The following is a 72,089-nucleotide window of genomic DNA, read 5'->3' as shown; positions in this document are numbered from 1 at the left end:
CAAATTCTGTCTGTCTGTCTGTCTGTCTGTCTACCTGTCTGTCTGTCTGCCCACAGCGTGGCAGCCAGGCAAAACACCCGCTTCGAACGTTATCAGAACATAGAATGTCCATTATCAGCCTTTATTAACTGCATAGAATGCGCCCATTATGGCCATATTGCCCATACTGAGGAACTCATTATGTTTTAATCAGACATTCTGTCTGTTGATAATGTAACGTTCTATAACATCACATCGGCCGATATGTCAGTCACGTGACTGCTGTTTTTCTTTGTTTCGTTTTTTTCAACACTGCTCCCATAACCTTTATTCTCAGTGTTATATGCAATATTTTACGAAAGTTTCTGCATTATATTGTTCACTGATACAAGACTGACAGTCTTATTATAATTATCTTCAAAATAGCGTTGGTACTTTCTCCCTTTTTAGTCCTTACGTCAACATAAACATTCAGATTTCAAAGATACGGCGTTTGCTCAATAGCCAAGGATGTTACAATTATGGACGGCCCCTCACATGTACGCATAATGTTCCGTGTTGTTTAATAATAATCATTTTTGATCCGATCGGTGGCTTTTAACAACGCGACCCCATCGGCCGTTGGGGTGTATTGCACCTTATAACTCCTATCACTGATCTGATTAAAATGCTTTTTACTAAACAATACAGAATGCACTCGTGCCGAGGTTGGGCCGTATATAATTGTAACATCTGTAGCCCCGGGGAAATAACTCTATATTTGAAATCTGAACGTCTTTGTAGATGTACGGAGGGAGAACGTGCAAAGATTATTTTTTTGAAATTACCCCACACTCCGGTGAGAACGGAAGTTTGTCACGCAGGCGGAAGTTGCGTCACTGTAACAGGCTTCAATGTTTACAGACGTGACCATGGATGCTGCTCCGCTCTCTTTATATACGGTAGTTTAGTGCCGTTTTATTAAGAATTAATACCCATTTGGACTAACGTTAACATTTAGCTACAATATGTGATCATATATGTAATAAAAAAGAACGCCTATTTAATCTTGCAACGTTGTACCATGCACTGGAAACTAGCTTGTTTTTCTTCTGCTGTTCATCACAGCCATTGGCAATCAAAACCATGTAAGTATTTGTTCAAAATACGTTTTAATGACTATCTGACTATCCAGCGATTTCGGCTCTGTATGTACAGTAGCCTGTTACCTTTGTGTGTTTAATGTGCAGCTTTCTGCAAAGTTCTATTTTGTTCACTGGCTTGTGTAGCCTCCGTTAGCATGTTAGCTTCCGTCTATGCTAATAAGCATAGAATTGAGACATTGTTGTTTATTGATCAACATTTCCATCCCCACAATGCCTTGTTTAGACTCATGGATGTTGTAGTAGATCAGGGGTTTTCAACAGGTGGTCCAAGGGTGCCAGCCAGGTGGTCCCCAGTTATATGTAGAGTTGGTAACCAAATGGACCCTTATAGATATTTAAATCTCAAGAGTTAACGTATTGTTATATATCTGCATTAATGTTGCCTGTTATCTCTCCTATGGTAGCAATATGAATACCGGTAGCATGGAGTTGTCTAATGGTATGGTAGTCCATTGGTTGAGAAACAGTGAGACAGTGAGAGGTGTACTGTATAGACATGGAATGCATATATAAAGCTCATATATCCCTCCTCCCATGGTCCCCATGTTGATTCTTAGTGATGGTGGTGGTCCTTGGCTCATAATAATGACCAGTAGTGTGATGAGACGTTTTTTGTCCATTTTGGAGTGATAAAAAAGTCTGGTTGGATGTGAATTTGACTGACCTTTTCCAGAGGCTATTTGCAATGCATACTCTGTTGTGTTGAGCCATGTGACATCACAATGCAACGTTTTTATAGTACCATATCATGTTCTATTAGTCAGCACACTTGATTATTGTTACAATTTGGGGAGTGAGATGTGTGTAATAGTGTGTAAGTCAGTTAAATGCTGCTTAAATTAGAGCTGACACCAGCCAGACCTGTTGAGCTTAAAGATGAGTTGGCATGTACAACTTGGAGCATGATAACATTTTGTTTCTAAACATATTAAGCACAGTTTGGAGCATTCTTGTCTAGATGTAGGCTAGGTCCTAACCAAATGAACCCTGCATGATGCTATTGGCAGAAATATAGCAGCCCAGCTCACAACATGATGCCACTGTTTAATCAAAACTACTTTCCAATGTTTTGTTTGCTATAGGCAATAGCTATAGATTGAGTGAATCGGTCAGTCTGGTCAGGTCAAACTAATTCATCACAGAATTCACAGTAAACCGTGTTATTTTGCCATGCATCAATCCTCCAAAATGAGATAATTGTGACGATTAGCTCCAATAGTTGCGATCTGAACTGTACTACCGTGAAGCTGTACCTTTTTCGATGCAAACTTTTAATAGAGTCTTCAATCAATCAATCAATGAGGCGGAGTGGCTAGCTTCTAGATCTGCTCATTTCAAATAGCAAAGAGGTTAAATGCTATAGGGCTAATTCTTTGGTGGAGATGTACATACATACAGCACATAACGCTGCGCGCTAATTCAAACTGTGTTCAGAGCGACCATGTGACCATACTGTATAATACATGATCACTTTGGGGTGTATCAGAGGATCTTTAAAGAAAATGTTCAATCATAAACAGTAATGAATCCTTTGTATTGCAGATGGACAGAAGATTGCCGTCAGACTGTCGCCATGATTGGTCAGAAGATCAAACTGAAGGTGGAAGACTTCAACACCTCCACTACGGCAGCTAACCCAACCCCTGGACTACCATCAAATACTCCAGGTTGAGGATCCCATCTGGTCATCAATGTCAAAAGGGCATCTGAGGAGAAGTGTACTTGTTAGAGGACTGCATGGCAGGAAAGCGGTTCTACGAAAGACAAATTGAAGAAATGGCAAATGCCTCCTGCCAGACTGTCTGCATTCAATGACATGTAGACAGGACAAAGGGTTATGCACAGTCACTCCCTGGTGACTCTGACGCGACCGCAGTTTTCACAGGGACCCTGAGCACAACGCTGGGGGCCGATGGGCAAGGAGGGTCGCCGCAGACGGGCTGTGTTGTTGGAGGCGAACGAACCTTTGCAACGGAAATAGTGTCAATAGTGTAATATGTACACGTTAGGAAGCATATTTGGAAAAGTAAACGTATATTGTGTATTTTAAGAATAGCTTTTTATGCTACTCAGCTTTCCATTTTGCAAAAATGCCTAGATGAGGAACCCGCCCCTGATATAAAATTATGAGAGGCCCTCTTCCGATTTCGTAAGAGACTCGTCGCCAAATGCACGATATTTAAAAGGTATTTGGATGATAGGATGATAACCCCTTCTTCCCACTACTAGACTAATACGGATTAATATTGTCTGTGTTATTGTTTACAACCACAATTATTCACGTGTGGCAAGATCGCGGTTCCACTAGCTTTTTCAGAAGTTAATTTAATGTTTCCCATTTAATGATTTACTTATGCCGTGATGCACGCAACTGTTTCCCCAGGTTTTAAGGACTTATTTTAGTTGTTTCTCATAAGCGCGCATCCGTTGCAGAGGTCCTTTCTCCTCCAACAACACAGCCCAGCCCGTCTGCCGCGACCCTCCTTGCCCATCGTTCCTGGGAAAACCGTGGTCGTCATTCTAGCACCAGTACAGACCATGCGGAGGAGGAGGCAGTGATACAGACACCTATGGATTAATGTTTTTGTTGTATTCATGACCCAATAATTCAATTTTAACAGAGGGCGAGTCATTTTTGGGGTGAACGACTCCTTTATGAAGCACGGCTAGAGCCAGAGTTCATCAATATATCCGTAAACCGGACACATTTTGTCTGTGAGTACACAGACAAATGTGTCTAGATTTTCTTTTTCACCCACCATTTATAATTTTCTTATTTTGATCATAAGACCCAATTGCAATTACTGAATGTCAAGTCTCCAGGTTTTCTTCAGAAGATGTTTGACACTTATTTACTATGACACTATGGCATATTAGTGCAAGGACCACCATAACACTGAGTGTGTACAAAATGGTGAAATGGTTTTGTTGGGCGTCTATGCGAACCCAATTGGCCTGTGTTCCAGGGAGGGAAACTGGGCGGGGAGGGTGATGTTGGTCATTGCATGTACTCCAGTCCGGACCTACAGGCTTACAAAAGAGCTGGTTTGATGGGCTGAACAAATACTGTAGCATTCGATTACATAAACATGTAAATGTATGAATGGGTTTCAAATGTAGCCCCACACCTGCCTGCCCTACAAAGGCAGAGTGCAGTAACTACGTTTTCGGACACACCGACTTATTTGTGTCGCCCAAAGGTCAAATTAGCCTTCATGATATTTGGGGGATGAGCAATTAGCTCAAGGACTTAAATGCCTTTATCTCTTTTGGTGAAATTCAGGAACGTAGTTACTGCACTCTGCCTTTGTAGGGAGACCAGCCATGTTGAGAACCGACATGCGTTTCACAAATTGAAACACCTCTGTAGGTCGTCAACAACTATGTTTGAAAGCCATGAATAAGTTACAACAGTCGAAATGGGTCAAAACAATTGTATATGGCATCTAATGGTTACAACTTGTAAGTGTTTTTGTTTTACCTTAATCCCAGCATACTAGTCTTTGCTGAATTGCTGTACAGTTGCAATGCACATAGCATCTTTTCAAGAAGCATTTGTATGAATGTTATGAGACAGTTAATACTGTATGTGTGTTACTACTCATTTTGGGTTATTGCAATAAACCAAATACCTGTTACCTCTTCTCCTTAATCCTTATTTCCACTTCTTTTATCAATGCTTAACAATGTCCGTTGTTAACTGAAAACATAAAGAAGCTTTAAGCATTATACATTTCAATGCAATATTTTACAGCTGATGAAATTGACTGACTTAGAGGTTCTTATTTGCCATGTCAATGTCATAAAAGTAGACTACACTGTTGGCACTGGATTTCATCAATAAAATGTTGACATAAATATGTATGTGACAGTGTCATTTACAATTGGAAAGAATCTTTACCAAAATACAGTTGAGGTTGAGGTTTCCATATTTTATTCTATTTCTGGTTCCACTACATGAACATAGTTTAGTACTCCACTACAATTACAGCTTTAGTTACTTTGAAGATCTGGGTGAAACAGACATACTTTAACTGATATGACGTAACTGAGGTTATGACATGAGAATGTGGACTAGCCAACACCAACTGGAGTATCATCTACTCTGTCCTATGCCGCATTAGGGTTTGCAGATCTGCATTGCTGCTTGTTCCGTTCCAACGTAGGTGATCACCCTATTTCCCCTATGGACTGGCTCCCACAGTGTCATTGTGTGATCCAACGTTTCTGATGTGGTCCTCCCTGTGCCATTTGTAGAATTCCCAAGTCGATGCCATGTAATATATAGGTGTACAGTATGTGTAAGTGTAATAGTGTAATAGTGTAATAGATGTAATGGTGTAAATGGGTGTATAGTGTAACAGTGTAATAGTGTGTTATGACCCCCTTCTAGGCCAGTGGTTCTCAACCTGTGGGTCAGGACCCCCTGGGGGTCCCCACATTATTTTGGGGGGTCCCCAAATGATTAACTTAATGTGCAACATTGTTTTCTCACTCAACAGTAAACAAACCAACATAAAGATTATGTGAATCGACGGTATCTGTACATTTCTAAAGTGACAATTTAAGGACTTTTTAATTCCTCTAGAATGACAAATTAAACATTGGCCAAATTGTCAAACATTAGAGGCAGAAATTGTGAAAATAGCTGATCTACATGCTCACAAGGCCTTGCGTTGTGAGGCGGTGTGAGCATGTAGATCGGCTATTTTCACAATAGAACCATTTCATACAAAATGTAATGCCTCAACTCCTAGTGCTCGTCAGGGTGTGTGTGTGTGAGTGTGTGAGTGTGTGTGTGGGGGTGGGGGGTGGGTCCCCAGTTAAAATATAATTATTTTGGGGGTCACGGCCTGAAAAGGTTGAGAACCACTGCTCTAGGCCACTAAGGGTGAGCTTCAAGTGGCATTTGAGATGTGCCACAACATGTCATTTCCACTGTTCCACTGTGATTAGAAATGTTAATATGTAATGTTTAATGTAATACTATGCTATAGTACTTGTTGAGGACTCCTAGACCGAAAAGAGATAGAGAGATAGGTTGATAAAAACAAGCCTAATACACATCCTATTACTATTACACACCAAATGAATATGTGTCCCATTTTGAGGAGTGCTTGAGGATCGAGATCTCAAGGCCATAGGTCACAGGTCATATTTGAAAGTGGAGCTCTCTGTGTGACAGCTAACTGTCACTGCTGTGTTTAAATATGGCCCTAGTCGCTGTCCTGATGTCTCAATCCTAGACAGTGTGTCCAGGAATTCAATTGACCAGTGTGGTATTTGTGTGCTGTGCACATCTGTGTGTGGGGAACTCTACTGCAGAGCGTCTCTCCTGTTTGGGGCCTTTTGACGTCTGGGATCACTTGTTCCTTTTTCCGCTTGTCTGCTCCTCCATAATGCCTGTGGAGTTATTTGGGCCATAGTTTTGGATAATCAATCACACACTTGGGCATAATCACAAAACAGTACAGTTCAGTTATACAAGTTCAACTAAAAGGATTTAAAACTAAGAAAGTGCAATGGCTTGTTCTCAACGTCACTGGATTGTGTACTGTAGGTCAGTGAGGTAGTAGATGTGTCAACTAAAACAAATATAATCTTGAGCTATAAAGTATGCCAAATAAGTATTAAGTTGTTTACAATGGATTGTCTTGGTGTACAGTCTATAGGTGTTATAGGTGTATAGGTGTAGGGTGGTGTTATAGAGGTGTTATAGAGGTTATCACCCTATTGACAAAACCAGTGGTTTTCAGAGACAAAGAGACACATGTACAGTATTCCTAGTCGCACATAACATTTCTAATCACAGTGGAACAGTGGAAATGACACATCTCAAATGCCACTTTTGAAGCTCACCCTTAGTGGCCTAGAGGGGGGTCATAACACACTATTACACTATACACCCATTTACACCATTACATCTATGAAGGAAGGCTGGTAGAGGACTCGCACACTACATATATACTTAAGGAATACTCCTTAGACTGAGACTTAAATATAGTTTATTTTATTTTTAGCCCATAGTGCTCAAGATGCTCAGTGCAAAAATAACCATTACATCTATTACACTATTACTTACACATACTGTACACCTATATCATCGACATGGGAATTCTACAAATGGCACAGGGAGGACCACATCAGAAACGTTGGATCACACAATGACACTGTGGGAGCCAGTCCATAGGGGAAATAGGGTGATCACCTACGTTGGAACGGAACAAGCAGCAATGCAGATCTGCAAACCCTAATGCGGCATAGGACAGAGTAGATGATACTCCAGTTGGTGTTGGCTAGTCCACATTCTCATGTCATAACCTCAGTTACGTCATATCATTTAAAGTATGTCTGTTTCACCCAGATCTTCAAAGTAACTAAAGCTGTAATTGTAGTGGAGTACTAAACTATGTTCCTCATGTAGTGGAACCAGAAATAGAATAAAATATGGAAACCTCAACCTCAACTGTATTTTGGTAAAGATTCTTTCCAATTGTAAATGACACTGTCACATACATATTTATGTCAACATTTTATTGATGAAATCCAGTGCCAACAGTGTAGTCTACTTTTATGACATTGACATGGCAAATAAGAACCTCTAAGTCAGTCAATTTCATCAGCTGTAAAATATTGCATTGAAATGTATAATGCTTAAAGCTTCTTTATGTTTTCAGTTAACAACGGACATTGTTAAGCATTGATAAAAGAAGTGGAAATAAGGATTAAGGAGAAGAGGTAACAGGTATTTGGTTTATTGCAATAACCCAAAATGAGTAGTAACACACATACAGTATTAACTGTCTCATAACATTCATACAAATGCTTCTTGAAAAGATGCTATGTGCATTGCAACTGTACAGCAATTCAGCAAAGACTAGTATGCTGGGATTAAGGTAAAACAAAAACACTTACAAGTTGTAACCATTAGATGCCATATACAATTGTTTTGACCCATTTCGACTGTTGTAACTTATTCATGGCTTTCAAACATAGTTGTTGACGACCTACAGAGGTGTTTCAATTTGTGAAACGCATGTCGGTTCTCAACATGGCTGGTCTCCCTACAAAGGCAGAGTGCAGTAACTACGTTCCTGAATTTCACCAAAAGAGATAAAGGCATTTAAGTCCTTGAGCTAATTGCTCATCCCCCAAATATCATGAAGGCTAATTTGACCTTTGGGCGACACAAATAAGTCGGTGTGTCCGAAAACGTAGTTACTGCACTCTGCCTTTGTAGGGCAGGCAGGTGTGGGGCTACATTTGAAACCCATTCATACATTTACATGTTTATGTAATCGAATGCTACAGTATTTGTTCAGCCCATCAAACCAGCTCTTTTGTAAGCCTGTAGGTCCGGACTGGAGTACATGCAATGACCAACATCACCCTCCCCGCCCAGTTTCCCTCCCTGGAACACAGGCCAATTGGGTTCGCATAGACGCCCAACAAAACCATTTCACCATTTTGTACACACTCAGTGTTATGGTGGTCCTTGCACTAATATGCCATAGTGTCATAGTAAATAAGTGTCAAACATCTTCTGAAGAAAACCTGGAGACTTGACATTCAGTAATTGCAATTGGGTCTTATGATCAAAATAAGAAAATTATAAATGGTGGGTGAAAAAGAAAATCTAGACACATTTGTCTGTGTACTCACAGACAAAATGTGTCCGGTTTACGGATATATTGATGAACTCTGGCTCTAGCCGTGCTTCATAAAGGAGTCGTTCACCCCAAAAATGACTCGCCCTCTGTTAAAATTGAATTATTGGGTCATGAATACAACAAAAACATTAATCCATAGGTGTCTGTATCACTGCCTCCTCCTCCGCATGGTCTGTACTGGTGCTAGAATGACGACCACGGTTTTCCCAGGAACGATGGGCAAGGAGGGTCGCGGCAGACGGGCTGGGCTGTGTTGTTGGAGGAGAAAGGACCTCTGCAACGGATGCGCGCTTATGAGAAACAACTAAAATAAGTCCTTAAAACCTGGGGAAACAGTTGCGTGCATCACGGCATAAGTAAATCATTAAATGGGAAACATTAAATTAACTTCTGAAAAAGCTAGTGGAACCGCGATCTTGCCACACGTGAATAATTGTGGTTGTAAACAATAACACAGACAATATTAATCCGTATTAGTCTAGTAGTGGGAAGAAGGGGTTATCATCCTATCATCCAAATACCTTTTAAATATCGTGCATTTGGCGACGAGTCTCTTACGAAATCGGAAGAGGGCCTCTCATAATTTTATATCAGGGGCGGGTTCCTCATCTAGGCATTTTTGCAAAATGGAAAGCTGAGTAGCATAAAAAGCTATTCTTAAAATACACAATATACGTTTACTTTTCCAAATATGCTTCCTAACGTGTACATATTACACTATTGACACTATTTCCGTTGCAAAGGTTCGTTCGCCTCCAACAACACAGCCCGTCTGCGGCGACCCTCCTTGCCCATCGGCCCCCAGCGTTGTGCTCAGGGTCCCTGTGAAAACTGCGGTCGCGTCAGAGTCACCAGGGAGTGACTGTGCATAACCCTTTGTCCTGTCTACATGTCATTGAATGCAGACAGTCTGGCAGGAGGCATTTGCCATTTCTTCAATTTGTCTTTCGTAGAACCGCTTTCCTGCCATGCAGTCCTCTAACAAGTACACTTCTCCTCAGATGCCCTTTTGACATTGATGACCAGATGGGATCCTCAACCTGGAGTATTTGATGGTAGTCCAGGGGTTGGGTTAGCTGCCGTAGTGGAGGTGTTGAAGTCTTCCACCTTCAGTTTGATCTTCTGACCAATCATGGCGACAGTCTGACGGCAATCTTCTGTCCATCTGCAATACAAAGGATTCATTACTGTTTATGATTGAACATTTTCTTTAAAGATCCTCTGACACACCCCAAAGTGATCATGTATTATACAGTATGGTCACATGGTCGCTCTGAACACAGTTTGAATTAGCGCGCAGCGTTATGTGCTGTATGTATGTACATCTCCACCAAAGAATTAGCCCTATAGCATTTAACCTCTTTGCTATTTGAAATGAGCAGATCTAGAAGCTAGCCACTCCGCCTCATTGATTGATTGATTGAAGACTCTATTAAAAGTTTGCATCGAAAAAGGTACAGCTTCACGGTAGTACAGTTCAGATCGCAACTATTGGAGCTAATCGTCACAATTATCTCATTTTGGAGGATTGATGCATGGCAAAATATCACGGTTTACTGTGAATTCTGTGATGAATTAGTTTGACCTGACCAGACTGACCGATTCACTCAATCTATAGCTATTGCCTATAGCAAACAAAACATTGGAAAGTAGTTTTGATTAAACAGTGGCATCATGTTGTGAGCTGGGCTGCTATATTTCTGCCAATAGCATCATGCAGGGTTCATTTGGTTAGGACCTAGCCTACATCTAGACAAGAATGCTCCAAACTGTGCTTAATATGTTTAGAAACAAAATGTTATCATGCTCCAAGTTGTACATGCCAACTCATCTTTAAGCTCAACAGGTCTGGCTGGTGTCAGCTCTAATTTAAGCAGCATTTAACTGACTTACACACTATTACACACATCTCACTCCCCAAATTGTAACAATAATCAAGTGTGCTGACTAATAGAACATGATATGGTACTATAAAAACGTTGCATTGTGATGTCACATGGCTCAACACAACAGAGTATGCATTGCAAATAGCCTCTGGAAAAGGTCAGTCAAATTCACATCCAACCAGACTTTTTTATCACTCCAAAATGGACAAAAAACGTCTCATCACACTACTGGTCATTATACAACAGGTTTTCAACTGATTATGAGCCAAGGACCACCACCATCACTAAGAATCAACATGGGGACCATGGGAGGAGGGATATATGAGCTTTATATATGCATTCCATGTCTATACAGTACACCTCTCACTGTCTCACTGTTTCTCAACCAATGGACTACCATACCATTAGACAACTCCATGCTACCGGTATTCATATTGCTACCATAGGAGAGATAACAGGCAACATTAATGCAGATATATAACAATACGTTAACTCTTGAGATTTAAATATCTATAAGGGTCCATTTGGTTACCAACTCTACATATAACTGGGGACCACCTGGCTGGCACCCTTGGACCACCTGTTGAAAACCCCTGATCTACTACAACATCCATGAGTCTAAACAAGGCATTGTGGGGATGGAAATGTTGATCAATAAACAACAATGTCTCAATTCTATGCTTATTAGCATAGACGGAAGCTAACATGCTAACGGAGGCTACACAAGCCAGTGAACAAAATAGAACTTTGCAGAAAGCTGCACATTAAACACACAAAGGTAACAGGCTACTGTACATACAGAGCCGAAATCGCTGGATAGTCAGATAGTCATTAAAACGTATTTTGAACAAATACTTACATGGTTTTGATTGCCAATGGCTGTGATGAACAGCAGAAGAAAAACAAGCTAGTTTCCAGTGCATGGTACAACGTTGCAAGATTAAATAGGCGTTCTTTTTTATTACATATATGATCACATATTGTAGCTAAATGTTAACGTTAGTCCAAATGGGTATTAATTCTTAATAAAACGGCACTAAACTACCGTATATAAAGAGAGCGGAGCAGCATCCATGGTCACGTCTGTAAACATTGAAGCCTGTTACAGTGACGCAACTTCCGCCTGCGTGACAAACTTCCGTTCTCACCGGAGTGTGGGGTAATTTCAAAAAAATAATCTTTGCACGTTCTCCCTCCGTACATCTACAAAGACGTTCAGATTTCAAATATAGAGTTATTTCCCCGGGGCTACAGATGTTACAATTATATACGGCCCAACCTCGGCACGAGTGCATTCTGTATTGTTTAGTAAAAAGCATTTTAATCAGATCAGTGATAGGAGTTATAAGGTGCAATACACCCCAACGGCCGATGGGGTCGCGTTGTTAAAAGCCACCGATCGGATCAAAAATGATTATTATTAAACAACACGGAACATTATGCGTACATGTGAGGGGCCGTCCATAATTGTAACATCCTTGGCTATTGAGCAAACGCCGTATCTTTGAAATCTGAATGTTTATGTTGACGTAAGGACTAAAAAGGGAGAAAGTACCAACGCTATTTTGAAGATAATTATAATAAGACTGTCAGTCTTGTATCAGTGAACAATATAATGCAGAAACTTTCGTAAAATATTGCATATAACACTGAGAATAAAGGTTATGGGAGCAGTGTTGAAAAAAACGAAACAAAGAAAAACAGCAGTCACGTGACTGACATATCGGCCGATGTGATGTTATAGAACGTTACATTATCAACAGACAGAATGTCTGATTAAAACATAATGAGTTCCTCAGTATGGGCAATATGGCCATAATGGGCGCATTCTATGCAGTTAATAAAGGCTGATAATGGACATTCTATGTTCTGATAACGTTCGAAGCGGGTGGGCAAAATGCCTGGCCAGGCGAAAGGACCAAATCTGTTAAGGCGAATAAGTTATAGGCGAATGGGCTGGTGACCGTGGGAGGTGCTCTCCATTCCGGTAGAAGCTGGTGAGCAGCTCCTGGAAGTCCATTTTGTTTCATTGTCCTCAGGCAGTTGCAGATAAATACTCCACAAATCTGTCCACCAAATCCAAATGTAAAGAGTTCAGTCCAAAAGTGCTCCAGTGGTCGCACATGCTGATCCTGCTGTAGACAGATCCATGCTGCTCTCTCGGAGGTCACTGTGGCAATCCAGAGTCAGCTGCAACGTTGACCTTCCTGGCATGTTTGGGCTTCATCTGTGGAGAAAAACAGAGTTTGTGTAAATTTGGAGTGCCCCAACTAATTGCGACTTAAGGTTGCCATGAGAAATGTCACAGCTTATCTCCGTGTAGACGTGTGTGTGTACACATTTTTACATATGGGTTGGTTCCCTTGATACATCCGGTGACATCACCTATGTAAAAGTCCATATATGGGTATTCCCCAGAATCTTTTATGCCCATATATGGAGATTCCTGATTAAGCCCATATCTAACAGAACTGCATAATGGAATTGCCCATATGTGGAGGAAGACAGCCCATATTATGTGCGGCTGGTTCAGACAGGGATCTCCATGTATGGGCATAAAAGGGACGTACAGTACATGGATCTCCATATAGTATATGGGTAACTGGTCCGATATACATCACTGGCCAGATGGCCAAGAATTGTCGCCCTGAGGCGTCTTACTAGTTTAGTAATCGTAATCAAATCGGCACATAATCGCTGGAATTTCTATTAATACCGTGCTAAAGAACTAAAACAGGGTTCCCACAGCTTTTTATCAATTAATTTCCAAAACTGCGCTGCGAGACGTTGTGAGCATGTAGATCGGCTATTTTCACAATTTCTGGCTCTAATATTTGACAATTTGGCCCATGTTTAATTTGCCATTTCAGAGGTATTAACCAAATCAATAACCAAAGACAATGCATAGCTATTTTTTCCAGGGCCTTCCAGGAGCCTTGATCAATTCCAAAACTTTTCCAGTACTGGAAAAATATGATTCTAATCTCAAAATATTTCCAGGAATTTCATGACCGTGGGAACCCTGGTAATAATTGTGACAGGCCTACCTGGTGCTTATGGGGTTGGCTGGGATGATGGTGACGTAGCTGGTCTGTGGGGCTGGGGCACCGTGGCAGCCTGCATCTTCCTCGTCGATGAAGCGAATGTTCTTGGGCCTTTCTTTGAACTGGTTGGCCAGGATGCCCCGCTGGTAGTAATACACACACACACAAACACAAACACACACACACACACACACACACACACACACACACACACACACACACACACACACACACACACACACACACACACACACACACACATTACTCAGGGTTCCCACAAATGTTTTCCAATTAATTTCCAAAACTTTTCCAGAATATTTAACCCAATATACAGGACTATATAACAATAATTCAGCTCAATAACATGTTGCTTACTCCTATGCACAATGCCCAAAGACAGGTAGTGTATGCCAGTGGTTCTCAACCTTTTCAGGCCGTGACCCCGAAATAATCATGTTTTTACTGGGGACCCGGCACCCTGACGAGCACTAAAGAGTTGAGAAATGTTGTATAACACTGTTCTATTGTGAAAATAGCAGATCTACATGCTCACAACGCCTCGCAACGTTGTGAGCATGAAGATCGGCTATTTTCACAATTTCTGCCTCTAATATTCAAAGAATGCATAGCTATTTCTCCTGGACCTTCCAGGACTGTTTCAAAATATTTCCAGTAATTTCATGACCGTGGGAACCCTGCTAAAAATATGCCTTGAATATTTATTTTTAAATTACCTATTTGAAAAGAACACGGTTACCATTTAGCCTGACAAATGTGTAGCTATTCTTTAATCAGAATGTATAAGGTAATAGCTAAACAAATGCCACAATCTGATTAATTGCTTAAATAATTGACAGATTAAACAACGTTTTCAGGCCAAGGACCCATTAGTTGAGAGAGATTGAAGCAGGGACCCCCACAACCTGTTCATAGATTGATTAGATTCCATATAGTTTCATTGTTTGACAGCACAATCATCAGTGTATTTTCATGTCAATTTGTGTTTTCAGATATTTAACCACTTGAACTGTCAATATTAATAAACTTGACCTTTCACTCTGTACTTAGTCTGCTCTTTTCCCCTATTCACCAAAGCTCTCTGCCTAAAATAGGAGATCTGCTATTTTTGGCTAGATTTCTCAGAATATGGACGCTAGGGTTCAAGTGGTTAATAAACAAAAGTTTCTATCACTCAAAGATTTGGAAGACCCCCCTGTAGTAACTCTGGGGACCCCCGGACCCCCTGTTGAAGTAAAGAACAGCGGCTTTACCTATCACTTTAATACTGACAACAAAGCATTCAAGGCATGCTAAGGGGGTCCCTGCTTGCTTCATCCCTCTCTCAGCTAAGCAGGGACCCCTTAGCTTTAATAGGGGGACCCCTTAGCTGAGAGAGAGAGAGAGACAAAGCTGCTTAATCTCTCAGCTAAGGGTCCCTCTCTGTCAGCTAAGGGGTCCCTGCTTCATCTCTCTCTCAGCTAAGGGGTCCCTGCTTCATCTCTCTCTCAGCTAAGGGGTCCCTGCTTCATCTCACTCTCTCAGCTAAGGGGTCCCTGCTTCATCTCTCTCAGCTAAGGGGTCCCTGATTCATCTCTCTCAGTTAAGGGGTCCCTGCTTCATCTGTCTTTCAGCTAGGGGGTCCCTGCTTCATCTCTCTCTCAGCTAAGGGGTCCCTGCTTCATCTCTCTCAGTTAAGGGGTCCCTGCTTCATCTCTCTCTCAGCTAGGGGGTCCCTGCTTCATCTCTCTCTCAGCTAAGGGGTCCCTGCTTCATCTCTCTCAGTTAAGGGGTCCCTGCTTCATCTTTCTCTCAGCTAAGGGGTCCCTGCTTCATCTGTCTTTCAGCTAGGGGGTCCCTGCTTCATCTCTCTCTCAGCTAAGTGGTCCATGCTTCATCTCTCTCAGTTAAGGGGTCCCTGCTTCATCTCTCTCTCAGCTAAGTGGTCCATGCTTCATCTCTCTCAGTTAAGGGGTCCCTGCTTCATCTGTCTCTCAGCTAAGGGGTCCCTGCTTCATCTCTCTCAGTTAAGGGGTCCCTGCTTCATCTCTCTCTCAGTTAAGGGGTCCCTGCTTCATCTCTCTCTCAGCTAAGGGGTCCCTGCTTCATCTCTCTCAGTTAAGGGGTCCCTGCTTCATCTCTCTCTCAGCTAAGGGGTCCCTGCTTCATCTCTCTCTCAGTTAAGGGGTCCCTGCTTCATCTCTCTCAGTTAAGGGGTCCCTGCTTCATCTCTCTCTCAGCTAAGGGGTCCCTGCTTCATCTCTCTCTCAGTTAAGGGGTCCCTGCTTCATCTCTCTCAGCTAAGGGGTCCCTGCTTCATCTCTCTCTCAGTTAAGGGGTCCCTGCTTCATTTCTCTCAGTTAAGGGGTCCCTGCTTCATCTCTCTCAGCTCCCTGGCTGGGGGAGATGTTTAATAATTATTGTTTCCTTTTTTTTTTCTATTTTCCCAAATAATTATTAAAAATAAATGAGGAAAAAAAACGGCCTGCTCACATAGGAGGGTAATATGAGTCAACAGAAAAATAATAATGGGTGTTTTTAATGAATCTATCATGGTTAAAATGGAGTTTGAAGTTACAAGTGTGTTTATGTGGAGAGAAGCTCACAAGCTGTTTCCCTGTTGAGAGTGGAATGTCCCTTTAAGTGAGTCGCAAAGATAAGCATACAGATTACAGACTACACATCCTGACATGTAACAACATAAACCCCCGTCATTGTATCTTACCTGAATGGACTTATACCCAGGAATCGTTCATAAATCCACCACGCTTCTTGTTCCTGATGTAAACAATCCTCCAACAGTCCACACACAGAGCGGAAGACGAAATAGCAGGTCATTCAGTCAACTGTAGGACAAATGCAACTGGCTTAAGGCCGTGGAAGATTGTGATTGGCTCTCTCCACCTTAACCCAGTTGCTTTTTTTATACGCTCGGACTGAAAGACCTGCAAAAAATACTCTCCCACTGCGTGACGCTGGCCCTGTGACGTCAGTCCTCAAAATAGGAAATAACATATTATCGTTTTGCTTACTTTATTCACTCAAAATATAACGTTGGTCCTTGCATTGCACATCCTTGGAAAGCATAAAATCGCCTTATTTTTTACAGAGTCAAGAGATGAGGGTTTCATAAAACACAACTGTAGGACATTAATACAATATCAAGCCAGCCACTCTATTGGCCAGCATATGCGCGGTGCATGCTGGGTAATCCATTTGGATAAATAAATGCTTTTTGCCAAGTCATCCTTTCACATTTGTCTTAACTGTGACCAACATTTAACAGAAGTTACATTTTTAAATTGGATCTGAGACAAAACACTTTTTATATATTATGTTTAATTACGATAGTCATTTGGTCTCGTCTCGTTCGTGCACCAAAAAAACAGCAGTCACGTGACTGACATATCGGCCGATGTGATGTTATAGAACATTACATTATCAACAGACAGAATGTCTGATTAAAACATAGTGCCTGAACGAGAGTATGGGCATTTTCCATGGGACGTGAACATCATCAACAGAGACTATGTCTGATAACAACATAATGAGTTCCTCAGTATGGGCAATATGGCCATAATGGGCGCATTCTATGCAGTTAATAAAGGCTGATAATGGACATTCTATGTTCTGATAACGTTCGAAGCGGGTGCGAAAACACAGTAGCATTATTATAATTTTTTTTAACTAAGCCACTCCCACTCATTTTGGAAGCCATTGTCAGACAGATAGTATGGAATTGCCTCCCGAGATCATATTATGTATCTAACTGGGTGAAAATTGTAAAAACAAAACCTTGGATTGAGGCCCCTTGAATTGTGATACAATGTGGGTTCAATCAGATTTTTGTTGTAAAGTAGGCCCCTCCCACACAATTTCGAAGCCAATTATAGCCCATCGGTATGGAATATCAAAAATGTGCATTATGAAAAAAGATAGTTATCCAGTTTTCTCCAAACATTCCTGCTATGACATGCCCAGAATAGGTATGCCAGTGTTCCACTGATTAACATTCTACTCCACTCACCTATGCAGCAAGGATGGCTGCACAACAAACACTCTCAACTGATGGGATTGACATGATAAATTGCCTCAAATTGAGCAATCACTACTCGTGTCATGCTGAGGAATTCTACACTACGGCTAGAGGGAAACTGCTACAACTGATAAAATGTGCTGAGCCAAAATGAATTGGGGTCTGTATAATGGGCAATGGTTGGATATAGGTCTACTGTATTATACAGTACAGCTCGCCTCTTTCCAAAATGTTCCAATTACAATTCTACTGTTTTGTTCTAGATGGCTTGAAAAAGAGACTGTCATGACTAACCAGGCTTATTACATGGCCTGGTCGAATGCTCAATTCCGATTGGTCAATCACAGCATTCTGTTATTTCTCGATAGCAGACTGCTATGAAGGACAGACCACCATTGCTATAGACCGAGCACCTAAATCATATAAATCAGCATTGCTTCACCTAATTTAGATTTGTATTCATCATAAATATACTATAGTGATGCTATTGCTACTTTTATTTCAAAGTACTGTTATTCCATGTTTACTGATCAACTATATTCACAAGTATAGCAAAGCAATTCTTCTACACATGTACAACACTGTCTCAATACATTCCTCCATGGGTTAAATTCATCTACAATTGCAGGTCTGCTCCTTACATTTTTCCTCCTACATTTTCTCATGCAAGCACGTCAGTTAAAGTTACTTTCCATCCCTCATATACCGTCTGCACACCCCATAAACCCCACACTTTGCACATAATTTTGGACCAAATATCTTCGAATGGGTAAGGGCTATAGTATAATATAAAATAACAAAGTTGAAAGGAAAAAAGGACTAATCCATCTCCCTCTTTAAAAACACAGCATGTGTTCTCCATTGTGTCTATTGGATACATTTAGTGTGTCATTTATGGTAATATTATTGACCACTCATTTTGTATGTCTGTGGCAAAAATATAGTTTGACGAAAATGTCCATCAGAAGCCCAGGGGTTGATGACCCCTGCTTCCTACTGTAGTTTTGCGAGCCGAACATGCACTCGACGGACCTTATTGGCATAATCAAATGACTAACTTGCCTTCCCTGTCATCTATATTGCTTCCCTGTCATCTGCACCATAGAAGACAGGGAAGCACTATAGCAAGTACCATAGAAGACCGGGAAAGCACCATAGGAAGCACCATAGCACTAATAACTAAAGTGGTTCAGGTGAAGTCAGGTCAAATTCCTTTTATTCCAAGTTATATGACAGTGGACCGGATAATAGTAACAATACAATGATAATGCATAACAATGATATATGTTTGCAAAGCATATCAAAAGTAATTTAGCACATTTGTTAAAAGTGCACTAAATTATTTAAAAATATGCTTTTCAAAAGTGTTTTCTTTTTGTTTAAAACTTTAATATTAAAATTAAAGTAATTAGACAGTATAGTCATGGTAAGTTCTTCTCAACATCTCACGCAACAGACAGAATGCTCTGAAACAATCAATTCAGTATGCATGCTTCTGTGTGTTCTCTTGTACTTTGAGGTCTTCATGGGCCCTATGTTGCGCTTCTTAAATGTAGCTAGGGTACGTGATTTAATTTAATTCAAATAATAACAAAATGGGTCTATGTGCTGATAGTACTGGTTACTATAGAGTGTTTGGTCCATATTTGGATATAACAGGCAAATCGTTTCCATTCGCCCGACCTGACTAACAGGCAATCGTTTCCATTCGCCGGACCTGACTACAGCTCCCATTCACAGGAGCGGTGGGTTACAATGTTTGGAGCTGTGGTTGGGTCGGGCGAATGGACAAGATTGCCAAAATCTTGTTAAAAGATTGGACCACACTTTTGGGGAGAGAACAGCAACTAAAGGTGAGAAAATCTCAGAATCTGGAATTCTCCTTTAAAGGACAACTTTAGTTTTTTACAACAAGGGTTCATATTTTAGATTGTAATTAAAGACTAGAAAAGAACATTTCTAAGAAATTTTAAGTGTGCCTGCAGCTCGCTAAGTGTGTGCAACCTATCATTAGCTTTAACATTAGCCACCCACCCACCGACTTTGAGACCAGTAACGTGTTGGGAAGTGGAGACATGGCTGTTTAAAGCCCAGCCAATAGGAAGGCAGAGGGGGCGGGGCTTAATCAATTACAGATAGTTCCTATTTGCCATGTAAGTACACACAGCGAGTTTCGAGACGGTACCATGCTGCAAACTGGAGATATATCTGTTTAAAGCTAAGCCAATAGGAAGATAGGGGCGGGGCCTAAGAGGGGGCGGGGCTCAAGTAATAAGTCCCTATTGGCCGTTTAAGTCCAGACACCAAGTTTCAAGTCGGTACCTTGCTGTGAACTGGAGTAGGGACTGTTTAAAACCCAGCCAATAGGAATTACAGCTCATCCCTATTGGCCGGAAAAAGACCAAAGTTGCGTGTGCATTTTAAAGTTTAAATGACGTTGCTAGGCAAAAGTATGGCAGAGTTATGTGGCGCCAATTCTGTTTTTTTTTCCGAGTTTTTTACGAATTACGTTGCCATGGTAACGCGGATCGTAAAGAAAAGTAATAGCACACCATTCCTGGCCGAGCCGCACATTTTGATGTATATATTGCGGCGGTGGCGTAAATCGTGCGGCAGTTATTGCGTGCCAAAATTTCCCCCAATCTAAGTCAATGGGGTTTTTGGGCGTCATTTTTTGCGAATTACGTCGCAATGGTAACGCGGATCGGAAAGAAAAGTAATAGCACCCCAATCCCGGCCGAGCCGCACGCTTTGATGTATATATTGCGGCGGTGGCGTAAATCGTGCGGCAGTTATTACGTGCCGAAAATTTGTGGGATCATTATGAACGAACTAACTAACTAACTAACTAAGTATGGCGGATTACAATAAGTGTTTTGCCATTGCATTGCATGGCAGGCACACTTAAATATAAAAGATGAGTGTTAAAATTATTTCATTTCTTTCTATTGTTTTAGAGATTCTTATTTCAGTGGTTGGGGGCATGCGTACAAGTGGCTAAATATGTCATTTTACACAGAATAAGCCCATTCCCAAGATACAACGCAACCTTTCATGGTTGGATCTGACTTATGGGGGCTAGAAGTGTTACTGTAAATAGCAATAAAGAAACGGCTGGCTTATTGTGTCTAAAAAGACATAGTTAGCCACTTGTACGCATGCCCCCATGCGTGCGCATGCCCCACATTTTAGCACGGTAAACACGATAAAACAATAGAACAAAGCAAATGAAAACATCTTAAAGTTGTACTATGTAACTTTTTTTATAAAACAAATCTTAAAATTCTCCTAACTATTAAATCACAAAAGTTTTAGAAGATCCGCGCCGTGAATTTCAGCCTGTAAAGCCTTCTCTATATGTAAACTGAGATCCTTGCCGTGGACCGGATCTCGCGCCAAAATTGCGTCATCACACTACCGGCCAATCACAGCGAGGGTTATACAACTGCCGGCCAATCACAGCGCATCTTGAAGTGGGGTCGCTATGGCAGCCATATTTGTTGTCGCCCGTTTGTACCATCCCTTCTCTAGGTAATTTCGCCTACCAGGCAGGGTGAAGGAGTCCGTATCTCTGGAATTACTGAACGCACAGGAACAAGGGACCCCTTAAAAGAAAAACGGACGAAAGACGCGGACGCGACCGCGGTTTGCTATAGGGCTAATGACCACTAGTTGGGCAACTTACACAGTATGGCTTTAAAACTCACTTTTTCTTTTCTCTAATTACAATCTAAAATATGAACCCTTAACAAAGTTGTCCTTTAAGGGCTGTCCACATCAAGGATGTCTATAACAATAAGTGTAAATACATTGTTTTAAATCAATACAATTATTTTGTTGATACATGTTGTGTCATATTATTGCTTACTTTATTCAGTAGCAGTGTAGAGAGTGATACACTCAACGGAGAGGCGTTCATTATTTAGAAATGAACCCCTTTGCTTCACGTCCGAGTCTAATCATCCTGTCAGAGTTTATTTCTCAATAATGACTAGAACGAACGCCAATTATAGATGCTCTGCATACCAGACGCACCAAAGTGGATTTCAAACCCCTAAATAACTCAGTGGTGACGGACAGGTACTTACTCCTGTGCCACCCAAGCACTCACAGTAGTTGCATTTAATGAGGGTTCATATCTTAAAATGTATGGTATATTAATTGCACGCTGGAAAGAATATGCACTGAATCACTAATGCAGCGAAGTGGTCCTGATGAGCTCTGAAGAAAGTCCTTTTCATATGAAACAATAAATGAACAATGATTTAAACCCCAGCTCCATTCATATTCATTTAAAAATGAACAGGCAATTAAAATAAATATCCAAGCTATTAAAAAAGATTTCACAGCAGCACTGATACCACCACAGCTGAGAAGAGTCACCTAACAGCACCCACGCAGTTGGGTCCTAGGCTACTCCCTGTGGCTGAAAACAAAGAAATTCTGTTATTCTAAATGATAATGAGACAAAGGCAGTTTACTTTCAGTAAATAAAGGTCAGTTGCGGGACAGCTGAATGATAAATCTGGATCTTTAAAACAACAATTGAGTCTTACAAATTCTTAAAATGTACCTATGTATTGTAAACATTTAACAAGTATTGAATAATTCCTGCTACAGTATATGACCCTGTACTGATTATGAAATATTAATTGCGACCGTCAGGTCGCATTTACTATCAAAACCTCGACCAGCTGTCTGTCTGTCTGTCTGTCTGTCTGTCAGTCTGTCACACGTCACACGTCACACTTTTCCCCTGCTCATATCTCCGCAACCGTTGCCCCGATCCATGCCAAATTTTGCACACACACTCCTTGCCTACCAAACCACATCAACCCCATCAATTCTCACATGACCCTTTTCTAGCGCCACCATGAGGCCGGTTCTTGCAAAACACATTTATGGACACAGCTCCTAAAATTTTTGGCCAAAAATCACTATTGAATTATCAGGGGAGAACCACCCATTTCCAACATTGAACTATGTCATTATAGTAAGGGCATTTTATCAGATATTTGACCAATCTGCCAAATAAATCATTACCAAGAAATGTCTTCACCAATGTGTTTCTAAAGGTGTATAATAACATGCACTAAAAAGTTGAAATTCAACTTCCTGGGGGAAACCTCATAAAAAACAGCTGAACGTTGGGGTCCCATTAAGTATTAAGCATTTGTTTTGCACGAAAAACATTGCTTGGGCTAAAAACATCTCTCTCACAACTGTGAAAAGTGATGACTCATCACAAAACCATAGTTTTGTTTGGCCGTTTTTAGCCCAAGGAATGTTTTTCATGCAAAACAAATGCTTGCAATGGATTCAGAATCATGAAAAAACCCTAGTTTAACCCCTCACATGCTACTTAAAACTGATGCATTCTTTGTATTTTTTTTCCTTCCTAATAGTAAATGAATAGGACCCCAACTTTCAGCAGTTTTTTATGAGGTTTCCCCTGGGTGACAAATTTCAACTTTTCCTGTGTTGCCTAGGAGGATTGATTGTGGGGTTCATATACTGTACAGTTTATTTCTAAGTCTACTTCTGTTTGCATTTCTCGTGAGTGGTGTTGCCTGCAAATCTGCAACGTTAAGTCTTTGTACGGCAAGGCACTCGCTGATTTAAACAGCTGTTTATCCATTCTCAGCATAAGTTCTTATATTGGGCCCAGTGTGGGCTCTCGGCAGCATTCAGTGGTAATTTAATCTCCCATAATGTTGTGTAACCAAGGAAACACTCTAGGAAATACCAACTGATTCATTAAGACATGTGTTAATTTAAGTTAACGTTGGCTTCTAAAATTCTCAACATAACGTACCCCTAATTTAATTTTAATATTTAACGGGGGTGTTTATTGTTTTGTATTGCTGAGAGGCGGTACCCTGTGGGTGCCTGTACCCCCAGGACCCAGAACAAAGTTATACTTAATTTGCTCTAAGCTTACTGTATGTCTGTAACTACTGTACCTTGACTACCAGGGAGCACTGCATGTGGCCTGGTGTCCAGGAACGGTAGATCGAAAAGGATTTGCAGTGGTGTAAAGTAACTGAGTACTTTTGCTTACGTTATGTACTTGTGTAAAATTTTGAGGAATTACAGTACTTGAGCATTTCCGATTTCCAATACTTTTTACTTCTACTCCACTACATCTCGGATCCAAATTTTGTACTTTACTCCACTACATTGAACACTTTGGTTACTAGTTACTTTGCAAATTTAAATTATATTCATATTATAAAACATAAATTAACCACTTTAGCCCTATTTTATACCTTGGCTATTTGAAAATATCCAATCTACAAGCTCACAATGCGTCGCATCGCAACACGTTGTGAGCTAGTAGATCTGCTATTTTCAAACATTTTGTGCCTTTTCTTCTGATATTTTAAGTACATTTTGATGCCAACACTTTCATACTTTTACTCATACATTTTGAATTCCCGGATTTCACTATATTTCTATATTGCAGTATTGATACTTTTACTTAAGTAGAAAATGCGTGTAATTTTTCCACCGCTGAGGATTTGCTATGGCAAACAGACTCTGAGACATTTTGAAATAGTTTCTATTATGTGAGCTCATGGGAGAAGTACATTAAACCCTCTGGTCGGCGGTCAAGTACTGTTAGCTCTCTGGAGAAAAGCAGGGAGCAAAGCCTAGCTATATACACAAATCCTACCCAGTGTGAAGTGAGCGGTGCCTTTTATGAGTTCATTTCATTAACCCATTAAGATCTGGAACCACTTTAACCACCAGTAAGACTCCCTAATCGGGAGATAAGCGACTGTCAGGTCGCAGCGTGATTTTAGGGCAAAATGTGTTGGAGCAGAGTACAAAAATGTGTTTGAAAAAGTCAGCCACATGGTGGCGCTATATGGGACAGATCCATCTTGATGACATGAGTGTAGACATATTGTGTACCAATTTGCGTGATTTTAGGGCAAAATCTGTAGGAGCAGTGTCCAAAAAAGTGTTTGAAAAAATCAGCCTGATGGTGGCGCTATATGGGACAGATCCATGTTGATGACATGAGTGTAGACATACTGTGTAACGATTTGCGTGATTTTAGGGCAAAATCTGTAGGAGCAGTGTCCAAAAATGTGTTTTGAAAAAATGATGGTGGCGCCGAGGCGGACGCGTGGGTACCGGCCCCGGCTCTCACGGTCGCTCCTAGCCCAAGTTACGGCATTTTATGTGTGCTGCAGTGGCGGGGGTCCTCCACTAGGACGACCACTTTTGCATCCATTCTGGAGCACCAGGAGTCGGTGGTCCCCGGGAATTTCCCGTGAACAGCCCCGTTGGTGTGGTCATTTGGTAATTTTTGCACTTTTTGGCGGCGGCGGAAGGGGGTCCCTGGGGGTCCCTGGAGCTCCGGGGGTCCTTGGATTGTGTGTTTGTTGTGGATTGGCATGCAAGGAGTGTGTGTGCAAAATTTGGCATGGGGCAACGGTGGCGGAGATATGAGTTGGGGAAAAGTGTGACGTGACAGACAGACTGACAGACTGACTGACAGACTGACTGACAGACTGACAGACAGCCGGTGGAGGTTTTGGTAGTAACTGCGACCTAACGGTCGCAATTATGTTATGCTTTTAACTATTAGAAAAATAGCATATACAAGCTCATATACAACCGTGTTACACAAAATGTAATTCTTCAACTCTTAGTGCTCGTCAGGGGGGGAGGGGTCTCTAGTTAAAATATGATTATTTTAGGGGTCACGGCCTGAAAAGGTTGAGTGAATTTTTCAGTACTCACTGTATCAAAGCAGTTACCCAGCCCTATTAACACACGAGGGCCCTTCTCGGGAAGCACTTCCTGCCAGTGGCAATTAGGCTTTATTACAAGGCCCACTTGCGTTCTTCCCCGTCATTGGATTAATGCTGACTGCTCACTCACTCTGGCACTTGTTTGGGAGCTGCTGGGAACCTTTCCACCAAAGGGGTTCTTTCAGGAACCATGTAAGGAATTGCCAAGGTCTGTACTGTCTTTTACAGTAGTTGCATAAATGCAAATTTGAGGTTTGAACTATTTGAACAATGAAGTGCCGTTAATCCCCCAGGAAATTAAAACAAATAAAAAAGAATGCACATTTTAAGGGGATGACAGTTTGTAAATGTAGAAAATTACAATTGAAATTTAAAATGTATTCAGGGTCTGTATTGTTTGTATTCCTGGGAGGGCCCTGTATGTGTGGGTGTGGCTATACTTCATGGCTCTGGTTTGGTTACAATGGGGTCGGCAACCATTTTGAGATGAAGTGCCACGTTTTCATTTTCTCGATAGTCAGTGAGTGTGCCAAATCAAGATTACATTTAATTATGACACCTCATAAATAGTTCCAACTTTTGATTGTCCAATGTCCATAGGCTATACATAACCTTAATGTTTTATTACTTCTTTAGAAATATATATTTTTTCACATCAGGATGTATGATCATTAGACTCAGACTCCCAGTCTGAGTTCAGAGTATGAATGAATGTAGAATTATGTGCAGGATATGATTTGTGTATCCACCTGTTTCCGCAAGACTTTACTGTAGCAATATCTGCAGGACACTTCCGGTTAACAGCAGACATACAAGCTCACGTCGCAGATGCAACCGTTATGAGCTTGTAGATCACACTCGGCTGCGACGCCGGAAATGCCGCTCGCCTTCTGCGCAATGCACGATGGGATGTTGGAAAGTTGTGGATAGATGTGAAGGGTAATTTAAGAATATTTAACTGAATAATTAATTGTAAAAGAAAAAGAAAACACCCGTGCCTAAGGTTGCCTACATCTTCCTCCAGCTCCAAGCTCAAGGACAACATGGCTGTTTGCCACTGGGCCTTCAGCAGTGTGATGTCTACAATGTGTTTATACAGTGGGACACATGTTTCCATCATAGTCGAGTCAATGGTACAGAAGGAAGAACAATCAAATGCCTGGAATGCTACTCAGTGAAGACAAAGTAGAAAGCAGACAAAGCAAAGTGAAATTAACATTTTCCTGAATGAGCTGTGCATTTCATCTGATCAAAACACATGATGCTGTTACTACAAGAGACTAAAAAGAGAGCATTAGCAGGTATTACCAATTACCTTGATTATGAGTGTACTGTACATTACATTTGGATGTCTGCAAATCGGTTTGGCGATTAAGGCAACACATTTCTCCCTTTGCTCCACACACAAATACACACAGCCTCTATTAGAAAAAAAAGTTGAGGACTCTATTTTGGGGCAGGATGATGGGCACACACACACACACACACACACACACACACACACACACACACACACACACACACACACACACACACACACAAGCACGCACAAACAAATATGTGCAGTGCACTTTATGATGATTACATTTGGATGTCTGCAAATCGTTTTGGCGATTAGGGCAACACATTTCTCCCTTTGCTCCACACACAAATACACGCGGCCTCTATTAGAGAAACATAAATGGAGGACTCTGTTTTGGGCCAGGAGGATGGGCAGGAGGCATGCAGCAGACAGGCAAATAGACAATTTCCGGAGACTAAGTGCCGTGTTTTTTTAAACATAATAAACCATCTGTGTGTGTTTGGTATTTTGGGGACCTGCCATGTGCCGGTGTGGGAGCTACAGCAGGCGGTGTGCTGTTTGGTGTCACTGAGGTCAGACCACAACAGGCTTGCTGATTGGTCAACTAGACAACACAATACTGCCAGGTTCTAGGTGGCTCATTGCTGGGTATCATTGACGCGTTTTTAAGGTTGACAACGCTGAGGAAGACCGACTAGGTCGAAACGCATACTGTACGTTGTTTCCTGTCCAGAGAGGAAAATAAAACCATGTGAAAAGGAGATTCCTTGTGTGACGGCGACTTCTTCTTTGTCTTGCGTTTTTAAGGTGCCTAAGTAGTTTTTACTCCTCTGCGATCAGAGCCCTACTCAGTGAGGACAAAGGGGGGCACGGTGGCGCAGTGGTTAGCGCTTCGCCTCACAGCTAGAAGGTCCTGGGTTTGATTCCCGCCGGGGAACTGTGGGTGCTGGGGGTGTGTTTCTCCCTCTGCGTCATCAGCGCCCACACCCTAGGTGGGGTCGGCGATAGGGCCTTTCTGTGTGGAGTTTGCATGTTCTCCCTGTGTCTCCTAGGGTTGATACCCTCACAAAAACATGCAGTAATCCTGGTCTCAATAATGCCTCCCCCTGGCCAGCCGGGGTGCTTGATGGAGGGGAAAGGAACTGGTTGGAATAACGTGTTCCTTCCACGCGCTACGTCCATCCCGGGGAAAATCCCCCCTGTCAGGTGAAAAGAAACAACTTGGACTACTCATGCATTGAAGGAAGCATGAGGTCAGTCCGTTGTCTCCCCAGGCGCGGCAGAGGGAGAGCAGAGCCCAGGATTACATAGGCAATTGGCACTGGGTGGAAAAAATGGGTTGCAAAATCGTGGGATAAAAATTAAAAAAAAAAAAAAAAGTGAGGACAAAGTAGAAAGCAGACAAATCAAAGTGGAATTAACATTTTCCTGAATGAGGCGTGCATTTCATCTGATCAAAACACAATACTGTTATTAAAAGAGACCAAAAAGAGAGCATTAGCAGGTATTACCAATTAGCTGATTATGAGCCATTATACATTACATTGCCACCTAGACTGTACAAGGATAGATAGTCCAGTAGACTGTCAGCTGACTTTTGCCTTTCATTGTCCAGTGTACTGGAAACATGATTACCAGCTAACTCTTATCGTGGCATACTGTATGTGGCATAATGTTTATTTGTAGTCTTTGTGTTGAAGTACTACGCATAGACTACTATCCATTTCCTGTATGTTCAAATTGATTTGATTAGTTGAAGGCCTCTTCGTCTATTCCAGTGGTTCTCAACCTGTGGGTCGGGACCCCCAGGGGGGTCCCCAAATGATTTTGGGGGGGTCCCCAGATGATGAACTTATGTGCAACATTGTTTTCTCAGATCTCACTCAACAGTAAACAAACCCAACATAAAGTGTAAGTGTATTGAGGCACATTTATAAAGTGACAACTTGAGGGCCTATCCATTGACCAAATTGTCAAATATTAAAGGCAGATATTAGTGGCATTTCCATAAAGCTTTTTAATGCACATTTAAGGCTTATTCGCAAAATCTTTTTATGGAAACACTTCAAAACGCGAATAAACTTTCATTATCCGCAAAAAAATGTATCCGCTTGGAGAAGGTGCATTTAGTTTATTATCGAATAAACTAAATGCGCATTTCTGAATGGAAACGGGTCAGACAATAAATGCGAATACATTATGACGTTCTGGGTCCATATCGTCCGCCAACTTAACACTTTCCCCTGCCGCTTAATGTCCATTGTATAGCGTTTATAGCCCACAAAACAAACCGGTTGTTTGTTAGACACAGAGTGACACGGACTGTGTGTAAATCCCTCCCGTTTTCACCTCCTGGAGTCAAGCCATCCGTGGCTAACCCTTCCTCAACACACAGTGTTGCGTGCCAAAAGTGGCCAATCTACAAGCTCACAGCAGCTCGCATCCGCGTCTCCGCGCCGCACTGTGAGCTTGCAGATCAGCCACCTTCCAGAGGACGCTGAAACTTGCAGGATGAGCACTCTGTCAACCCATGCGACCGTCGCTAATTCGAATGACACCCGCAAATAGAAACGGGCTAAATTCGCTTTGTCTTAATACGCATTTCTGATTATTCGCTTCCCTAATTCGAATACGTTTATGGAAACAAGGCTACTGTGAAAATAGCCGATCTACATGCACGTGCAAGACGAGAAAAAGCAGAGAAAGAGCTGAACGAGACGCACATCCCGGACCAACTGTACAAGGCTGGGTGCTGGATCAAAAAGATCCAGTTGAAAAGCGTAAAAATCCACAAACCAGTGTTATGCCCCCATATGCAATTAAAATGGTAATGTTTTGAGCCACCAGGCTCTTCCTCAGACCTTCTGACTGAATGTCATGAGTAAGAGAGCCATGGTGGCTTGAAACGTTACCATTACATACAGTAATTGCAACACTGGCGTGCAGATCTCTTTTTAGCTTTGTGCTTTTTTTTTTTTTTTTTTTTTGCGGATTTCGGATTTCCAAAACGCAACGAAAAAACGCAGCTGAGTGCAACTACTGTATGTTTAGTGTCCATGCACACATGCGCGCACACACACACACACACACACACACACACACACACACACACACACACACACACACACACACACACACACACACACACACACACACACACACACACTAAGCCCTGCTGATACTTGGACTGCTGTTGTTTTTGTGTTTCAGGGCATCTATCTAAACATCGTCCCATCTCTGCGGCAGATGGGAGGGCACAGCTGGTGTTCCCCTGTGCCATGCTGAACTATGCTGAGCTGTGCCAGCCGATCTGGATGTTGAGGCCTAATGTATGCCGGCACACACACCACACACACACACACACACACACACACACACACACACACACACACACACACACACACACACACACTCACACACACACACACACACACACACACACACACACACACACACACACACACACACACACACACACACACACACACATGCACTAACTGATAGCAGGCCAAGATTCAGTGGATTATCATCACTAGTTTCTGGTGGTCTACAATGTTCGATGAGGGGGCTTGTGTGGCCTAAGCGTGTAGGACCACACTTTACTTTAAGTAGGACGCAAATGGTGCATATCGCATTCACATTTTCTGTACGTCTGAACATTTGCTGCTTTGCGAAAGCAGCTTTGAGCTGTATTCTGTGTATGAAAGCATCATTTTATATAGTTTTTAATGCATTTGTGTATTCTATCCGTGTTTCATTGTTGTATGCTGACTGACTGCCTGTATGCCAATGACACATTTCCAATGATCTTATCTATAAGAAGGACTATACTGCACAATTATGACCAAAAATAATAATAATGTTCTTAAACCCGTTGACCCGATCCATGCCAGATTTTATACACGCACTCCTTGCCTGCCAAACTACAACCTCCAAGGACCCCCGGAGTCCCTGGGGGACCCCCAGATGTAAAAAATGACCAAATGTGCAAAAATGACCAAATGACCACCCCAACGGGGCTGCTCACGGGGAATTCCCGGGGACCACCGACTCCTGGTGCTCCAGAACGGATGCAAAAGTGGTGGCGCCCCCAGTGGAGGACCCCCTGCCACTGCAGCGCACAACAGATTTTTGGACACTGCTCCTACAGTTTTTGCCCGAAAATCACGAATATCACTACACAGCATGTCTACACTCATGTCATCAACATGGATCAGGAAGATTTTGGAAAAACAAATTTTTGCCCTATTTGTGGAGATAAGCCACCTACGGTCGCTTATCTCCCGATTAGGGAGTCTTACTGGTAGTAGTTTTTATACTAGATATAGGTCTACAGAAAGTAGTCTGTCAGTCAGTCAATCTGTCCGCCATGTCAACTTTTGGCCCTACTCTTATCTCCGGCACCGTTGCCCCTATCTATGCCAAACTTTGCAAACACACTCCTTGGCTGGCAAACCACAACCTCTGCCCCTGATATCTCACATGCCCCTCTTCTAGCGCCACCATGAGGTTGTGTATACATGCGACCTGACGGTTGCTTATCTCCCGATAAGGGAGTCTTACTGGTATTTATAATAAGGGGAGAGGATGATTTTAGTGTGTCACTAAAGCGGTGTACAGTATATTGATTGGGCCTTTTGACTCAGAGGCTTTCAGCTTTCAGGAAGAAACCAAAAATACACAGGGAAGACATATTTGCATATTATAACCACACCTGGCTATTAGGGGTCTATTAGAGTAATGTTAAAACAGAAAAAGCACAAAACTATGGCAAATCTTGTAATACATTTAGGCTACTTATACGCAAACAGGATACATGTGGCTCATAGCCCTGGAGTGCAGGGATTCCAACCTGCGACTTGCACCCGCTTCGAACGTTATCAGAACATAGAATGTCCATTATCAGCCTTTATTAACTGCATAGAATGCGCCCATTATGGCCATATTGCCCATACTGAGGAACTCATTATGTTGTTATCAGACATAGTCTCTGTTGATTATGTTCACGTCCCATGGAAAATGCCCATACTCTCGTTCAGGCACTATGTTTTAATCAGACATTCTGTCTGTTGATAATGTACATCACATCGGCCGATATGTCAGTCACGTGACTGCTGTTTTTTTGGTGCACGAACGAGACGAGACCAAATGACTATCGTAATTAAACATAATATATAAAAAGTGTTTTGTCTCAGATCCAATTTAAAAATGTAACTTCTGTTAAATGTTGGTCACAGTTAAGACAAATGTGAAAGGATGACTTGGCAAAAAGCATTTATTTATCCAAATGGATTACCCAGCATGCACCGCGCATATGCTAGAGTGGCTGGCTTGATATTGTATTAATGTCCTACAGTTGTGTTTTATGAAACCCTCATCTCTTGACTCTGTAAAAAATAAGGCGATTTTATGCTTTCCAAGGATGTGCAATGCAAGGACCAACGTTATATTTTGAGTGAATAAAGTAAGCAAAACGATAATATGTTATTTCCTATTTTGAGGACTGACGTCACAGGGCCAGCGTCACGCAGTGGGAGAGTATTTTTTGCAGGTCTTTCAGTCCGAGCGTATAAAAAAAGCAACTGGGTTAAGGTGGAGAGAGCCAATCACAATCTTCCACGGCCTTAAGCCAGTTGCATTTGTCCTACAGTTGACTGAATGACCTGCTATTTCGTCTTCCGCTCTGTGTGTGGACTGTTGGAGGATTGTTTACATCAGGAACAAGAAGCGTGGTGGATTTATGAACGATTCCTGGGTATAAGTCCATTCAGGTAAGATACAATGACGGGGGTTTATGTTGTTACATGTCAGGATGTGTAGTCTGTAATCTGTATGCTTATCTTTGCGACTCACTTAAAGGGACATTCCACTCTCAACAGGGAAACAGCTTTTGAGCTTCTCTCCACATAAACACACTTGTAACTTCAAACTCCATTTTAACCATGATAGATTCATTAAAAACACCCATTATTATTTTTCTGTTGACTCATATTACCCTCCTATGTGAGCAGGCCGTTTTTTTTCCTCATTTATTTTTAATAATTATTTGGGAAAATAGAAAAAAAAAAAGGAAACAATAATTATTAAACATCTCCCCCAGCCAGGGAGCTGAGAGAGATGAAGCAGGGACCCCTTAACTGAGAGAGATGAAGCAGGGACCCCTTAGCTGAGAGAGTGAGATGAAGCAGGGACCCCTTAGCTGAGAGAGAGATGAAGCAGGGACCCCTTAGCTGAGAGAGAGATGAAGCAGGGACCCCTTAGCTGACAGAGAGGGACCGTTAGCTGAGAGATTAAGCAGCTTTGTCTCTCTCTCTCTCTCAGCTAAGGGGTCCCCCTATTAAAGCTAAGGGGTCCCTGCTTAGCTGAGAGAGGGATGAAGCAAGCAGGGACCCCCTTAGCATGCCTTGAATGCTTTGTTGTCAGTATTAAAGTGATAGGTAAAGCCGCTGTTCTTTACTTCAACAGGGGGTCCGGGGGTCCCCAGAGTTACTACAGGGGGGTCTTCCAAATCTTTGAGTGATAGAAACTTTTGTTTATTAACCACTTGAACCCTAGCGTCCATATTCTGAGAAATCTAGCCAAAAATAGCAGATCTCCTATTTTAGGCAGAGAGCTTTGGTGAATAGAGGAAAAGAGCAGACTAAGTACAGAGTGAAAGGTCAAGTTTATTAATATTGACAGTTCAAGTGGTTAAATATCTGAAAACACAAATTGACATGAAAATACACTGATGATTGTGCTGTCAAACAATGAAACTATATGGAATCTAATCAATCTATGAACAGGTTGTGGGGGTCCCTGCTTCAATCTCTCTCAACTAATGGGTCCTTGGCCTGAAAACGTTGTTTAATCTGTCAATTATTTAAGCAATTAATCAGATTGTGGCATTTGTTTAGCTATTACCTTATACATTCTGATTAAAGAATAGCTACACATTTGTCAGGCTAAATGGTAACCGTGTTCTTTTCAAATAGGTAATTTAAAAATAAATATTCAAGGCATATTTTTAGCAGGGTTCCCACGGTCATGAAATTACTGGAAATATTTTGAAACAGTCCTGGAAGGTCCAGGAGAAATAGCTATGCATTCTTTGAATATTAGAGGCAGAAATTGTGAAAATAGCCGATCTTCATGCTCACAACGTTGCGAGGCGTTGTGAGCATGTAGATCTGCTATTTTCACAATAGAACAGTGTTATACAACATTTCTCAACTCTTTAGTGCTCGTCAGGGTGCCGGGTCCCCAGTAAAAACATGATTATTTCGGGGTCACGGCCTGAAAAGGTTGAGAACCACTGGCATACACTACCTGTCTTTGGGCATTGTGCATAGGAGTAAGCAACATGTTATTGAGCTGAATTATTGTTATATAGTCCTGTATATTGGGTTAAATATTCTGGAAAAGTTTTGGAAATTAATTGGAAAACATTTGTGGGAACCCTGAGTAATGTGTGTGTGTGTGTGTGTGTGTGTGTGTGTGTGTGTGTGTGTGTGTGTGTGTGTGTGTGTGTGTGTGTATTACTACCAGCGGGGCATCCTGGCCTACCAGTTCAAAGAAAGGCCCAAGAACATTCGCTTCATCGACGAGGAAGATGCAGGCTGCCACGGTGCCCCAGCCCCACAGACCAGCTACGTCACCATCATCCCAGCCAACCCCATAAGCACCAGGTAGGCCTGTCACAATTATTACCAGGGTTCCCACGGTCATGAAATTCCTGGAAATATTTTGAGATTAGAATCATATTTTTACAGTACTGGAAAAGTTTTGGAATTGATCAAGGCTCCTGGAAGGCCCTGGAAAAAATAGCTATGCATTGTCTTTGGTTATTGATTTGGTTAATACCTCTGAAATGGGCCAAATTGTCAAATATTAGAGCCAGAAATTGTGAAAATAGCCGATCTACATGCTCACAACGTCTCGCAGCGCAGTTTTGGAAATTAATTGATAAAAAGCTGTGGGAACCCTGTTTTAGTTCTTTAGCACGGTATTAATAGAAATTCCAGCGATTATGTGCCGATTTGATTACGATTACTAAACTAGTAAGACGCCTCAGGGCGACAATTCTTGGCCATCTGGCCAGTGATGTATATCGGACCAGTTACCCATATACTATATGGAGATCCATGTACTGTACGTCCCTTTTATGCCCATACATGGAGATCCCTGTCTGAACCAGCCGCACATAATATGGGCTGTCTTCCTCCACATATGGGCAATTCCATTATGCAGTTCTGTTAGATATGGGCTTAATCAGGAATCTCCATATATGGGCATAAAAGATTCTGGGGAATACCCATATATGGACTTTTACATAGGTGATGTCACCGGATGTATCAAGGGAACCAACCCATATGTAAAAATGTGTACACACACACGTCTACACGGAGATAAGCTGTGACATTTCTCATGGCAACCTTAAGTCGCAATTAGTTGGGGCACTCCAAATTTACACAAACTCTGTTTTTCTCCACAGATGAAGCCCAAACATGCCAGGAAGGTCAACGTTGCGGCTGACTCTGGATTGCCACAGTGACCTCCGAGAGAGCAGCATGGATCTGTCTACAGCAGGATCAGCATGTGCGACCACTGGAGCACTTTTGGACTGAACTCTTTACATTTGGATTTGGTGGACAGATTTGTGGAGTATTTATCTGCAACTGCCTGAGGACAATGAAACAAAATGGACTTCCAGGAGCTGCTCACCAGCTTCTACCGGAATGGAGAGCATCTCCCACGGTCACCAGCCCATTCGCCTATAACTTATTCGCCTTAACAGATTTGGTCCTTTCGCCTGGCCAGGCATTTTGCCTGGCTGCCACGCTGTGGGCAGACAGACAGACAGGTAGACAGACAGACAGACAGACAGACAGACAGACAGACAGACAGACAGAATTTGGCACAGAGCAGAGGAGCGCGAACCAGACACAGAACGTTTGTGCTTGCACCCACCCATCTTACAAACCTTCTTCACCATAATAAAGCAGCAGTAGTAGGCTATCTTCCAAATCAAATTGTATGATGTATATATCAGGAGGACATCATGTCATGACTCATGACCTTGCGCAGCAGTGCACGTATCAATTAATTAATTATTTAGACACTGATTCCAAAGCTCTAATCTGTATGTCTGCTCAATTCTGCTGTAAACATAATGTTGGACTTCGTTCCATTTTGGGGGCTGGGCGGCCAACAAAGTAAATCGTCACTGTCGGGCAGAAACCTTGTATCTCCAAGTTTCAAATGTGTACATTTTTTCGCAAAGCCCTGCTTCATCAAACAAGGCTGTCGCACAAAAGTAGTGAAAACAGCCGATCTACAAGCACACAACGCCTCTTTAATTACTTTATTAAATGATAAATACAAAACAAACGGTTTTCTACCCGACAACGACAAATTATAACTCAAGTAATTGGCCCACTGGCTTGTCACTTGTCATGATCTGAAATGGCAAATCTTTGAGTAGCAGCAGCGCTATGGAGAGAGATCTCTCTCTATAGCGCGCAATTAGGGCCTCTCCAACTATTTTTCCCGGGCTGAATCAGGGGCCCAGCACGTCCCTGGTTCTCAACCTGTGGGTCAGTACTCTGTTAACTGTTACTCTTGTTGCATCGAGGGCAGACGTTTTGAAAATGGTGCATTATCTTGTGGAAGAATACATGGAAAATATATATATAAGCTGTATCACAATACACAATCTTATCACGATTCTTTCTCATGTTGGTTTTTATGTTTATCTTTCAAGTTACTTAACAGTCAACCTCCTACAAGATAACAAAAAATAAAAGGGAAAAAGGATGAGGTTTGACAACTACTGATTTAGACGAAATTGCTAATTCTCTGTATTAACAATTCAACATGCATTGTATCACGATATATACTGTATATAATATATCTGAAGAGGCGTATCAACGATATGTATCACCAAATGCCAATTGTCTTTGTAAGCTTCAGGTGGTTGTTATGGTAACGCCTGCTGTCAATCAAATTGTTGCCTTCATCTGTCAATCACTGTTGGTTTTCGACCGTGTTATGCTGTGCTGGTGCTTTTGTTTTAAGATCTTTTGCATGTTACTGTTTTTGTATCAATAAATGATTTTTCATATCCAACTTAATATCTACTCTCTGGACTTACTAACCACACACTACATGCGTGTATGTTTTATGCTTGTTGCCCGCAGTAGAGCTTATTGGTAAGCCGTGAGTCAGATGATAAACCTTTGTGCTGTATACAGTATGTCTGCTTTACAGTAACAATTAGTGTGCTATTACATAGTAATAATGCAGTGATACAACTAAGCATTTAAAATTAGCCAAAAATAGCAGATCTACAAGCTCACAATGCCTCGCGCTGCGAGGCCGTGTGAGTTTGTAGATCGGCTATATTCGGCAAAGAGTTTCGTGTCGTGGAGAAAAAGAGCAGACCAAGTACAGAGTGAAAGGTCAAGTTTATTAAGTATTGACGGTTCAAGTGGTTACAGTAAATACTCTGATGATTTTGCTGTCAAACAATGGAACTATGGAATCACTGAAAAGGTTATAGGGACCTCCTTGGCCTGAAAACGTTTAACGTTGAACCCAGAACCTTAGAAGATATGCTATTTTCAACTAGCCAATGAACAACAGATGTTGATACTACCCTGTAGTATTTAGGATGGGGACCCCTGTATCTGAGGGGACTACCCATAACTACAAAGGTTCATTAGTCCTACATTGGTTAGGGTTAAGTTTAGGGTTAGAATTCACCAGAAGCATTCACTAGTTTCGGACTAATGGGCTGTAGGGTTAGGGTTATCAAATCGTCAGACTTTTCTTTGTTCTCTCTCTCTCTCTCGCTGAACAATCTGTTATAATGTCGGTCTTTGATTATGGTGATGTGCTGTGTACATGCATGCCTCACTCTCCACACTGAAGCCTCTTGATGCTGTCTACCACCGTGCCTTGCGGTTTATAACTGGTGATGATTATCTTACCCATCATTGTTTATTATATGAAAAAGTAGGTTGGCCATCTCTCACAGTTCATAGAGAGCAACACTGTATTTTATTTATTTATAAGGCCTTCTGTGGTAAACTTCCTTTGTATTTATCCACATTGGTAGAACCAATAGTCACTGGACATGCAACTCGCTCACAGGTATTCATTAGGTATTCCTGTCCAACTATGAATAGTGAGCAAGGAAAGACGGCCTTCAAGTATTATGCTCCACACAAGTGGGATAAACTTCAGGAATCTCTGAAACTGGTTCGATTGGTCTCTATAGGGACATTTAAAGTGCTCCTTGAGGGCACACTACATAGTGAATGCACATGTTTTGTGTAAGAACTATATTATATGTTATGTACTTCCTGCATCTGTAACGTTATACTGTGGTTTGATTGTCTATTGTATTTTACATTGCTTGTGTGGTTTTTTATGATGTGATCAGGGTGTCCTTGAAAAAGAGAGCTTGCTCTCAATGGGCTCCCCTGAATTAATAAAGGAAAAAGAAAGAAAGAAAGAACTTCATTAAGTTTTATGTATTTATGATAAGATGTCATTATACACTATGAACTTCATTATAAACTTCATAAAGCTCAGATAAAGTTGTGTAATACCCATTGTATCTATATCTGGCTCTCTGTTATGCCCATATTTGGTGTTCTGTGCCCATGCCAGTCTGTGACAACTCCGTGATGTCAGTCATTTTGGGCACTGTTTAGTATCAGTGATGTCAGTCATGACAAATATAATTTGTGCATTGTTTCAGTATGCGGCTATTACCATGGTGGTGGGTGGTGACACTGTTTAGTATCAGTGCAGACAGACGGCGGACAGGGTTAGGGTTAGGGTTAGGGTTAGGACATCCTAATGTCCAAAAGGACATTCAGTCTATTAACAGATACATTAGATGGGGCGTGCAGCGTTTTTTAATGTTATTAGTCCGATGTCCCATTAGTCCGAGGCTGGTGAATGCTAACCTGCCGACGCTGGTGAATGATTAACTGCTGACACTGGTGAATATTAACCTGCCGACGATGGTGAATGATAACCTATAGTGAATGATAACCATAGACTCCACACCCTCCTATCTAACATCAGGGTCTACAGAGCTCTACAGTGTTGTGTGCTAAACCCTCCACTATCACCTATCTAATATCAGGGTCTACAGAGCTCTACAGCAGAGGTCTTCAATGTGTTCAGGCCAAGGACCCTTTAGTTGAGAGAGAAATGAAGCAGGGACCCCTATAACCTTTTCAGTGATTCCATAGTTCCATTATTTGACAGCAAAATCATCAGAGTATTTACTGTAACCACTTGAACCGTCAATACTTAATAAACTTGACCTTTCACTCTGTACTTGGTCTGCTCTTTTTCTCCACGACACGAAACTCTTTGCCGAATATAGCCGATCTACAAACTCACACGGCCTCGCAGCGCGAGGCATTGTGAGCTTGTAGATCTGCTATTTTTGGCTAATTTTAACTGCTTAGTTGTATCACTGCATTATTACTATGTAATAGCACACTAATTGTTACTGTAAAGCAGACATACTGTATACAGCACAAAGGTTTATCATCTGACTCACGGCTTACCAATAAGCTCTACTGCGGGCAACAAGCATAAAACATACACGCATGTAGTGTGTGGTTAGTAAGTCCAGAGAGTAGATATTAAGTTGGATATGAAAAATCATTTATTGATACAAAAACAGTAACATGCAAAAGATCTTAAAACAAAAGCACCAGCACAGCATAACACGGTCGAAAACCAACAGTGATTGACAGATGAAGGCAACAATTTGATTGACAGCAGGCGTTACCATAACAACCACCTGAAGCTTACAAAGACAATTGGCATTTGGTGATACATATCGTTGATACGCCTCTTCAGATATATTATATACAGTATATATCGTGATACAATGCATGTTGAATTGTTAATACAGAGAATTAGCAATTTCGTCTAAATCAGTAGTTGTCAAACCTCATCCTTTTTCCCTTTTATTTTTTGTTATCTTGTAGGAGGTTGACTGTTAAGTAACTTGAAAGATAAACATAAAAACCAACATGAGAAAGAATCGTGATAAGATTGTGTATTGTGATACAGCTTATATATATATTTTCCATGTATTCTTCCACAAGATAATGCACCATTTTCAAAACGTCTGCCCTCGATGCAACAAGAGTAACAGTTAACAGAGTACTGACCCACAGGTTGAGAACCAGGGACATGCTGGGCCCCTGATTCAGCCCGGGAAAAATAGTTGGAGAGGCCCTAATTGCGCGCTATAGAGAGAGATCTCTCTCCATAGCGCTGCTGCTACTCAAAGATTTGCCATTTCAGATCATGACAAGTGACAAGCCAGTGGGCCAATTACTTGAGTTATAATTTGTCGTTGTCGGGTAGAAAACCGTTTGTTTTGTATTTATCATTTAATAAAGTAATTAAAGAGGCGTTGTGTGCTTGTAGATCGGCTGTTTTCACTACTTTTGTGCGACAGCCTTGTTTGATGAAGCAGGGCTTTGCGAAAAAATGTACACATTTGAAACTTGGAGATACAAGGTTTCTGCCCGACAGTGACGATTTACTTTGTTGGCCGCCCAGCCCCCAAAATGGAACGAAGTCCAACATTATGTTTACAGCAGAATTGAGCAGACATACAGATTAGAGCTTTGGAATCAGTGTCTAAATAATTAATTAATTGATACGTGCACTGCTGCGCAAGGTCATGAGTCATGACATGATGTCCTCCTGATATATACATCATACAATTTGATTTGGAAGATAGCCTACTACTGCTGCTTTATTATGGTGAAGAAGGTTTGTAAGATGGGTGGGTGCAAGCACAAACGTTCTGTGTCTGGTTCGCGCTCCTCTGCTCTGTGCCAAATTCTGTCTGTCTGTCTGTCTGTCTGTCTGTCTGTCTGTCTGTCTACCTGTCTGTCTGTCTGCCCACAGCGTGGCAGCCAGGCAAAATGCCTGGCCAGGCGAAAGGACCAAATCTGTTAAGGCGAATAAGTTATAGGCGAATGGGCTGGTGACCGTGGGAGGTGCTCTCCATTCCGGTAGAAGCTGGTGAGCAGCTCCTGGAAGTCCATTTTGTTTCATTGTCCTCAGGCAGTTGCAGATAAATACTCCACAAATCTGTCCACCAAATCCAAATGTAAAGAGTTCAGTCCAAAAGTGCTCCAGTGGTCGCACATGCTGATCCTGCTGTAGACAGATCCATGCTGCTCTCTCGGAGGTCACTGTGGCAATCCAGAGTCAGCCGCAACGTTGACCTTCCTGGCATGTTTGGGCTTCATCTGTGGAGAAAAACAGAGTTTGTGTAAATTTGGAGTGCCCCAACTAATTGCGACTTAAGGTTGCCATGAGAAATGTCACAGCTTATCTCCGTGTAGACGTGTGTGTGTACACATTTTTACATATGGGTTGGTTCCCTTGATACATCCGGTGACATCACCTATGTAAAAGTCCATATATGGGTATTCCCCAGAATCTTTTATGCCCATATATGGAGATTCCTGATTAAGCCCATATCTAACAGAACTGCATAATGGAATTGCCCATATGTGGAGGAAGACAGCCCATATTATGTGCGGCTGGTTCAGACAGGGATCTCCATGTATGGGCATAAAAGGGACGTACAGTACATGGATCTCCATATAGTATATGGGTAACTGGTCCGATATACATCACTGGCCAGATGGCCAAGAATTGTCGCCCTGAGGCGTCTTACTAGTTTAGTAATCGTAATCAAATCGGCACATAATCGCTGGAATTTCTATTAATACCGTGCTAAAGAACTAAAACAGGGTTCCCACAGCTTTTTATCAATTAATTTCCAAAACTGCGCTGCGAGACGTTGTGAGCATGTAGATCGGCTATTTTCACAATTTCTGGCTCTAATATTTGACAATTTGGCCCATGTTTAATTTGCCATTTCAGAGGTATTAACCAAATCAATAACCAAAGACAATGCATAGCTATTTTTTCCAGGGCCTTCCAGGAGCCTTGATGAATTCCAAAACTTTTCCAGTACTGGAAAAATATGATTCTAATCTCAAAATATTTCCAGGAATTTCATGACCGTGGGAACCCTGGTAATAATTGTGACAGGCCTACCTGGTGCTTATGGGGTTGGCTGGGATGATGGTGACGTAGCTGGTCTGTGGGGCTGGGGCACCGTGGCAGCCTGCATCTTCCTCGTCGATGAAGCGAATGTTCTTGGGCCTTTCTTTGAACTGGTAGGCCAGGATGCCCCGCTGGTAGTAATACACACACACACACACACACACACACACACACACACACACACACACACACACACACACACACACATTACTCAGGGTTCCCACAAATGTTTTCCAATTAATTTCCAAAACTTTTCCAGAATATTTAACCCAATATACAGGACTATATAACAATAATTCAGCTCAATAACATGTTGCTTACCCCTATGCACAATGCCCAAAGACAGGTAGTGTATGCCAGTGGTTCTCAACCTTTTCAGGCCGTGACCCCGAAATAATCATGTTTTTACTGGGGACCCGGCACCCTGACGAGCACTAAAGAGTTGAGAAATGTTGTATAACACTGTTCTATTGTGAAAATAGCAGATCTACATGCTCACAACGCCTCGCAACGTTGTGAGCATGAAGATCGGCTATTTTCACAATTTCTGCCTCTAATATTCAAAGAATGCATAGCTATTTCTCCTGGACCTTCCAGGACTGTTTCAAAATATTTCCAGTAATTTCATGACCGTGGGAACCCTGCTAAAAATATGCCTTGAATATTTATTTTTAAATTACCTATTTGAAAAGAACACGGTTACCATTTAGCCTGACAAATGTGTAGCTATTCTTTAATCAGAATGTATAAGGTAATAGCTAAACAAATGCCACAATCTGATTAATTGCTTAAATAATTGACAGATTAAACAACGTTTTCAGGCCAAGGACCCATTAGTTGAGAGAGATTGAAGCAGGGACCCCCACAACCTGTTCATAGATTGATTAGATTCCATATAGTTTCATTGTTTGATAGCACAATCATCAGTGTATTTTCATGTCAATTTGTGTTTTCAGATATTTAACCACTTGAACTGTCAATATTAATAAACTTGACCTTTCACTCTGTACTTAGTCTGCTCTTTTCCTCTATTCACCAAAGCTCTCTGCCTAAAATAGGAGATCTGCTATTTTTGGCTAGATTTCTCAGAATATGGACGCTAGGGTTCAAGTGGTTAATAAACAAAAGTTTCTATCACTCAAAGATTTGGAAGACCCCCCTGTAGTAACTCTGGGGACCCCCGGACCCCCTGTTGAAGTAAAGAACAGCGGCTTTACCTATCACTTTAATACTGACAACAAAGCATTCAAGGCATGCTAAGGGGGTCCCTGCTTGCTTCATCCCTCTCTCAGCTAAGCAGGGACCCCTTAGCTTTAATAGGGGGACCCCTTAGCTGAGAGAGAGAGAGAGACAAAGCTGCTTAATCTCTCAGCTAACGGTCCCTCTCTGTCAGCTAAGGGGTCCCTGCTTCATCTCTCTCTCAGCTAAGGGGTCCCTGCTTCATCTCTCTCTCAGCTAAGGGGTCCCTGCTTCATCTCACTCTCTCAGCTAAGGGGTCCCTGCTTCATCTCTCTCAGTTAAGGGGTCCCTGCTTCATCTCTCTCAGCTCCCTGGCTGGGGGAGATGTTTAATAATTATTGTTTCCTTTTTTTTTTTCTATTTTCCCAAATAATTATTAAAAATAAATGAGGAAAAAAAACGGCCTGCTCACATAGGAGGGTAATATGAGTCAACAGAAAAATAATAATGGGTGTTTTTAATGAATCTATCATGGTTAAAATGGAGTTTGAAGTTACAAGTGTGTTTATGTGGAGAGAAGCTCAAAAGCTGTTTCCCTGTTGAGAGTGGAATGTCCCTTTAAGTGAGTCGCAAAGATAAGCATACAGATTACAGACTACACATCCTGACATGTAACAACATAAACCCCCGTCATTGTATCTTACCTGAATGGACTTATACCCAGGAATCGTTCATAAATCCACCACGCTTCTTGTTCCTGATGTAAACAATCCTCCAACAGTCCACACACAGAGCGGAAGACGAAATAGCAGGTCATTCAGTCAACTGTAGGACAAATGCAACTGGCTTAAGGCCGTGGAAGATTGTGATTGGCTCTCTCCACCTTAACCCAGTTGCTTTTTTTATACGCTCGGACTGAAAGACCTGCAAAAAATACTCTCCCACTGCGTGACGCTGGCCCTGTGACGTCAGTCCTCAAAATAGGAAATAACATATTATCGTTTTGCTTACTTTATTCACTCAAAATATAACGTTGGTCCTTGCATTGCACATCCTTGGAAAGCATAAAATCGCCTTATTTTTTACAGAGTCAAGAGATGAGGGTTTCATAAAACACAACTGTAGGACATTAATACAATATCAAGCCAGCCACTCTAGCATATGCGCGGTGCATGCTGGGTAATCCATTTGGATAAATAAATGCTTTTTGCCAAGTCATCCTTTCACATTTGTCTTAACTGTGACCAACATTTAACAGAAGTTACATTTTTAAATTGGATCTGAGACAAAACACTTTTTATATATTATGTTTAATTACGATAGTCATTTGGTCTCGTCTCGTTCGTGCACCAAAAAAACAGCAGTCACGTGACTGACATATCGGCCGATGTGATGTACATTATCAACAGACAGAATGTCTGATTAAAACATAGTGCCTGAACGAGAGTATGGGCATTTTCCATGGGACGTGAACATAATCAACAGAGACTATGTCTGATAACAACATAATGAGTTCCTCAGTATGGGCAATATGGCCATAATGGGCGCATTCTATGCAGTTAATAAAGGCTGATAATGGACATTCTATGTTCTGATAACGTTCGAAGCGGGTGCGACTTTTGAGTTACAGAACCAATCTGTGGTGTTTGTGTGGCTCTGCTGTGACCTCAAATGTGGCATTTGGGACGATGAGGAGGAGGACGTAGCGGTTTGGAAGCTGGTGCAGGCACTAGGCAGGGTCCGCTGTGCCGAGAGCCATGGCCGATTTAGTGCCTCTGCTAAGTGGCCAGGTGAATCACATGCTCTCACTGTGTGTGCCCACATCCAAACACCAGCTGGTCCAACACTCCAAGCCTCTCTGGCCTCACTCCCAGTCTCTTCGAACCACACGCGTGCACGTGTGTGTGTGTGTGTGTGTGTGTGTGTGTGTGTGTGTGTGTGTGTGTGTGTGTGTGTGTGTGTGTGTGTGTGTGTGTGTGTGTGTGTGTGTGTGTGTGCATGCCCACCTTGCCTCACAGCCCAGCAGGCGAGAGCAGGCCCCGACACCCCCTCTGTCTGGAGTCGATGCCCAGATGCTTGCCGCCCAACCGAGGGCCTCCAGTCGAAGTTAATCTGCTAATCGACATGGCGACCACATAGGGCAGGCTGACAGAGATGCAATGTGACAGCATGCAAATGCCAGGAAACAACAGCATAAACGCAAGATGACACAAGGCATTAGCATTAATGGGCAAGTGTTAGCCCTGTCGCCCCAAACCAAGCCCAGCCAAAGTGCAGCAGTAACTGAACTGCACCAGCCAAGAAATTGAAGGACATGTTTGTTAGTTGGTGGTTCATGCTTTGGTATCCCAAACTGAAAATGGATGTTCTGTTTACTAAAGAAATAAAATGCACATGTACAAAGTGTATACAAATACACTTTGTTTTATTGTAACGCACCGTGAGCATGTAGATCAAAATAATTGCACATACAGATCATGTGCACATACAACATGAGCCATCATCGGATTCCCTCTGTTCAGACTGAAAGGAAAAGATTTGTGTTAAGTGATCATGGTTGTTCTGCTTTATCGTCATTCAAATTGTCAATCGCGGTTGAGGGTCAGGTTGTGTAGAGTCAATGCCCCTTCTCCCAACTCAAGCAGACAAACCCTGGAGAAAATCTGGAACTAATATTTACATCAAATGGAAGTGTGGGAAGTTTAATCTGTCCTAAAGATTTCCCTGCCTCTGTAAAAACTGTTAAACTGGCTCATAAATGTGTTTCTATTATTATAGAAAGGGCTTTTTAATCTATATCCCCTATAACAACACTTTGAAGTTCGCTGTGTTAAAGCCTCTAATCTGTAGTGATTTCCGCAAAGCATGTTTTGCTTGGGATACACAGCTATGGTGAAAAGTGGGGGTAGAAAGCTCTTTGAAGCCTACACATTTGGATTCAGCACAAATAAAAATTGCATGCTCAGATTTCCTTCCCGCATTGTTAACTCCAAAAAGAAAAAAAAAACATGAAATCACTGACAGCATCAGTTCAGATCAATGTAAGTCCAGGTGAATAGATAGATAGATAGATAGATAGATAGATAGATAGATAGATAGATAGATAGATAGATAGATAGATCGATCGATCGATAGATACCTTTATTATCCCAAGGGGGAAAATCAGTTGCCCAGAGGCAGCACAGCACAGCAGACTCAGTGTTACAGAGAAGTAAGACAAATATGAAAGAAAAACAAGAACAGAGTACAGTAAAGAGCAAGGTACATCAAGAGAGGGATCGAATAATATATACATATATCACCAGTAAGACTCCCTATGGGGGCAACGGTTGTGGAGATATGAGCAGGGCAAAAGTGTGACGTGTGACGTATGACTCACGGACGGACATTTTTTTACACCTGGGGGTCTCCCAGGGCCCTGGGGGTCCCTGGAGCTCCGGGGGTCCTTGGAGGTTGTAGTTTGGCAGGTAAGGAGTGTGTGTGCAACATTTGGCATGGATGGGGGCAACGGTTGTGGAGATATGAGCAGGGCAAAAGTGTGACGTGTGACGTGTGACTGACTGACTGACTGACTGACTGACTGACTGACTCACGGACGGACGGACAGCCGGTGGAGGTTTTGGTAGTAAATGCGACCTACGGTCGCAATTATGATCATTATCATAATGATCATTATGTGCTGATCCCCCACCACCACCCTGCTGAGATGAACACCTCTGGGTGCTATGTACCGGTATGTTCACTGTTCACACAGACACAGGAGATCATGGCTATGTTCCCTCGACCCTATGTTCCCTCAGACCCACTGAGGTTAGGGTCAGGGTTTGGGTTAGGTTTAGGATAGTGGTTAACATTCACCAGCGTCGGCAGGTTAGCTACTCACCAGCGTCGGCAGGTTAGCATTTCACCAGGTTAACATTCACCGAACTTCAGCATGGACCCAGACACAGCACACTTCGACACCCCCTCCACGGCTTTTCAACCATCAAGAGGTTGAACATATGACTCACAGCCGCGTCTAGCCCGTTTCTCTGAGGTGATGATTGGAGCAACAGTGGTCCTGCAGACCCCGGGGGAACCTGGCTTGGTTGCCATGCGACATGAGTCATCTGTATACTTTCCTTCCTCTTTTCTCCAAGCAGATGGTTGGGGTGGAGGGAGGTAATAAAGTATTTTTTATATAATTTGATAGATAGATAGATGTGTACACACGGATTAGGGGGATGGAAACATTGCCCACAAGCATATGTTTTGTGGCTTCACCAATGACTGTGATTTAGGCAAGGAGGCTATGTTGTTACTAGACTTTATGTCTTTATGTCTCGTTTTTCTTTTTCCTTTTTTTCCCCGTAAATAACAACCCTATTATGAAATAGCAATGAACTGATGTTACTTTAGACTAGACATTAAAGGACCACTTCACTTCTGGGACAACCAGATCTTATTTTATTGTTGCAAAATGCATCATATGACCAGTTGTAGCATGCTGAAATACTAAAATATCTAAAAACACAGATTGAACACAAAACGTAACTCAGGATTGTGTTGATCGTGTCCCAAACAACAATAAAATAATATCTGGTTGTCCCAGAGGTGAAGTGGTCCTTTAAGTCATCATTGGTCTGGAATACGATTTGTTAATACTGTGAACACTGTTAGCACTGTTGTCTCTGTACAGTGTATAATGCAGTGATGGAAGAAGTAGGCCTACTTAAGTAAAACTAAAACTGCAACATAGATATGCACTGTAACACGTAAAAGTCCTGTATTCAAAATGTACTTATGTAAAAGTACAACAGTGTTGGCATCACAATTTACTAAAGTATGAAAAGTTAAAGTCATTATGCAGAACGTTCCCATTGCACAAGTTCAAAATGCATACAAATCTTTGGAAAATAGCATAGCATATTTACAAATGGTCGAAATGAAGTGGTTAATGTGTGTTTCGTAATAATAAACTAAAGTCTTCATATAATTGTAATGGAGTAAAAGCCTCTGAGATGTAGTGGAGTAGAAGTAAAATTACTGAAAATTGTAAATACTACAGGAAAGTAGACTTACCTCACCTAGTTACTTTACTCCACTGGTATTGTGTGTGGTGCTTATATGTTTTTGCACCAATTTCCAAACCAATTTCCTGCACAGCCCATGCGGTTTTCAATCTGTTTGTTTATACTTTGAAGGAAAGAAAGATAATTCATGAAAACACAGTATTTGTCTATGTTTGAGGAAGTCAAAGAACAAAACAATTCTAGGGCCAAGGCACTCATGTGGAGAAATAAAAAAACCTTCATTGTTTTGGCTGTTCCATGGCAATAAAGTAAAACAACAACAAAACGCACAATACGTGTTGCAGTACACAGCCTTCTTCAGGGTGACTAAATGTGGGGAGTAAACAAGGCTTAAATAACTACATCATTACCATGCTATATTGAGTTGGTGACATGATAATTACAGCAGGTAAAACATAAAGAAATAAATACACCCATGGACCGATAACACGAATAGAAGAGCAGACATTATACTTTTTTTTTTTGTCACTAGCCGGGTGCTGAAGGCTTGGGAGACGTTTGCGTGTTTGGATGCATGTCGTGGCGGCAAAGTCGAGCTCAATACCTGGGTGAACATGGACGAGCAAGCCTGGAGCGATGCTGCAGCCGTGCGATGCCGTGGCTCGATGCAGGAGGTGCGATGGCTCGACACAGGCCTCCACCAAAACATTGAATCACCAATGCAACACTGGTCATGACGCAGGGGTGCTGTTCCATGGCTCAGTACCATAAGCAATCAGTATCCTGTTGTCAGTATCCTGCTCAGTATCTTGGTGTCAGTATTATGGTCCTAGTGTCAGTATCCTGGTGTCATCCTGGCAGTGTTGTAAAGTAACGAAGTACAAGTACTTCGTTACTGTACTTAAGTACAAAATTTGAGAATTTGTACTTTTATTTATATTTTTTCAACCCTGAACTTTTACTTTTACTTAGTTACATTTAAAAGGAAAAAATCGTACTTTTACTCCACTACATTAAAATTGACACCTCGTTACTCGCTACTTTTTTGTAGGCACTAAATTAAAAAAATCTTAATATCATAGCAGTCTGTCTCTGTTTGATTAGTACGGAGGAATACAGCTGCAGCGCTCCCTCACAGCCTCAGCCTGTACATGCGCAGTTGCGCACGCGGGGCTCCAAAACAAAGAAGAAGAAAGGGTCGCTCACTCACTGCTTGCAAAATGGACATGTACGGACAACACGCCGTCACAGAAAGACAACAAAGTGTACAGTTTGCCTGCGTTCGACAGACGACAAAGTCGCCATGGCTTCCTCCTCTGATACAGACGATACAGCAGACACAGAAGCAGTTGTTGCTACTGGCAGTGGCACGTCTGCTTCGGCGGCTGAAACACAGTCACCATCCAAAAACCCGTGGCCTTATCTGGATGCAATGTTCAAGTACGTGGGGAAGACGAAGGAAGGTGCATCTTACCGGTTTAAGTGCCTCTTGTGTTTGCCTCTGAAAAAAGAACTGCTGGCATTCAATAACTCACCCTCGAACCTCAAGGTGCATGTTAAGGTAAGTGTGCCCGTAGTCGTACAAGGTACAAAATGACTCTTGTTATTGAACTAGCTCCGGCAGCTCGTTAGCTCAAAGCTACATTAACATGGGCTTTTCATAGCATAGACGAAGCTAACATGTTAAATGCTACTAGCGCTGATGCTAACGGGCGCTACAAGGCCTTTAGTTTATTTATTCACTGAAGTGATTTTTATATTTTTCGTTTGGTTTTGATGGAAACGTATTTATAAGAATGAATAGATCCTACATGCTATGAAAAGAGAATTACATATTTAATGAAAATCATTACAGCAAATTAAATACTTTGAATTAGTTTCTACATTGTGTGCATTGCACTAGACATGTTAAAGGGATATTTCCCTTTGGTCAATTTATTTAATCGGGCTTTTGTGACCACCCTGACCCTGGAGAGATTTTAATTTGCTTGATTCAGTGTTTAGATATTTATTTGTTATCAGAAACACCCCCTTCCTATACAAACCCATGGACCCTGTTCTTTTTCTCCTCCTCAGAGGGTGCTGAGGAGAGAGAGATTAATTAAATTGAAGTTACAATGGGTTTGTATAGGAATGGGGTATGTGTGTGTGTGTCTGACATAATGAATATTACATAATGAATCAAGCAACTTCAAATATTTCCAGGGTTACAGATTAGGCATTTAGCAGATGATTTTAATCCAAAACTACTTACAATAAGCAGGTCATACATCAATATAATAAGCCAGATAATATGTCAGTCAGTATTACATCAACAAATGCATAGCATATAGGACTATCAATCTAGAAAAAGAGTAACAGTAACATGGGTAAATCACGCACCTAATCAGTACAAAATATTTTTCTAAAACCTAAAAATGCTATCTAGCTTCATGTGTGGTCATCGAGGGAAGGGGAGTGCTATGGGGGTTTTGACTCCTTTAACTATTGAAAAATAGCAGATCTACAAGCTCGCAGGGCGGCACTCGGTGCCGCGCTGTGAGCTTGTATATCTGCTATTTTTCAATAGTTAAAGCAGTCAATAATCCTAGGCCTAAATGGGTTAATCAAACATGTTGATGTTTATCCTACTACTTGATATCAAAATGTCTGAAATGTATTAACACAAGCTGTTGTGAAAATCTTAAGTATTGTTGCGCTAACATTTGTGTGTTTGTGTTTTTTTCCCTCTTGTTTGTAGAGATTGCACAAACATTCTCTGAAAAGATATGAAGCACTTACGGCAGCAGTAAGAAAACGGGGATCTCAACCTTCAAGTTCCAGCCTTAAACAGACAACACTGCTCGATTCCAAATCCACGGTATCACAAAGCACTGTGGATGCAGCGATTGTGAGGTTTGTCGTTGAAGGGCTCCAGCCGTTCTCTATTGTGGAGAAAGAATCCTTCAAAAATCTTGTCTATGATCTTCAGCCGACTGCTACAGTCCTCTCAAGGCCCACCCTGCGATAAAAAATTGAAGCAGCAGCCAAGAAAATGAAAACAGGGGTCATTGAGGCCCTGAAGGCAGTGGACCACGTTGGCACGTGCACAGACTGCTGGACAGTCTTCAGACAGGGCTTTCTTGGCGTTACCTGTCACTGGATCGATCCTGAAACCCTGGCTAGACGCTCAGCAGCCCTCGCCTGTCGAAGACTGAGGGGTTCCCACACATTTGACGTTTTGGCCAATGCACTCAACGACATCCATTCAGAATACGGGATCAGAAACAAAATTGTCAGGACGACAACAGACAATGGGTCCAACTTCTTGAAGGCTTTCAAGGTTTACGCCGCCGCCGCAGACACAAACAACAATGAAGAACAAGATGAAGCCTGTGATGAGACGGAGCCCACCTCTGACGATGAAGAGGAGGAGCAGGAAGAAGAAGTGGAGTTTGTCAACGTTGCAGACATCCTTGATGAAAATGATGGCTTTGAGTTTGAGCTGCCAAAGCATCAAAGGTGTGCTTGCCATCTCCTGAATTTGGTTGCTACAGTTGATGCCGAAAAAGCGAGTGCCTCCTCCGATAGCTACAAAAGGGTGTCTCGGTCAGCATTCGCCAAGTGTCAAGTGATGTGGAACAAGTGTGGGAGATCTCAACAAGCAGCTGAAGCTGTGGAAGATGCCTGCTCCCTTCAGTTGGTGCGCCCAATGCCTACCCGGTGGAACTCTCTCTTCATGGCTGTGGAGAGGCTGCTGAGGATCTTGAAGGAGAAGGGGGAGCCAGCCTTGAGAACTATCTGCACCGAGTTAAAGGTTCCAATGTAGGTTTAATACCACAATAGGCTCACACAAATTAAAACTTGAATTTGATTAAAAATGTTTATATAAAATGTTAAAACTGTGTTTTTTTGTGTTTCTTTTTTTCACAGGCTCAGTCCAGTTGACATCACGTTCCTGAAGGAGTATGTCACCGTCATGACCCCAGTGGCCAAGTCCACCAACATCTTGCAGGTAGGGATGGGCAATAATATAGTTTATCGTGCAAACACTCAAAATATTAAAGTGGAGATTTCACCTTCACCTTTTTTGTTTTGCTCTCTACCAAATATCTTTGCCAAAGAAATCGCAGATCTAAAAGCTTGCAGCGCGTTGTGACGTGTTGAGGTTGTAGTCGTAGATCTGCTATTTTTCTTTTGGCAAATGTTCCTCCCCAGATTATGGGGATATTGTAGATTGCAATTTCTTTGGTCGCAATAATCGTCACATGACATTTTAATATCATCCCATCCCTACTTGCAGGGAGAAGCGAATATACAGATGGGATATCTGCTTCCGACCATTGCCATATTGACTTCCAACGTGGAGGCAGCCAAGTTGCAGCTCAAGCACTGCAGGCCGCTGGCTGACGCCATACTAGCTGCCGTAAAGAAGCGATTCGATGAGATGTCAACCCTTACCAAAAAGTAGTATACTTACGTATACTCTGAGTATACTTGTTATGAACTAAGTATACTTTGTCTAAACTAATACTTTGGTAAGTATACTTTTCTGTTTACTTAAAATGTACTATCAGGAATATACTTAACAAAAGTATACTTAGTTTATACTGACGAGTACACAGCAAAAGTTTAAGTATACTTTTCCTTCATTTCAAGTGCAGCCTATATTCTATAGTACTGTGTTCTTATACAGTATCTGGCTTGTGGGTGTATACTTGTATATTTCTCACACTGGCTGCTTGAGGTAGTTGCCCTACACTGTGCACCTGTAGTGCTTATGCTTGAGGTATACTAGATTTATACTTGAACTGCACTATTTTCATACATGAAGTATACCATTTATATACTCCAAACATACTATGCGTGAACTTAATGTACACTACTCTTTTACTTGCAGTGTACTTGAATTGCACTTTTCTTATACTTGAGGGGTACCATATTTATTTACACAAAATGTATATACTACAAACATACTATGCGTGAACTTAATGTACACTACTCTTTTATTTGCAGTGTACTTGAATTGCACTTTTCTTATACTTGAGGTATACTATGGTCATACTTCAACTGCACTACTTTTAAACTTGCACCATACCGGTTATATACTCTAAACATACTGTGCGTGAACTTAATGGACACTACTCTTTTACCTGCAGTGTACTTGAATTGCACTTTTCTTATACTTGAAGAATACCAGTTATATACTCAAACCATACTGTGCGTGAACTTAATGGACACTACTCTTTTACTTGCATTGTACTTGAATTGCACGTTTCTTATACTTGACGTATACTACGTTTATATTTGAACTGCACTATTTTCATACTTGAGGTATACCATTTATATACTACAAACATACTATGCTTGAACTTAATGTACACTACTCTTGTATTTGCAGTGTACTTGAATTGCACTTTTCTTATACGTGAGGTATACTATGGTCATACTTCAACTGCACTACTTTTAAACTTGCAACATACCAGTTATATACTCTAAACATACTGTGGGTGAACTTAATGGACACTACTCTTTTACCTGCAGTGTACTTGAATTGCACTTTTCTTATACTTGAAGAATATCAGTTATATACTCAAACCATACTGTGCGTGAACTTAATGGACACTACTCTTTTACTTGCATTGTACTTGAATTGCACGTTTCTTATACTTGACATATACTACGTTTATATTTGAACTGCACTATTTTCATACTTGAGGTATACCATTTATATACTACAAACATACTATGCTTGAACTTAATGTACACTACTCTTGTATTTGCAGTGTACTTGAATTGCACTTTTCTTATAATTGAAGTATACTATGGTCATACTTCAACTGCACTACTTTTAAACTTTCACCATACCGGTTATATACTCTAAACATACTGTGCGTGAACTTACTGGACACTACTCTTTTACCTGCAGTGTACTTGAATTGCACTTTTCTTATACTTAAAGAATACCAGTTATATACTCAAACCATACTGTGCGTGAACTTAATGGACACTACTCTTTTACTTGCATTGTACTTGAATTGCACGTTTCTTATACTTGACGTATACTACGTTTATATTTGACCTGCACTATTATATACTCCAAACATACTATGCGTGAACTTAATGTACACTACTCTTTTACTTGCAGTGTACTTGAATTGCACTTTTCTTATACTTTAGGTATACCATTTATATACACAAAACACACTATGTGTGAACTTAATGTACACTACTCTCTTACTTGCAGTGTACTTGAATTGCATGTTTTTTATAGTTGACGTATACTATGTTTATACTTGAACTGCCCTATTTTCATACTTGAAGTATAGCATTTATATACTGAAAATATACTATGTGTGAACGTAATGTACACTACTCTTTTACTTTGAATGTACTTAAATTGCACTTTTATTATACTTGAGGTATACTACGTTTATACTTTAACGTACTATGCGTGAACTTAATGGACACTAATGTACACTACTCTCTTACTTGCAGTGTACTTGAATTGCATGTTTTTTATAGTTGACGTATACTATGTTTATACTTGAACTGCCCTATTTTCATACTTGAAGTATAGCATTCATATACTGAAAATATACTATGTGTGAACGTAATGTACACTACTCTTTTACTTTGAATGTACTTAAATTGCACTTTTATTATACTTGAGGTATACTACGTTTATACTTTAACGTACTATGCGTGAACTTAATGGACACTACTCTTTTACTTGAATTGCACTTTTCTTATACATGACGTATACTACGTTTATATTTGAATTGCACTACTTTTATCCTTGAAGTATACCATTTATATACTCAAACTATACTATGCATCAACTTAATGTGCACTACTCATTTACCTCTAGTGTACTTGAATTGCACTTTTCTTATACATGAGGTATACTACGTTTATATTTGAGCGGCACTTTTTTCATACTTGAAGTGTAGCATTTATATGCTCGGAACATACTATGCATGAACTTGATGGACACTACTCTTTTACTTGAATTGCACTATTCTTATACTTGACGTATACTACGTTTATATTTGAATTGCATTAATTTTAAACTTGAAGTATACCATTTATATACTCAAAACATACTATGCATGAATTTAATGTACACTACTCTTTTACTTGCAGTGCACTTGAATTGCACTCTTCTTTTACTTGAGGTATACTATGGTCATACTTGAACTGCACTACTTTTAAACTTGAACCATACCAGTTATATACTCAAAACATACTATGCGTCAACTTAATGGTCACTACTCTTTTACTTGCAGTGTACTTGAATTGCACGTTTTTTTTATACTTTACGTATACTACCTTTATACTTGAACTGCACTATTTTCATACTTGAAGTATACCATTTATATACTCAAAACATACTTGAATTGCACTTTTCTTATACTTGAGGTATACTATGTTTATACTTGAACTGCACTATTTTCATTGTAGCGACGGGGTGCAACTAATTAATAAGTATTGTAATGGTTAAAGAAAGACTGAGTGTGAAATATTATAGCTTTGGAAATGGAGGACTGTATACTCTGGAGTTGAGGTTATGCCAACCACAGGGCTCCAGTCAAAGAGCAGTAATCAATGATGACACTTGATGGCGTTTTATGTGTTTTTTTATAAAGGAGGTAGTTGGTGGACACAAACATACACAATGATGAATGGTATCTGAAAATATAGAAATACTACATAAGGATAAGGAGACAATAAACAATATGCAGTAGTAACCTACACAAATGTAGCATATTACTGAAATGAGCCATAGAGCTATTTACTATTTTTAGGATATCTTCAATAACACAGTCTACAACCTCTTTGAGAAACGGCGTGGGTATTGCATCCAGCGAGCAAGAAGATGATGTCATTTGCGATATGGTTTTACGAAGTTCCTCTTCATCAATTGCACAAAATGATACTAGGCTCCCCCTAGATTTATCGACACTTTTACACATGGCACCATTAACCGCATTTGCATTTGTGACAGTATTATTCAGAATACCAGCTCGAATGTTCTCAATTTTGTTGTCAAAGAAGGATGCAAACTCATTACACTTTGCTTTAGAGGCAAGGAGTGACTGCTTGTAGGACTGGGGAGGGTTTAAAAGGCGTTCAATGGTAGAGAATAAGACCCTAGCATTGTTCTTATTGTCATTAATGATTCCGGAAAAATAGGCCTGCCTAGCCAGGCGCATGGCTTTATTGTAGGCGGCTGTTGAAGACTTAAAAATCTGTAGGTGGATAGTTAGTTTATTTTTTCTCCAAGCTCGCTCTGCTCTGCGGCATTGTTTTTTGAGTGAACGTATATGATCGTTTATCCAGGGTGTCACTTTGGAGTTAAGTTTCTTTTTAGTTTTCATAGGAGCTACTATATCCAGAGCTGACTCTAAGTTAAGATTAAAACGGTGAACCATATCATTTACTGAGTTAATATCAGGAAGAGGGGGTGAACATGCAAAATGGCAAGCAAACTCTTCTGCTGAAGAAGATCCGAAAAATCTCCTTTTTATAGTATATTCTCTGTTATTTCTTTCTAAATCGGAGACAGTCATATTAAAACACAGTAAATAATGGTCTGATAGGTCAGGCTTAGCGATGATTCTGTCCATAGAAATATTTAGCCCTTTAGAGATCACAACATCAAGAGTGTGGCCTTGATTGTGGGTTGGTGAGCTGAACAAAATCAAGGGAATGCAATAATTGTACAAAACTCATAGCCATAAGATCTGTAACAATGTCTACATGTAGATTTGTATCGCCAGCAATAAGGGTTCTCTCATAGTCCGTGGAACAGATAGATAGAAGTTCTGATATTTCTGTAAGAAATAAGGATTTGCTACATTTTGGTGGGCGATATATCGTAATCATTAGAACAGAGGATTTACTCTCAAATAAGTTAGCTTGATATTCAAAGGATGAAAAACTTCCAAAATACAGGGGCTTGAATTTAAAAATATCAGAGAAAATGTATGCCAAGCCTCCGCCTCTTTTTCCTTCTCGCACTGATTGAATAAAATGATAGTTTGGTGGACAGGCGACGCCTAGTGCAACAGCTCCATCTGAGCCCAGCCATGTCTCTGTTAAAAAAATGATATCTAATTTTTCTTCACAGATTATATCATGTACAGAGGATGGCTTGTTTAAAAGTGACCTGATGTTAAAAAGTGCCAGGTTTATTTTATGACATTTTACTCTACTATAGCCCCTACAGGGAATGCACGTTAAATTAGCTAAATTAGCAGAGCCACTGCTTGTCCTGGACACTCTATTTGAAATTACAGTAGAAATGTTGTGAGCCTGCTTAATAAAAGCGCCTAGAGGAGCCTCGGGTCCAGATACGTTAGTTGCTGGGTATAATATCGGACCCAGCTGACATCAACGGCTGAACGTATTGTCCAGTTGGGAGGCCCGGGTCTTCTGTCGTTGTGGTCGTTGAGGGATGGGTGGGGGCGAAAGCACCCAGGCCACAGATTTCTGGGGCACGGCGGGGTCAATTTCAGGCGTTTTCAAGGATGGTGGTTGTGGAGCCGGGCGTTTGGCCTGTGGTGGTTGTGGCGCCGGGCCTTTGACCGGGCGTCTGGCCGGGGTCATTTTTAGCGCAGTGTTAATGAGTTCATTCATTCCATTCGTGAATTCTAGAAGAGGCATTGGAGATAGGGAGAAAGAGGAGGATTGGGGTGAAGGGGCATTGGTTGACTCATGGTTCGGGCCAGCCATGGCTGAGTCCATGGCTGTCGACTCTCCATTGTCTGTTACCAGTTCACTCTGTTCGGTTGTGCCAGCCCCCTCCTCTTCCTCTGTCAACTCTCCGTTGTCAGTTGCCAGTTCACTTTGCTCACGGTTCGGGCCAGCCACGGCTGAAGCAGAGAATCCACAAAACTCTTCTTCATTACTCTCCTCTTCAAACATTTCCCTGAGTAACCCCATCTCTGCATTCACTTTGGCAGAGATGGCGTCCATAATCAGTTCCTCGTCAGGGAGGACAGGGACAACCGTAACTGTTGTTTTTAAATCTCCTCCGTTCGCCAGGGCCGTTCCCCCCTCAGCCGAGGGGGGCAATTCAGTAACCATAACACCATCTCTTGTTATGGATTCTTCGTGGGTAGCAGATAGGAGTTGTTCATCACAATCTGTTGTTTTGGATTGTTGTGTTCCGGCCAAGGTCAGAGCATGGAAAACATTCTGCATAAACAACTTCGCACCTTGCTTATTTAGTTGCCGTGCATCTGCGAAGAGGTGTCTTCTATCGAAGAAAAAACTGAAGTTGTCAATAAAATGCACATTTTTGTCAGTGCATGCAGCTAAAAGCCATTTGCTCAGAGAGAACAATCTGCTGAAATTCTCGTCTGTGCCTTTCATAGGCGGTAGGGGACCACTGATGCATAGCTCTATGTCGCTGTTCAGGGAGCTCAATGTGTTGAATAGAGCCCTGAAATTCCCCTTTAAGATTTCTGACTGTTTTTCTTCTGTGTCACATGTGCCAGTATGTAGGATCAGGGTTTTCACTGTTTGGTGTTTGTTGACAAGATCCAGAATTCTGTCATTCATGTCAGAGATTGTGTCTTTGGGAAAACAAATAACTTTTGCCTTCCTCTTTCTTATGCTTTTGACACCTTTTAAAGCAGCATCGCCCACAATCAAAATGTCAGGATCAGTCACTGAGGTGGTTCTTACCCTGCTGGGTGGGACGTTCTCTCTGTCAACAGGGGGACTTCGGGGGGCTTCTAGCAGCTGTTCTGTTAGCCAGCTAGGGGAGATGCTACCCCTGTCATCGGAGGGGCGTCTTTGGTCCTCGGCCAGTGGCATGAATCTATTAGCCAGCTGCACACTTGGTGTTTGTGGAGATTGGACGTTGTTTGTCTTTTTAGCAGCGTTTTTCCCCTTGGCAGTAGTCCATTTATGAAGGGGGGTCGAAGCAGCGCTGTGCCGGGGTAATGCCGGCCATTCGTCGGTGATAAGACGACTTTGGGAGGGTGTCCTGCCTGTCGTCCGTTCTTTCATCTTTGGCTTTTCACCAAGGGAATTCCAGGCGAGTGGTTTATCCAGTCTTCGGGTTTGTTTTAATTGGAATATAGACTAGGGCCTGTTAGCTTAGCCACTGAAGTTTAGCTAGCAAACACAATTACAAAAACAAACTTTTTAAACCACACACAGATCAATTCTGATACAATGACCTGTTACCACATGAACCATTATTGTTCTGCAGGACAGAAAACAACTCACTTTGTCAAGAACGCATTCTTATGTGCATATGTTTGTTTGTGGCTGCACTCATGCATGTAAACAGTTGGGGTCCTCTGTTCTAGTGGTGCCTAAACAACTGCCTCAACTAAAGTGTCACCTGGGTCCTGATCAGAGGGTACCTGAGGCATGCCTGCTCTAAATGGGGAAAATAAAGGTGGTGATGGGGTTTGGTGTTGCTGAACTGTCTGTAGATTTCACTCTGAATGTGTAGACTTGCCGGTCCCATTATACACCTACAAATGAACAGATAAAGCACATTAGTTATGGGAGTCAACAGTAGTAATATACTTTGAATTGACAAGTAGAATGCCAAGATGTGTGATGATAATACCTTTGTCTGATGTTCTCCTCCTCCCAGGGTGGTGTTCGGGCAAAAGAGTTCCCTCCGGGAACACACACCCTATTTATAGTCCTGGGAGGGTGAAACCAAGTGGGAAGTGGATAGAGGGGAGATTGAGAATGATTCTAATGCATTTAATAATACAAAAGTACTTAAAACACTAGCACATGGATATGCTCCTTTAATTCATATCTCCAATTACCACTATGCCCACTAAATGTGTACAACCACCATACATTATTAAATGCATTAGAATCATTTTCAATCTCCCCTCTATCCACCCCCCACTTGGCTTCACCCTCCCAGGACTATAAATAGTGTGCGTGTTACCGGAGGGAACTCTTTTGCCCGAACACCACCCTGGGAGGAGGAGACAGACAAAGGTAAGGGTTTTACAAATAACAGCTTTACATTATCTTCACAAATCTTGAGTATTCTACTTGTCAATTCAAAGTATATTACTACTGTATATTACTAATGTGCTTTATCTGTTCATTTGTAGGTGTATAATGGGACCGGCAAGACTACACATTCAGAGTGAAATCTACAGACAGTTCAGCAACACCAAACATTCCCCCAACTGTTTACATGCATGAGTGCAGCCACACACAAACATATGCACATAAGAATGCGTTCTTGACAAAGTGAGTTCTGTCCTGCAGAGCAATAATGGTTCATGTGGTAACAGTTCATTGTGTCAGAATTGATCTGTGTGTGGTTTAAAAAGTTTGTTTTTGTAATTGTGTTTGCTAGCTAAACTTCAGTGGCTAAGCTAACAGGCCCTAGTCTAACCTGTGTGTGAGTGCATGCTGGGTCTAAGCTGGCACATGAGTGCATGGCATTTCAGTAATATGCTATGTTTGTGTAGGTTACTACTGCATATCGTTTATTGTCTCCTTATCCTTATGTATTATTTCTATATTTTCAGATACCATTCATCATTGTGTATGTTTGTGTCCGCCAACTACCTCCTTTATAAAAACCACATAAAACACCAAGTGTCATCATTGATTACTGCTCTTTGACTGGAGCCCTGTGGTGCGCATAACCTCAACTCCAGAATATACAGTCCTCCATTTCCAAAGCTATAATATTTCACACTCTGTCTTTCTTTAACCATTAAAATACCTATGCAGAACTGTGTTCGAATATTAATTAGTTGCACCCCGTCGCTACAATGAAAATAGTGCAGTTCAAGTATAAACATAGTATACCTCAAGTATAAGAAAAGTGCAATTCAATGTTTTGAGTATGTAAATGGTATACTTCAAGCATGAAAATAGTCTAGTTCAAGTATAAACGTAGTATACGTAAAGTATAAAAAACGTGCAATTCAAGTACACTGAAAGGTAAAGAGTAGTGTACATTAAGTTCATGCATAGTATGTTCTGAGTATATAAATGGTATACTTCAAGTAATAAAATAGTGCATTTCAAGTATGAAAGTAGTATACCTCACGTATAAGAAAAGTGCAATTCAAGTACACAGCAAGTGTACATTAGGTTCACGCATAGTATGTTTTGAGTATATAACTGGTATACTTTGAGTATGAAAATAGTGCAGTTCAAGTATGACCATAGAATACCTCAAGTATGAGAAAAGTGCAATTAAAGTGCACTGCAGGTAAAAGAGTAGTAAACATTAAGTTCACGCACAGTATGTGTTGAGTATATAAATGGTATACTTCGAGTATACAAATAGTGCAGTTCAAATATACACGTAGTATATGTCAAGTATAAGCTAAGTGCAATTCAAGTACAATGCAAGTAAAAGAGTAGTGTCCATTAAGTTCACGCCTAGTATGTTTTGAGTATATAACTGGTATACTTCAAGTATAAGAAACGTTCAATTCAAGTACACTGCAGGTAAAATAGTAGTGTACATTAGGTTCACGCATAGTATGTTTTGAGTATATAAATGGTATACTTCAAGTTTAAAAGTAGTGCAGTTCAAGTATGACCATAGTATACCTCAAGTATAAGAATAGTGCAATTCAAGTAAAAGAGTAGTGTCCATGAAGTTCACGCATAGTATGTTTTGAGTATATAACTGGTATGGTTCAAGTTCAAAAGTAGTGCAGTTCAAGTATGACCATAGTATACCTCAAGTAAAAGAAGAGTGCAATTCAAGCGCACTGCAGGTAAAAGAGTAGTGTACATTAAGTTCACACACAGTTTGTTTTGAGTATATAAATGGTACGATTCAAGTTTAAAAGTAATGCAGTTCAAGTATGACCATAGTATACCTCAAGTATAAGAAAAGAGCAATTAAAGTGCACTGCAGGTAAAAGAGTAGTGAACATTAAGTTCATGCACAGTATGTGTTGAGTATATAAATGGTATACCTTGAGTATGGAAATAGTGCAGTTCAAATATAAACACAGTTTACGTCAAGTATAAGACAAGTGCACAGCAAGTAAAAGAGTAGTGTACATTAAGTTCACGCATAGTATGTTTTGAGTATATAAATGGTATACCTCGAGTATGAAAATAGTGCAGTTCAAATATAAACGTAGTATACGTCAAATATAAAACAAGTGCAGTTCAAGTAAAAGAGTAGTTTTAATTAAGTACACGCATAGTATGTGTTGAGTATATAAATGGTATACTTCAAGTTTTAAAGTAGTGCAGTTCAAGTATGACCATAGTATACCTCAAGTAAAAGAAGAGTGCAATTCAAGTGCACTGCAGGTAAAAGAGTAGTGTACATTAAGTTCACGCACAGTATGTTTTGAGTATATAAATGGTATGATTCAAGTTTAAAAGTAGTGCAGTTCAAGTATGACCATAGTATACCTCAAGTATAAGAAAAGAGCAATTAAAGTGCACTGCAGGTAAAAGAGTAGTGAACATTAAGTTCACGCACAGTATGTGTTGAGTATATAAATGGTATACTTCGAGTATAGAAATAGTGCAGTTCAAATATACACATAGTATATGTCAAGTATAAGCTAAGTGCAATTCAAGTACAATGCAAGTAAAAGAGTAGTGTCCATTAAGTTCACGCCTAGTATGTTTTGAATATATAACTGGAATACTTCAAGTATAAGAAACGTTCAATTCAAGTACACTGCAGGTAAAATAGTAGTGTACATTAAGTTCACGCATAGTATGTTTTGAGTATATAAATGGTATACTTCAAGTTTAAAAGTAGTGCAGTTCAAGTATGACCATAGTATACCTCAAGTATAAGAATAGTGCAATTCAAGTAAAAGAGTGGTGTCCATGAAGTTCACGCATAGTATGTTTTGAGTATATAACTGGTATGGTTCAAGTATAAGAAACGTTCAATTCAAGTACACTGCAGGTAAAATAGTAGTGTACATTAAGTTCACGCATAGTATGTTTTGAGTATATAAATGGTATACTTCAAGTTTAAAAGTAGTGCAGTTCAAGTATGACCATAGTATACCTCAAGTAAAAGAAGAGTGCAATTCAAGTGCACTGCAAGTAAAAGAGTAGTGTACATTAAAATCACTTATAGTATGTTTTGAGTATATAAATGGCATACCTCGAGTATGAAAATAGTGCAGTTCAAATGTAAACGTAGTTTACGTCAAGTATAAGACAAGTGCACTGCAAGTAAAAGAGTAGTGTAAGTTAAGTTCACGCATAGTATGTTTTGAGTATATAACTGGTATGGTTCAAGTTTAAAAGTAGTGCAGTTCAAGTATGACCATAGTATACCTCAAGTAAATGAAAAGTGCAATTCAAGTGCACTGCAAGTAACAGAGTAGTGTACACTAAGTTCACGCATAGTATGTTTTGAGTATATAAATGGTGTACTTCAAGTTTAAAAGTAGTGCAGTTCAATTATGACCATAGTATACCTCAAGTAAAAGAAAAGTGCCATTCAAGTATGACCAAAGTCTTCCTCAAGTAAATGAAAAGTGCAATTCAAGTGCACTGCAAGTAAAAGAGTAGTGTACATCAAGTATGTTTTGAGTATATAAATGGTATACTTCAAGTTTAAAATGAATGCAATTCAAATATAAACGTAGTATACGTCAAGTATAAGAATAGTGCAATTCAAGTAAAAGAGTAGTGTCCATTAAGTCCACGCATAGTATGTTTTGAGTATATAACCGTTATACTTCAAGTATGAAATAGTACTGTTCAAATGTAAACGTAGTACAATTCAAGTACACTGCAGGTAAAAGAGTAGTGTACATTAAGTTCATGCATAGTATGTTCCGACTATATAAATGATATACTTCAAGTATGAAAAAAGTGCTGTTCAAATATAAACGTAGTATACCTTATGTATAAGAAAAGTGCAATTCAAGTACACTAGAGGTAAAAGAGTAGTGCACATTAAGTTCATGCATAGTATAGTTTGAGTATATAAATGGTATACTTCAAGGTTACAAGTAGTGCAGTTCATATGACCTTAGTATACCTCAAGTACAATAAAAGTGCTATTCAAGTACACTGCAGGTAAAAGAGTAGTGTACATTTCACGCATAGTATGTTTTACGTATATAAATGGTATACTTCAAATTTAAATGTAGTGCAGTTCAGGTATGACCATAGTATACCTCTTGTATAAGAGAAGTGCAATTCAAGTAAATAAGTAGTGTACTTAAGTATACATCTGAGTATATGAATGGTTTATTTTAAGTAAGGGAATAGCACAATTCTAGTGTATGAATACAATAATATACTCATATATACTTCATGTATACTTTAAGTAAACTTAGAGTTTACTCGAGTATACTCAAAAGTGGGCCAATTCAGATTACTTTTAGTACGGTAGGTATACTGTAAGTATACTAACTAGTACACTAACTAGTACATTTGTTAGTATACTACTTGTACATAAATATCAGTATACTTGTACTTAAAGTATACTTAAGAAATATACTCAAAGTTGACTTAAGTATACTTAGAAAAGTAAACTTGAAGTTTACTACTTTTTGGTAAGGGAAGAGATCCTGAACTGATTGCCGCCGCAATTCTCCTCCCTAAATTCAGAACCACATGGACAGACGATACTGATGCAATCAGACTGGGTAAGAGCACATTTTTACATGTATAGAGGAAATGTAGTTCTATAAATGTACATGAAATTGTGGTATTTCAGCTGTACTAACAGTACACTTTCACCTTCCATGTATTTCAGGGATGGAATACATCAAGGAGCACCTGGAGCATCCTTCGTTGTCAGTAGATGCCGGATCCAGTTCATCTGATGACGGAGACTTCTTCGCTTCCCTTAAGCGTGCTAAAGTAAGCCAAAGCGGCACCACGCAACTGGATGGATACCTTGCCTTTTCAGGAGAGAAACTGACTGTACTGCAGAACTTCCCTGCCATCTGCAAGTTGTCTCTTCGTCTCAACACCCCTCTGCCTGCCTCTGCAGCCTGTGAACGACTGTTCAGCATCGCAGGACTCGTCTTCAGCCCACGAAGAGCACGGCTGAGTTCTCGAAATTTTGAGAATCAACTGCTGTTGAGGCTGAACCGCTCGTTTGTTGACTATAAAGCTTAAATAACAGGTTTGGATTCTGTTGTTAACCTTGCCATGTGCACTGCTGATCAAAAATATTGACAGGCGGAGGTGATACTGTATTTTGTCACTGCATACTACAGGTTGAAGCACCACCTGTCAGCGGGGCTCCTCTGGCAGGTGGGACCGTAGGGTACAGCAGCAGTGACAAGCAGTGGGGTGGGGGGGGGGGGGGGGCATTCAAATTGAAATTGGCTATAAAAAAGGCTGAAAAATGAAGACATAATATAATCAAGACTAAGAGTTGTTTATGGCAAGCTAACTAACCCAAACCTTCTCATTCTCATCTTGCTCCTGAGTCCTGCTTTCTTTGTAAGAACAGACTTCTCTTACTCCTCTCCCAACTAGACAGACATCTTTTCTTCCCTCTCCCTAGATAGACCGACACGTTACACTTTCCATAGACTGGGACATAACTCTACTTCCCCTCTGTACTAGACAGACATCCCATCATACTCCTAGCCAGACAGACCAACTTTGACTGACTGATAGATCAGCGCTTATTCTACCATGTATACTTTGTTGTTTTTCTGTGACTGAGTGTTGTCCTTGCATGTTCATTTTGCAAGCAGTGTGGTGAACCCCCTCTATTTTGGAGACCCGTTCAGCTGTTCTCCCTAATGTTGACATTTGCCAGCCTATACAATGTATATCACCAACAGAACTGGCTCTGCTCTATTGATTTAGGGGGTTGTTTAATTTTTTACTGTATTGTTTTGGAGTATTTGCACTTGGCTCCTTATGATTCTAGTGATATTCTAGTGATATACAAATTTAAGTCAGGGGTTACATTTTGAGTGGGGCATTACAGTTGAGTTTGCTGGCCTGAAGTGGTTGAACTGATAATAATTGGAGCTATGAGCCAGATTATGTTTACGGAGTCAGTCAGAATAAACCAGGCTTTAGTGTTGTTATCCCTATACCTGCCCTGGCTGCTACCTATGTCTCAGGTCTTTCACCAAATGTGTGGACAAAACATTTTGAACCTGGGATGCCATTATTCGGCTAGCACTGGGGAACTCTGTGCCGGAGAACTGGGTGCCCTAGTGCTAGTTGAACTTCGGCATCCCAGGTTGAAAATGTTTAGTTTTTCTTAATCTTGGGTGTGTGTGCAGAACTTGGGATGTCAAGGTTAAACTAGCACCGGGGAACTTTGTGCCGGAGAACTGGGTGCTCCAGTGCTGGTCTAACCATGGCATGGTTAGACTTTGTTTTTTTTCCAGTATTTTTGGTCACTGGTTGTTTGGACAAGACATTTTGAACCTGGGGTGCAGAGATTCAACTATAGCACTGGGGAACTGGCTGGGGAACTATTTGAACCTTTGCATCGTAGGATCAAAATGTTTTGTTCTTACTGTAGGTGTGTGCTTGTGCCCCTGGTATCACTATCCACTGTATCCAGGGGTCACTGAATGTTCCAAGTAATAATAAAACACTTTGAGAATTGTCAATTCTTGGTCTTCATTTTTTTGCAGGCAGTTTGAAAAGCTTTTTTGTACTTTTACTTGTACTTGTACTTGTACTTTTTACTTTTACTTTTATACTTAAGTACATTTATATGTACTTTTGATACTTAAGTACATTTTTTGAGAGCTACTTTCATACTTTTACTTAAGTAATAATATTATCGGTGACTTTTACTTTTACTTGATTAACTTTCAAGTGGAATATTGGTACTTTTACTTAAGTATGGGTTTCCAGTACTTTATACAACACTGCATCCTGGTCAGTACCATAGTCATTAACTATAGTCAGCACCATCAGTAGTTTTGAACATAGGCTACAAGGTTTCCACCCAACTTTTACGATGTACTGTAAGCCTACTGTATGCGTTGATAGATAGATAGTAGATAGATGCCTTTATTGATAGCTTTATTTGTTGACTTTACTCTGTTGTCTCTGTGTCGTGGTATTTGATGACGTTTTTTGACCTGCTCAGTCATCAGGCTGTCAGATGTGCATGCATAGACACAGTATCCTCTATTACAGTGCAGCAACACCAGTGTATTTCAAAATGTTTTAAGCTGGCTAAGCGGTCTCATATGACAAGCTACCATCACCTTCAACGCTTAAACCAATTAATCACGAGAAGGTTGTGGAACTTAATTGCCCCGTCCCAGTATGTCCGTCTGGTGGGTTAGAAAAATCATTATGCCTACAGTATGTGATCAAGCCTCGCTAATTTCATTGGTGTGTGTGTGTGTGGGGGGGGGGGGGGGCTTTCAGCACACAAATAAGCTGAGCTCAGCAGAATGATAGGGAGGGCAAATTGCGGGTGCCGTGGAGGTGTGTGCGTGTGCTTGTGTGTGGGTGGGGGTGTTGGGGTTGGTTAGAAAATGTCAGTGATTTATAGTTGTGGTATCAACAGGGCCTGGCTTGGAGTAAAGTCATTTACTTCCTTCAATTCCATCCTTCCTTCCATCTCCTCTTTCCACCCGATTCTCCTCTCACATGATGCTGGCTTGTTGTGGGGATATAGGGTGCGCTGCAAAGAGCCCCGTTATCTTGGTTCTACCAAGCTTATTTTGTGTCCAGCAGATAGTGCTGCTGGTTAAGGCCCCCGTCTGTGAAACCCTGTGCTGTCACATATACAGTGGAAAGACCCGATGCATACGTCTGAGGCTGAGCAGCTTAAATTCAACACATTTATTTACCAAACAGGAGGTACAAGGTAGGATTGGGCAGTGGTGGAAAAAGTAGGCATATAGGCCTACTGCAATATAGAAATACTCTGTTACAAGTAAAGGTCCTAAATTCAAAATGTACTTGAGTAAAAACTACTTAGCAAATACTACTTAAAGTACCAAAAGTTAAAGTACTCATTTCAAGTTTTCAAATGTATACAAATCTTTTGAAAATAGCAGATCTACATAAGTGCACAATGTGTTGCATTGTGACGCATTGTGAGCTTGTAGCTTGTTCAAATGGACAAAATGTGTCAGATGCCGAGACAGCATCTGTAGCAGTCTGGGATGCTGAAGGAAATGTGTCTGGAGAAGCGAGACAGATAGAAAGACGTGGCCGGGGAGGAGAGACCGAGAGACAGATGTGGCTGGAGCGGAGAGACCAGGGGCGTCAATTGGGTATGGCTGGGGTATGCATCTGCCATACCCTGTGTCCAGGCCAGGGGGAAAATAAAAGTTACTTGTAAATATGTAAATATGTTGTTAAATTACAGTAAAATAACTACAAATGCAAAATGTTACAACATGATCACTTTAACAAGCTATTATAATTATATTCTCCACACTTGTATTCTCCCCATCTTGACAGAATGGTATATTCCCAGGTTCCGCAGGTCAGCTGCACGGGTGCAATGCATTTTATTATTAATTGTGGCACGTTTACTAACATGCCAAGTTTAGCTGTACTTGAACAACCGTTCCAGGCTGCCATATCCAGCCCAAGAAACCGTAGAAACCTGTGTAAAAAACTGACAAAACTTGTTTTTTTTAGACATCGTGAAAATAGCCGATCTACATGCCCACAACACCTCGCGCTGCGAGGCGTTGTGAGCATGTAGATCTGCTATTTTCACAATAGAACTGTTAGTGTGATACAAAATGTAATGCATCTTTTCCATGAGGACTCCCATCTTTGCCATACCCTATAGCTTTTGCTGAACTGACGCCACTGGGAGAGACAGAGAGACAAATGTGGCTGGAGAGGAGAGAGACAGAGACATATCGTAACACATGTGCTTTTGCTTACCCAGGATAAATTCCCGCCAGAGCACTTCTGGATGTTGTCTCCGTCTCATCTGTCTTGCTGCCTGCTTCACCGGGAAGAAAAGACAAGGACAGTGGACTGTTCACTGCACTATCCACCACCACACAAGCTGGATAGTTTCAGCAGGTGATGGTTTGTGTCAATCATTTTCCACAGGCAGGCGTTATTTAAAGATATTGTATTTTGTCTCAGATTTCAAAAGAAGAAAATACATTTGAAGGAAGAGAAAAGAAAAAGATATACACCTCATGATAATTTTCACAGATAGCATATGTACAGGTATATAAGCTGAATTAATTTGGAAAATATTGGCATTTGTTACATTGCAGCAGTGTTGATGGGTAATTGGGTATGTGCTTAACTCTACATCCTTAGAGACTGTATACAAGGTCAATTGACTTGGACAGATGGACAAAATCTTTGCAGCATGCTGCTGTTCATGTGTCATCACATATATTATGTATAGCAGTATATATCCTATATTGTTTTCAATATCTAGTGGATTTTCCACATAATGGAACATTGCGTATTTTGACGTCATACTACATTGATTCCCAACCAGTGGCCCTCGAACCACTTGTGGGCTGGCAAGTGGGCCCTCAAATACAAAGCGCCAAAGGAGGTCACATTTTCACATTTCACATTTTCAAGTGGGGCCTGATCCAGAAAAAAGGTTGCGAAACGGCTGGTCTGGGGTTTTAGTTGAGCTGTGGTTCACAAAGCTTTTCATGTCAGGGACCAGCAAAAGAAAAGATTTGCGTTGAAAAGAAATAGATCAAATCTAAAATGACAGATGCTTTCCCGGTTTTAACGAGTTAGCTCAACAGGAGAGTGCAGGACTGGCGGGACTATAGAGATAAAGTATACTGTACTTTTCCACCACTTCCACTTCCTGCAGGTACCATCTATACAGACCCGGCCTAGCCTGACACACGCGTCACAGTCAAACACTTGGCCTCATCAATCATGGCTCGGCTGTAATCAAACTGGAGAATTATGAAAAATGGAGCCTGTCACAACAACATGCCTCAGTGTACAACTGGATGGTACTAAAAGTGTCAGAGAGAGAGAGAGAGAAAGAGAGAGAGAGAGAGAGAGAGAGAGAGAGAGAGAGAGAGAGAGAGAGAGAGAGAGAGAGAGAGAGGGAAGGAGCGAGCGAAGGCACTTCCACTCCTGAGAGACAGCTTCATAACGTTAATGTTGTTGTTGCTAATGCTGACCATCAGGGATGGAAGCTTTATCGGCTGTTGTTACGCTCAGTGGATCTGGGAAAAGCCGGCAGATAATTTTCTGTGTGTGCAGTGTGTGTGTGTGTGTGTGTGTGTGTGTGTGTGTGTGTGTGTGTGTGTGTGTGTGTGTGTAATGCAAAACACTTACAATTTAGATATTTAGCAGTAGAAATTAATTCCAATGTTCTTGTTTTGCATAAACATAAAATAGAATATTCACAGTTTTCAACATGTATGCCAGCTGCTCCTTCAGAGACAAGAAAGCCCTGCAATGTATTGTTAACAACGCCCAAATGGCCATGCACCTTCAATTTAGTTGTACAATAACATGGCAATAGAGTATTCTATTAATACTGTATCCATTTACAAACTAGACTCCACTCGTGGCCATACTGTATATAGCCTACTTGTGACAACTGCAAAAGCATGGCTTCAGCCGAGCCATTTCCCCCCAAAGTCAAGGCAGTAAACTATGAGGCTCTGCAGGAGAATATCAGTGTCAACAGTGCTCAGTCAACCTGCCAGCGCTTATCACTTTACCCTTTCCCCATTCGCACCTTATCAAAAATAATTATCTTTATTCTTGTGGCTCTCCCACACCCCAGGTTTTTTTATTTCCCTCAGTATAACCCTGTTATCGCATGTTGACTGGAGCGCGGAATTTATGTCATTTACACGCCTGCAAACCCACACCGCCCCCCCCCCCGCTGACATGCAACCCCCAATATGCTCCACGTCCCCGATCTCTTTACGGCCTCGTGATCCCTGCTCCTCTCTTATCGAGCCGCCCTTCGCTGCTCCAGAGATACCACTCTGTGGGCCGTGAGGGCTGCAAACCGACGGGGGAAGGTGCCGAAGGGTGTCCTTTTGGCGGTTGCTCCTACCACTGCTTTTCCATTACCAAAATGCTCAAAATTAGATCCCGGTAATTGACTATAATGGACAGAGGGTAAAGATATGTGGTAAGAGAAAGCACTGCAAAGCAGAATGCCCGCAAAACACTCAAGGTGCACGGCTTAACAAGATCATGAGCCAGCACACAATAAATGTCCTTTTCACATACAGTAGTTGTATTTACTGACAGAGAAACGCATGTTGCTCTGTCCGCAGAGATAAAACAATGTGAAAAGGACATTTATTGTGTGCTGGCTGCTTTCTCAGTATAAAGACGTGGTAGCCATTAAAAACATAAGTACCGTAACTGACATCTATCATGTCGCTACCGCCAGCCATACTGCAGCCTACTCTCTCTTGACTGTTGTAGATACACGGGAGAGGAATAGGGTCTGTGTACTGTAGACACAATTCAGATCACGAGAGACATTTTTCACCCCTTGGAAATCCACACAGAGATTCCAGAGAATAATTAATACCACGCAGTGATATTACTATTGATCCAATCTCACTGCCAGATGCAACTCGTCCACGCCTTCGTCTCTTCCAGGCTGGATTACTGTAATGCCCTACTCATAGGGATCCCCAGCAAGAGCCTCCAAAGGCTCCAATATATACAAAACATCGCTGCCAGGATTCTGATGCGAGTGCGAAAATACGACCATATTACACCCATCCTCCGTTCACTTCACTGGCTCCCCATCGCCTTCAGGACCCAATACAAGAAAGATTGCCCTCCTCACACACCAGTGCATCTATGGAAATGCACCCCCCTACCTCAAAGAACTTTTAAAACCAAAACCAGCCACTCGAAGCCTCCGCTCCTCCAACACTAACCTTCTCCTCATCCCCGACACCAACTTCTGCACCATGGGAGACCAGGCTTTCAGCTTTACAGCCACAAGTCTGCCTTCCCCAAACACTTGAGAGCGCCACAGTCCACTGATGTTTTTAAAAACCTACTAAAACCTACCTTTTTTTAACAAAGTGTTTTCTTAATTATTACTGGGCCTTG

At 41.2% G+C, this 72,089-nt stretch overlaps 2 long non-coding RNA genes across 2 annotated transcripts; one reads left to right on the top strand and one right to left on the bottom strand.

The window, feature by feature from the left end:
• The first annotated feature begins 32,182 nt into the window (after positions 1-32,182).
• On the top strand, positions 32,183-35,512 carry LOC308306591. The gene is made up of 3 exons (XR_013963172.1): positions 32,183-32,597; positions 34,354-34,493; positions 35,300-35,512. It is a non-coding gene; the product is annotated as an uncharacterized lncRNA (long non-coding RNA).
• A 5,203-nt stretch (positions 35,513-40,715) lies between these two features.
• On the bottom strand, positions 40,716-44,238 carry LOC308306985. Its single transcript, XR_013963192.1, has 3 exons — positions 43,824-44,238; positions 41,932-42,071; positions 40,716-41,111 (listed from the first exon to the last, which is right to left on the bottom strand). It is a non-coding gene; the product is annotated as an uncharacterized lncRNA (long non-coding RNA).
• Between the last annotated feature and the right edge of the window lie 27,851 nt (positions 44,239-72,089).

This window comes from Nannobrachium achirus (genome assembly GCF_963921795.1).
Source record: "Nannobrachium achirus genome assembly, chromosome: 21".
NCBI classification, from domain to species: Eukaryota; Metazoa; Chordata; class Actinopteri; order Myctophiformes; family Myctophidae; genus Nannobrachium; species Nannobrachium achirus.
Note: the sequence above shows the minus strand (reverse complement) of the source record. Positions and strands in the feature narration are given on the sequence as shown.